This window comes from Oryza sativa, chromosome 9 (genome assembly GCF_034140825.1).
Source record: "Oryza sativa Japonica Group chromosome 9, ASM3414082v1".
Classification (NCBI taxonomy): Eukaryota; Viridiplantae; Streptophyta; class Magnoliopsida; order Poales; family Poaceae; genus Oryza; species Oryza sativa.
This window is the reverse complement of record NC_089043.1, coordinates 10991236-11063324: the sequence shown is the minus strand read 5'-3', so window position 1 is coordinate 11063324 and position 72089 is coordinate 10991236. Positions and strand designations below refer to the sequence as shown.

The 72089-nt window shown below is 40.7% G+C and overlaps 2 protein-coding genes and 2 pseudogenes across 7 annotated transcripts; 2 read left to right on the top strand and 2 right to left on the bottom strand.

Annotated features, from left to right (window-relative positions):
• Positions 1–27564: 27564 nt before the first annotated feature.
• LOC136351679 (protein FAR1-RELATED SEQUENCE 5-like) lies at positions 27565–29542 on the bottom strand (annotated as a pseudogene).
• A 4310-nt stretch (positions 29543–33852) lies between these two features.
• On the top strand, positions 33853–37493 carry LOC136351678 (uncharacterized; annotated as a pseudogene).
• A 2598-nt stretch (positions 37494–40091) lies between these two features.
• On the top strand, positions 40092–44762 carry LOC4346636 (uncharacterized). The gene is given in 8 exon segments (XM_015755809.3): positions 40092–40528; positions 41665–41839; positions 41842–41994; positions 42074–42327; positions 42412–42624; positions 42698–42790; positions 42893–42994; positions 44130–44762. Coding segments are annotated over 7 exon segments (1311 nt in total). The 5' UTR covers positions 40092–40528; positions 41665–41721; the 3' UTR covers positions 44508–44762.
• Positions 44763–51545: 6783 nt separating this feature from the next.
• On the bottom strand, positions 51546–59635 carry LOC4346635 (uncharacterized). Of its 6 annotated transcripts, none has more exons than XR_010735149.1 (5): positions 59265–59635; positions 58660–59149; positions 56180–57399; positions 55988–56090; positions 53641–54079 (listed from the first exon to the last, which is right to left on the bottom strand). XR_010735149.1 is itself a non-coding variant. In XM_066304338.1 (3 exons), exons 1-3 carry the CDS (start codon positions 59568–59570, stop codon positions 57724–57726), a joined length of 855 nt encoding a protein of 284 aa, XP_066160435.1. In that variant the 5' UTR covers positions 59571–59635; the 3' UTR covers positions 57382–57723. The 6 variants fall into 6 exon arrangements, 2 of the variants coding, with proteins under 2 accessions (XP_066160435.1, XP_066160434.1); XR_010735148.1 differs by having other exon boundaries at positions 53641–54367; positions 56180–57010; XR_010735147.1 differs by having other exon boundaries at positions 56180–57010.
• Between the last annotated feature and the right edge of the window lie 12454 nt (positions 59636–72089).

Below are 72089 nucleotides of genomic sequence, written 5' to 3'. Positions count from 1 at the left end.
TCTTCACCTACAACGACCGAAGATAATTGCTAAAGAGTAATAGCTTTGCTCTTCCAACGCTATCAAGCCAACATATAGTGACAAAACACACATCTTTCCCCTTACATGTTCTTGCAAATTTGAGACTACGAATTTGTCCTAGCTGGTTCCCAGTTATACATATTGGATACAAACCCTCGCTGCAGGACCACAACTATCGATTGGTATATGGGAATGAGAGGACAAAGGAAGAACACTATAAATAGAGGCGTCAAGCGTCCAACATTCTGTCATACTCCTGCAGCGAAACATCTCTGTCTGACCTGCACCTGTCCACAAGCTTGTCTAGGTAGATCGATGGCTGTGCATGTAGAGAGCGTGTGTGTGAGATGCAGCCACTGTTGCCTCCCTCTACCATCTGCTGGGTTCAATGTGTCGGATGAATCCTTCAAGGGGAAGTCGTTGCCATCTCTCTGCATATCTTGCATTAATTAGTGGCATCTTCTTTTTCATAAAGTATTTGTTACATACAGAGGTGAAAATTAATGCAGCAAAATAGGGACACCATAATTAACGCCCATATGATATAATTATATTGTGGCACTTTTTAGTGTCCAATATGAAAATAAACATGAATAACTACATATGAAAACATTATTTGTGTCTGTCGAAACAAGATTTCGGCAATACTAAAAGGGGGTGGCTATTAAGCTAAAAAAGTGGATGTGTTTGAAGACAAGAAATTTTATATAGGTTCAGGCCTTCTTAGTTAAGAAGTAATACCCTACTCCTGTCCGGGGATGATTCCGCCGAGTGTATTATTGATCGTATGATCTAGGAGAAAGTCGTGTCCATAGAGGGACCCGGACCCCTCCTTATATAGGGGAAGGAGTCCGTATTACAAAATACTGTTTATATCCCTAACGGAATATGTGATTATAGATAAATTACAATCGTAACCGACTAGAATCTCGGGTATCTCCTTGACATACAAGTTTAGAAACTAACCCGAGTCCTCATAAAGATATTCTATCTATATCTAGTACCCCGTACCTAACCAGACTATACATGCCGTGTAGATATGGGGGTATCCATAATCTCCACAGTAGCCCCCGAGACCTTTACAGTCGACGAAATGGCCTTCTCTCAGAACATAAAGCAATGATCCGAGTGCTTCAATTCCTTCTGCTCTGGTATGCCGAGTACTAAAATCAAAAACTGTGAAGGGCGAAAAAAGAAATAAAACTGGGTGCATCGAGTAGATGCACCTAATTAGGTGTAGCCCCCGACTATGTGGTTAGTTAAAAAACTAAACATGTAGTCAAGAACCGAGTGGTTTTACAACCAAACATCATATAACAAAGCATACGTGGTATTCAAAAAAACACCTAGTCGACTGCTTTTTAGCTTTAATGTATCGAGAATGAAAATATGAAAGGCTGAGTGATAAACACTCAAAAAAGTCCACAAATAGGCATATTTGACAAGAATTCGAGTAAGAAACTCTTAAGATGATCCGCCAAATATGATAAAAATCATGGTAATTAACGAGTCTAATAGTCTAGGCTATGACCCTCACCACAACCAAAATAAGCATATAACATGCCAAGAGAATGACTCTTAATAAACTAGTCATCTCGAATCAACCCAAACAGATTTTGCAGCTTAATAAAGCTTATAAAAATAGTATAACACCTTTCTGTCGGGCACCTTTTTATTTGCATCGTAGTAATTCCAAAGAATTATCTAACCGCGTTAAAAAAGGATTTTAACAGCATCGGGTCACATCATTGTGAGCACAATTTGCCAAAGAAAAAAAGCACCTAAGTCCCTAGGGATCACAACGGGCCATGCTGGTAATAATATTGGGCTGAAGTACTGTATAGGTCCAGGCTCATTAGCACTCCCGATACCCTAACAAAACACCGTAGTCCAAGCGACGCTTCGACTTCCCCGCTGAGACTCTCGCCATTTCCCCATTCCTCGCTAGAGTACAAAACCGCGCCGACGAAGCTAGGGTTCATCAATCCGCTCCAATCCATCCTCAAAAAACTCCACGAAATTTCTCCGCGCGTCCACCGCACCAATTCCCCATCCCTCTCCAGCCACATCTCGGACCAAATTAGACCATTTAGCTCACATTCATGGCGGAAGAGAGAGAAAGCTTCGAGAGTCAGTGGGCGCCCTCCAATGTGACGGAGGAGAATCTGAAAGAAATGGTGGCGCACGGCGTTCTTCTGGCGAAGGAAATCATTGGGTGGCGACCAGCGTTCGGCGAAGCTTTCCCGACCCCTGATACACACGAGGTCGTGGTATTTTCTCACTTCTTCTATGGCGGATTTTCTCTTCCAACCTCAAGATTCTTCCGGGGAATTCTGAATTTCTATGGGATTAGCCTGCATCATTTGAATCCAAACTCCATAGTTCACATCGCCAATTTTATTCATGCCTGCGAAGCTTTTCTGGCATTAGGCCTCATTTTGCTTTGTTCCGCCGCATCTTCTTCCTCAAGCCCCAACCGAACAAGAGCAAGCCATGCGTTGTTGGGGGCGCTGGTTTCCAACTCAGAGGAACATTGAGCCAAAAGTATTTCTCCATGCCCTTCAAGACCTCAAACAAAGGCTGGCATGCAAACTGGTTTTATGTTCAAAACCCTGAACCCGCAGTCCCTGAGTACTCTTGTCTCCCTCTAGTCTATCAGGACACTTGGAACTCGCTGCCTATGGGAAATGAAGCCGCTCAGGCAGTAGAACTGATGGACCGCATGATAAAGCTGAAAGAACAAGGTCTTCAAGGAGAACAGATCACCCGGCATTTCATTAAGAGCCGGTTAGCTCCAATTAAGGAGAGATCTCGCACAGCTTTTGAATTTGACGGCAAGCATGATCCAAATTGTGAAGATCCAGATTCCCTTGATTTTAAGGTTATGAAAGAAAGAATGTACAAGATTTTCTCCAACGCTATCGTAGTCAGCTATTCACACTTGCTGCCAGTGGTGCCATACAACGCATTCAATCCTCCTCCACCGGTACGTATCCAAACACTTCAACCTTCCTCAAAATATGGTCTTGTCTCTTGTTAAATCAGTTGACAATGGAAGATACTATGCTCAGGAGTTTGCTTTGATGAAGTCGGATCCCCCAATCGCTCAGCGTCGATCACCTCGCCGTCAAACTGGTCAGGGGAGCGGTGAACCAAAGATCCGGTCTGAAGCCCAGCCGAACACCTCTAATCCAGCCGGCCAGTCGGATTCCCGCAAGAGGAAGTTAGTTCTGAGTGACGACGAAGGCGATGATGCTGGAAAGCTTGGAGATAAAGAAACAATCGGAAAATTGCCGAAGCATGCCAATCCAAAGAAGAAAACATCCAGTCGTCCTATGCCGAAGATCAGGAAGTTTTCCAGGTACGAATCATATAACGATCTTCCTTGTATTGACGCTCACTTATCATGAAAACAATGCTGATAATATAACTCAAACTTGTAGGAAACCATCTGATATAGACCCTTTTGGGAAAGACTCTGATCCGACTAACATGGAGACGAGTTCCTCCAAAGAAACTGGGCCGACTGCAAAGGATCATCCGAGTGACAATCAGCCGGCAACCGACAATGTAGAATCTAGCTATCAACCTCCGACTGGAAACCAGTCGGCCGAAGCTGAAGTCAGAGTTAACCAGGAGCCCCCGACTGGAAACCAGTCGGACATAGGGCCAAGCCAAGAGATTCCTGAAGTTGAAACTCAAGCAAACAGCCCTCGCGGACAGGATGCCAGCAATGACCCAAGATCTGGATCTCCTGCAAAGGCACAAGAATCCACTCGTCCTCGTCCGGAAATCATCACGGGTAAATACTTTGTCTGAAATCATGTTGATCCAACTGACTTCATTTGATTGTTCAACCTTTATCCATGGACACATTAGGACCAATGATTGGTGATGAAGAAGAAATTCTCCGAATACGAGTGGCTGAAGATTCGCACCCTCCCATTCTGGTCAAGTGGTGGGATGACGACATACAACCTTAAGGAATCGTAATAAATAGGCAAAAAGAGGATGAAGAGGTATGCCTATTGAAAAAGGCACTCGGCCAGGCAACTCGCATTGTAAACGTAAGTTCCTTGACGCCTGACGTCAACCATCTTGTTTGCCATTTAGCTCGAGCGCTAATAAAACTATTTTGCAGAGGATTCACCTTAGGAATGAAGCAAAAACAGCAACCTTAGAGAAATTAGTTCCTCATCTCGGAACCCTTGAAGCTACCAGAGACCAACTGCACGAGGCAAAAGAACTTGCCAAGAAAACTGAGCATGATCTAAGGGATCGGATCACTGAGCTCCAGGAGTCTAATTTTGAATTGAGTGGCTCATCAAAAGGTACACACAAACTCTGTCCAACTAACTTGTGCTGTCATCTTTGTAATTTCGGTTAACCAGAGTCAATGTAGTGCAAGCCGCCAAGATATCTCAACTGGAGAGAAGCAGATTCAGACTCTGGAAAATGACAAGGCAGAACTGGCAAGACAGAGGGACTCGGCTTTGAAGGATGTTGAAGGTACCATCAATCGATACCCCAAAAGCCATTATCTTCTATATGCTAACTCATTAATGTGAATTTGTTGATGTAGACCGTAAGATCAAGTCGCAGGCTCAATTCGACGTCCTAGTCGGCAAAATCAAGAGGCTCGAAGGGGCCAGGGATGAAGTTGCTAACGATGCTACCCCACTGGTCCAAGCAATGTTCTTCAATAACAACGGTCCGAGTACATTCGATGCTTCCGAAATCTTCGACAAGCTGAGAGTTGCTCCGGATACATATTTCAAGAACATCAAAGAGGCCGGGAGTATGGGAGCGAGTCTGGCGTTGGCAATGACCAAGTTCCTTTACCCAAAAATCGACATTGATGCCATTGATGGATTTGCAGACGGGACGAGCGAAGAAGCTGCTCTTGACCTTATCAATGATGCGTAGAAAGCCATCGACAAGATAGCAGTTTATGTAGTCGAGAGATTCCAAGACACCGAGCTTCGACCGACTGGTCCTGATAACTCCGATGATGAAAAAACTGATACTGATTGATGTAATGTGATAACAATGATTCTGATGATGATGATGGAGGCACAATTTGTACAATACTGATGAATATATGTTGTGCTTAGTGTTTCAAACTTAGCTTCTGATTTCTTAAAAGCTTTTGTCAAGCCTTATTGAGCCTAAAACCCGCAAAAGCTATTAAAAAGCTTTCAGTCCTCATGGACTAAGTCGAAAAATCAGGCAAGGCAATGATAAATCAAGTAAGCAAATTGAATTGATAAAGATCACACTCCATTATTATTATAATAGCCCCTGACTAATAACTTCAAGGAGAAGCTTGATGTTGTCAGTCAAAATAGGGGAATACAGAAGCAAAACTTAAGCATAAAAACGACGTAGATGTTCGATATTCCAAGAGTTGTTGATAGGTGTACCGTCTTCATGTTTGAGTCAGATATGAACCTGGCCGAGTGACTTCTGAGATTACAAATGGCCCTTCCCATAAAGGGGATAACTTGTGCCGATCCCGTGTAGTTTGAATTTTTCTTAGAACCAGGTCGCCGACTAAGAAGGCTCGTGATCGGATGTTACGATTATGATAACGACGCAACCCTTGCAAGTATCGGGCCGACTGAATTAAGGCTGCTTCGCGGGCCTCTTCCAGTCGGTGTAGATCATCCACTCGGTCTTCTCCGTAGCGCTCCTCGCGAAAATTGCGAAAACGCAAAGATTCAAATTCTACTTCACTAGGCAACATTGCTTCTGCTCCATAAACTAGGAAGAATGGCGACTGGCCCGTAGAACGACTAGGGGTGGTGCGAAAGGACCAAAGTACGGATGGCAACTGTTCCACCCATTTGCCGGCATAAGGATTCAGTCGGTCAAAAACTCGTGCCTTTATTCCTTGGAGTACCATGCCGTTGGCTCGTTCGACTTGCCCATTGCTCATAGGATGCGCTACGGAGGCATAACAAATTTTAATGCCGAAGTTTTCAGAAAAATCTTTAAATACTCCGCCTGTGAATTGATCCGATTGGGTACCCCAAACCGATGCACAATGTTGATGAAAAAATCTCTAGCTTTATCTGCCGTGATTGTGATGACCAGTTTAGCTTCAATCCACTTGGAGAATTTGTCGATAGCCACAAAGAGATGTGTGTAACCGCCAACTGCCTTTATAAACGGGCCGACCATGTCAAGCCCCCAAACCGCAAACGGCCAAGACAGCGGGATGGTTTGCAACTCTTGGGCTAGCAGATGAGTTTGTTGGGCGAAAAATTGACAACCTTCACATATCCGCACAATCTTGTCAGCATCGGACACAACAGTAGGCCAGAAAAAACCTTGCCAGTAAGCCTTGCCGACAATGGTGCGTGCAGCAGCGTAATTGCCACAGATACCAGAATGTATATCCTTCAGCAAATTGTCTCCTTTCCTCCAAAGACACACAGCGTTGCACGATTCCTGATGGACTTTTCTTGTACAGCTCAGTCTCATGAATAATATAAAGCCTGCTGCGCCTGGAAATCCGCTCGGCTTCATCTTTATCTTGGGGGAGTTCTTGGTTGGTCAGAAATTGTATGAGGGGCTCTCTCCAGTCGGCTTCAACCATGGCTATGTCTTGAGTGTCCGTGGCCTCAGCTGTTTCTCTCCTTGGTACGGTTGGTTCGTAAAGATGTTCGACGAACACGTCAGAAGGAGCCGCTTCGCGTTTGGATCCAAAATTTGCTAGTCTGTCGGCTGCTTCATTATTGTGCCGAAGAACGTGGGTGAGTTTGAGTCCATCGAACTTATCCTCCAACTTGCGTACCTCTTGTCGATAAGCGATCATATTGTCGTCAAGGCAGGACCACTCTTTCATAACTTGATTAACAACTAACTGTGAATCTCCGCGAACTATCAAACGCCTGATTCCCAAAGAGATTGCGATCCATAGTCCGTGAAGGAGCGCCTCGTATTCTGCCACGTTGTGAGATGTAGAGAAATGTATCCATAGCACGTAGCTCAGTCTTTCTCCAGTCGGGGAAATTAAAACAACCCCGGCCCCAGTGCCCGAAAGTCTCTTTGACCCGTCAAAGTGCATAGTCCAATACTCCATCTTCTCCTCGAGCGTGTCCTCTTGGCACTCGGTCCACTCGGCGACGAAGTCAGCTAAAGCTTGGGACTTGATCGAAGTTCACGGCTTGAACGATATATCCAAGGACATCAGTTCTAAGGCCTATTTTGTGATCCGCCCGTTTGCTTCACGATTATGAAGTATATCGCTGAGTGGAAACGATGTGACCACCATGACCGAGTGACCTTGGAAGTAGTGAGATAATTTCCTGACGGTAATTAGAACACCATATAACAGCTTCTGAACTTGAGGATATCTCGTCTTGGAGTCGGCCAAAACCTCGCTGACAAAGTAGATTGGTCGCTGGACTTTCTGAACATGGCCTTCTTCTTCACGCTCGATAACCAGAACTGTGCTCACGACTTGAGAAGTTGCCGATACGTACAGTAATAGCGGCTCTTGTGGGTGTGGTGAGGCCAGAACTGGTGGAGTAGTGAGAAGTTTCTTGAAGTCTTCAAAGGCTTTCTGTGCTTCGGGTCCCCACTGGAAATTGTCTGTTTTCTTTAACAGCTTGAAGAAGGGCATCCCCCGCTCGCCGAGTCGTGAAACAAACCGGCTGAGCGCCGCCATGCATCCAGTCAGCTTTTGAACATCTTTCTGGGAACTCGGCGGTTTCATGTTGAGGATGGCGTTGACTTTCTCCAGGTTGGCCTGTATGCCTCTATGAGACACCATAAATCCAAGCAGCTTCCCTGACGGTACTCTGAAGGTGCATTTTTTAGGGTTTAGTTTCATCCTGAAAGCGCGGATGCTCGCAAAGGTTTCTTCCAGGTCCGTGATCAAATCATCCTTCTGCTTAGTCTTGACGACTACATCATCCACATAGGCTTCAACATTGCGACCGATTTGAGTTGAGAAACGTCTCTGGATCATGCGTTGATAAGTTGCTCCTGCGTTCTTTAATCCGAAAGGCATGGTGATGTAGCAGTAGGCCCCAAAGGGCGTGATGAACGAAGTCTTCAAGCAGTCGGATTCCTTCAATCGGATCTGATGATATCCCGAGTAGCAATCCAAAAAACTGAGCAGCTCGCAGCCGGCGGTCGAGTCGACTACCTGGTCCATGCGAGGCAACCCGAAAGGATATTTGGGGCAAGACTTGTTGAGGTCGGTGTAATCGACACACATGCGCCATTGCCCAGTCTTCTTCCGAACTAGGACTGGGTTAGCCAGCCAATCGGGATGAAGGACATCTTTGATGAAGCCCGCTGCTAATAGCTTGGTCAATTCCTCCTTGATCGTGTCCTTCCTGTCTTGTGCAAAGCGGCGAAGTCGTTGTTTGATGGGTTTAGCGTCTTCCTTAACATGCAAAGAGTGCTCAATCACCTCTCTAGGATTACCAGGCATATCGGATGGTTTCCACGCAAAGATATCTTTATTATTTTGAAGAAAGGTGATGAGCGCGCTTTCCTATTTACAATCTAACTCGGCGCCTATTACAGCAGTTTTAGTAGGATCAGAAGGATCTAGGGGAATTTTCTTGGTCTTGGCTTCGCTTTCTCCAGTCTTGGAGATCTTGGTCGTAGCCACTTCTCCTTCGCTTGCCGTGGTTGCGGCCAGTCGGATGTCTTCTCGGGCGACCGCGATCTCGCGGGTTTGGGCCATCTCGCCGCTTTCCTTATCGCATGTGACGGCTTGTTTGATGTCGCTCCGCAGGGATATGACTCCTCGAGGACCAGGCATCTGCATCATCATGTAGGTGTAGTGCGGGACAGCCATAAATTTAGCTAACGCCGGGCGTCCGAGTATGGCGTGATACGCTGTCTCGAAATCAGCAACTTCGAAGCAGACGTTCTCTGTGCGGAAGTTCTCCCGAGTACCAAAGGTAACCGGAAGAGTAATCCGGCCGAGTGGTGTGGCAGATAACCCTAGGATGACTCCGTGGAAGGGCGCATTACTCGGCTTCAACTCGGTGCGAGGGATCTGCATGTCGTCCAAGGTCTTGGCGAAGAGGATATTGAGTGCGCTGCCGCCATCGATGAGGGATCTGCGAAGCTTGATGTTGCGAACCACTGGGTCTAGTACCAGGGTGTACCGTCCCGGGTGGACCACTCAGTCTGGATGATCCGAGCGGTCAAACTTGATTGTTGTCTCCGACCATCGAAGATATTGGGGCGTATCGGGCTGAACAGCGTTGATCTCCCGTTCAGTCAGCTTTTGCTTTCTTTTAGACTCGTAAGCCAGAGGGCCGCCAAAGATGTGGTTGAGTTCCTTGCGATGATCTTGAAAACCTGTCGGGGCATCATCATCATCATCCTTCTTTTTCGATGTGCTTTGTTCTCCATCAGAGGTCTTTCGTGCATTCTTGGCATATTGCTCTGCAAACTGCTTGTAGACGAAGCAATCTTTGGCTGCATGATTGGAGTTGGGATGATGCGGACATTGGGAGTTCATGATCTTGTCAAAAGTGTTGACGCGCGAACGTTGTCGGGAGGAGTGTGTGGTAGTCGCAACAAGTTCCTCAGGCTTACGCTTGCGGTCCTTGTGATTGTTACTTCCAACCCCTCCCGTAGTCGGCACATCTTTCTTTGGCTTCCAAGTAGGACCCGACTGCTTGGATGCGATAATGGAGTCTTCGGCTTTGGCATACTCGTTGGCTTTTTCAAACATCTGTTTGACCGTCTTGGGAGGCTTGCGTCCGAACTTGCCGACTAGATCTTCGTGACGAATCCCCTTGGTGAAAGCGGCGATGATGACGTCGTCGGTAATGTCAGAGATCTTGTTACGTTGTTCAGAGAAGTGTCGGATGTAATCTCGAAGGGATTCTCCAGACTTCTGAATGACGTTGTAGAGATCAAACTGTGTGCCGGGGCGAAGGTGCCCTGGAAGTTGGCGATGAAGTGGTCGCGAAGTTCCGCCCATGATCCGATCGTGCCACGTGGTAACCCATGAAGCCAGGACCGGGCAGAATCCGCTAGGGCCACAGGTAAGTAGGTTGCCACGGCCTTGCTGTCTCCTCCTGCTGCGCGGATTGCAAGACCGTAGATGATAAGCCAAGACTCCGGATTAGTGGTGCCGTCATACTTCTCGATTCCAGTCGGCTTGAAGTTGGCTGGCCAATCCACTCGACGCATGTCGTTAGTAAAGGCAGCTACTCCATCCACGTCGTCGTCGTAGCGTTCTGGTGAATGGCGGTGGGCATGGCCTCGTGCTGCACGGCGCTGGTTGATCGTATCACGAAGATCGACGGGGCACCGACGAGGTGGGGAGAAAAGCCATTCAACTCGGCGCTACTTGTGTCGCTCAGGAGGCGAGTGAACAGATCGCTCGTCGTGGCCCCTGCTCCTGCGATTGGATCCTGCGCCGGCGATGCTGAGGCTTGGCTGGTGATAATCATGAGATCGGAGATGGGGAACCCGGCTGCCAGTCGACATGCGGACGCTTCCGGAGTTAACCGGGACCGAAGTGGCAATCATGGTCTTGGTCTGGTTCAAGATGTTGACGACTTGATCAGCTTGATTGAGTGCGTCTTCCTTGAGGAGGGTGTCGAGGAGGGTGATTTTCTGCGACAACGTTCTGTTGAGGGGTACGGAAGACCGCTGTCCCCTCAACGTCTTGCTGCCCGATGAGATCTCGCGCTCATCGCCCTGCGTCCAAGGCTCGTTGTCGTCGGTCCTCGGCCTCCTTTGCAGCCCATTCGCGTTCTTGTTGCTCACGCTGCAGCCGTTCTTGCTCTTGTGCTTGGCGCTCCTCTTCCAGTCGGCGTCGCTCAGCCTCCTGTTGTACGCGTCGTGCTTCCGTTTCTCGGGCTTGGCGTTGTTCTTCCGTCTCGTTGTCGGCCATGAAAACGCTGAAATAGAGAGGGGTGTAATTATCTTCAAAGCTTTCGTCAAAGTCGTCGAGGTCGCGGTTGTCGTATCGATAGCTGAATTCGTCGTACTCCACGATCTCTGTTGGTCGTGAGTCGACGCAAGGGGAACTGAAGTAGCCTTCCAATTGATCCGTCGAAACCGTGCCGAGTGGCTGGAGTATGACGCCGACTTCCCTGGAGCTAGGCAGGATCGGTGTTGAAGCTGAGTTCCGCCTAGGCCTACGGGGAGGAGACGCCCTTGTAGTGAAGACGGCAGCCAAATCGTCGGGGAGTTTCATCAGGATTGGCGGGTAGGCCCCATCATCTCGATCTGGTGTTGTTGGAGTAGATGGGATCTCGTCCGAGTGGTTTGAAGCCGACTCGATCAAGATAAGCTTGGGGTAGATCTTGGCCGAGTTCGGAATACCGAACGGGGCTGAGACCTGGTCTCTCCCTGACTGGTTCGAATCTGAGTCAAGGAGAGAGATCTTGCCGAAGACGTTGGTGATGAAGTCGAGGTTGCCGAACCGAAACGCCTGCCCGGGAGGGAAGACGAAGTCGTCGATGCCGGAGACGGAACCCATTGCACTGATCGGCGAAAAACTTGACGCAACCCCTACCTGGCGCGCCAACTGTCGAAACAAGATTTCGGCAATACTAAAAGGGTGTGGCTATCAAGCTAAAAAAGTGGATGGGTTTGAAGACAAGGAATTTTATACAGGTTCAAGCCTTCTTAGTTAAGAAGTAATACTCTACTCCTGTCTGGGGATGATTCCGCCGAGTGTATTATTGATCGTATGATCTGGGAGAAAGTCGTGTCCCTAGAGGGACCCGGACCCCTCCTTATATAGGGGAAGGAGTCCGTATTATAAAATACTGTTCATATCCCTAACGGAATATGTGATTATAGATAAATTACAATCGTAACCGACTAGAATCTCAGGTATCTCCTTGACATACAAGTTTAGAAACTAACCCGAGTCCTCATAAAGATATTCTATCTATATCTGGTACCCCGTACCCAACCAGACTATACATGCCGTGTAGATATGGGGTATCCATAATCTCCACAGTGTCAATTCTGTCATCTTGGTAGGAATCATATATATAATGGGTGTAACATGAACATCACCGGCTGCAACAATATACGCTCTCCATATTTATAATGGGACTTTCGGAAGAATGGGAGTGGTCGATCTGGACAAATTTGCGAGAGCACTGAGAGTGTGATGGCTATGGTTCAGTTGGGTGTGCCCAAACAAGCCTTGGGCAGTGACACACCCCCACCTTGTGATGAGCTCAATAGAAAACTATTTGGATCAGCAACTAAGGTGGAGACTGATGCAAAGCAATTATTTGGGAATCGAACTGGATTGGGGAACAACCACTCAAGGAATCTGCTCCGACTTTATACAAGCATGCCAAAATCAAAGTAAGGTCAGTCCAGGAAAGATAAGCTAATGACCAATGGGTAGACGATATCTGGCGCAACCTCACAAATCAGCTAGTCAAGGCGTACTTTGAGGTATTCAACCAAGTATGGAGCAACGGCATCACCCTCACGGAAGGTGTCGACGATACCATAACTCGGAGATGGACGAGCAATGGAAAATACAGTGCGAGGTCCGCCTATATAGCGCAGTTCAATGGAAGGATAATACCGGCTGCAGCAAAACTAATCTGGAAACAATGGGAACCCTCCAAATGCAAACACTTCCTGGCTCTTGCTACAAAATAGGATTTGGACAGAGGATCGGCTACAGATCAGACAATGGCCAAATAATTGTTTTTATCAACTATGTTATAGGAACCTAGAAACAACTCAACATCTCTTTAAAGATTGCCCTTTTGTGCGACAGATTTGGGAGAGGGTTCTAAGTAGGCTGAACTGTAGTGAAATTGACCTGACAGATGATGAAAATGAACTATTGCTAGACTGGTGGATCAGGAAAACATCTCAAGGTGGGAAAGACAAAGCCAAAGCAATAAAATCAGTCCACATGCTAGTAGCATTGGAAATATGATGTGAGCAGAACAGACGAGTGTTTTGGAATCAAGAAAAAACCATGCCGCAACTGCGGGCCAAGATACAGGATGAAATCAAGCTATGGAGCATATGTGGAGCAAAACACATCGCGAGATTATCAACCTAATACTCATTGATTGATTAGTGGTATTTTCTACTTGTCTTTTCATCCCTCTTCCCTTTTTCCCTTTTCTTCTTTCATCGCTGGTGATCATGTAAATAATTTTTTCCCTGCTTAATATAACACCAGGTTAGCCTGGAGTGTTGGGTGGCTGCTGCATTACTAGGTGTGTGAATAGGGTGGTGGTTTAGGATTAGGAGTACATTGACAATTCTTCTATCAATCTATATTATATACTAATATCCCACTGCACATCCTACAAATACACTTAAGTCATCACGTGCCACTTCTATAAATGCTAGAAAATCTGAGGAATAAGAAAAATAATATAGCTATTGAACGTTTTTAAATTGGGGCATTTGCAAATTTGCCACCGGTTTTTTCAATTTTGCAAGGATGCCACTCGAGTGACAGTTCTAGTGGCATTTTTGCAATTTTCTAGTGGCAGTCTTGCAATAACGATTCAAAGTAGTGGTAAATTTGCAATTGTCCCTTTTAAATTAGTGGACCCATTATTTTAAACCATTTTGATTTATCTGAATGCAGGCACACCTCCTAGCCCTTTTTAATCTTATGGTTGTTCAGTTTTAATCCATACTTTGTTATAGATTAAGATATCGACTGGTCAAATTAATTCCTTGACTTCTCTCACGGGAGGTGAAATCGGCTGTAGAGATTCTCCTCGATGGCAAGAGCTTCGGTTGGGGTATGGAATAGATGAGAGATGATAAAGATAGATGTGCTAGTAGTAAACTCACAAATACATTGGAGGAAGCTGGGAAAGGATCATAGTAAGCATGATTTTGCATGCTTACCATCGACGTTATGTTCTTCTGCGTACCAACGAACTAAGTTAGTTTGGTTGGAATTGGCAAACATTATCTTGATGTGTTCGGTGATCGGGAGGTTCACCACAACCTCTACGGGCCACTCCTTTTGACTTCTTACTTTCATCAGCACTAGCATCTATTGTATCTAGAACTCGTGCATACAGGACAAGCATCTAAGTCGACGTACTCTTATTAAGACAAGAGCTATGCTGCACCGATATATAGCACAACACAGTTCTCATACTCTGCTTATGAGCTCAACATGTCTAGGTACGTATTAGCAATAAATCGAGGATCAAAATTATATCGATTTATCTGCGAATGGAATGCATCAAGAAAGAAGTGCTCCGTAGACCTGCATGTACATTCTAGGATTGCAATGCTGCTATGACATGTCACCCTAGATCAACCGCGTGGTTGGGGTTAGTATCGGTCTCCTTAGATCATGTCCTCTACTATTTGTCACCAATTCTAAAGCGCTGATTGGGGTTAGCATCGGCCTCCTAAGATCATGTCCTCTACTATTTGTCACCAATTCTATGTCCTAATATCATCTACTCGAGTTTTGTTGTGCTTTACTGTTCAAGACCGGGAAGGTTTACAAGTGAGCGCATACAAGTTTGAGATCTCTACAAACTAAACAGGGCACACAACATAGCAGAATAGAGGAAACACGTAGAAAACGAGAGCGTGAACTGCTCATGTTTCCTGAGTTTTCTCTTTTCTATTTTTGTAGAAATCAACTAGTATACTCGAAAACGTACATGGGCAGTGCAACATGGGCACGAACTGAGAAAATTCTGGACAGGCACAGCCAATCAACGGAGTCATGCACCGCCACAAAGGAGACGACTGATTTTGGAGAACAAATCAGAATTCTAAGTCGAGAATTCCAACTGTTTTAATCAACACCTTAATTACTCTATACATTATCATGAAAAAACCAACTTGCTGCATGCAAACGAAGATAAATGATTCTCCCTCCGTTTCACATTATAAGTCATTTGACATTCTTCCTAGTCAAATGTCTTTAAGGTTGAATAAGTTCATAGAAAAATATAGTAGTATTTTCAACACAAAACAAACATATTATTAGAATATATTCAATGATAAATTTAATAATACTAGTTTGGTATTTTAGATGTTGCTAAATTTTTCTATAAACTTGATCAAACTTAATAGAGTTTGACTAGAAAAAAAATCCAAATAACTTAAAATATGAAACGGAGGAAGTAGATATCTCAGAGCCATTGCAACATCCAAACCACCTATGCAGGGGTGGCAATATCATTCCAAAGCAGATGTTTTGTGTGGCAATATCCAGGCAGTAGAGGAAGGCACTGGGCAAGGCTGGGGTGGAGGTTGAGTTCCCAACAGGGGAAACCACCGGCTACAACTATAATCTCCACTTGCCCGAGCTCATCGCCATCGTTCAGCCATCACTAGGGTGGAGCTCACACCGGTGTCCCTGCCTATTTTGCCTTCTCCGCGTCCATCTCCGGCCGGTGAGCAGGAGTGAGAGGAGATGCCCTCGGCGAGGCTGGCCTTGAGAGGCTCATTGCTCTCCTGCCTCGCTGACCCAGCCTTAAGTGCCGGCCTTCCATTTCACCCCACTGTGGAGTCGCTAAAGCCATGACCATCAACGAAGAGGCATTTCTGGAGGCCACGATCCTCGTGCTAGGGCATATGGGCTCTCACTCATCTTACATCACATGTATGACCGCAGGCAACGATGTCTTTTCGCCAATGGTTCACAGTAGATCCAGGGGTTATTTTTTTTTAAAAAAGTCACATGTAGGAGAAAAAGTGGGGAAAATGGCACACGAAAGAGAATTAGTGAGGACCTGATGACAAACATGAACGAAATAGTAAAACCCGGAGCTAATTCTTATTATTTCTTCCTACCACACCACACAGTACACTCTTTTTATATACTTATCAGAACAACAATAAGATTCTGAGCATTATATAGTCTGATTTCTTGATTACACCGCATATCTTTAATCCCGAAATCAGGGCCAGAGATCTGGCTTTTCATTGGGCCATGTGGCTCCCTACAAATTTGGTTACACCCTTCAAAGATTTGCCACGTGTCAAAGTGATGGTATTCACGGGTGTGGATCCCCTGGAGTTGTCTCCAAATCCACACGGTGGATTTACTTAATCCAAGCCGTCCCTTTAATTTGATGGATTAGATTAAATCCAATCCCTTTTCCCCTGGTTACAACTAGCCCGTTTTATTTAAAAGAAATACTACAATGTAGAGTCTATAAAAAAATATTATCTAGTATAGTAGAGAACATGTTACCTTCAAACTTTCTGGCAACAATTAGATAAGAACAAACAAAACAAAAATATTGCACCGATAGAAGTTTCTTGTTCTGTCGATTATTAGGATGAATGAGTTCGATACAGGTCTCAATACCGTTAATTTCATAACAACTCAGTTAAAAAAGTTTAAAGATAATTATTTTTTACTCCATGATCTATAATGCTCTTCCGAGAGTATTGATCTGAATGGACGGACAACACAAAAAAATAAAAGTAAATAGGATTATATCTGTTGTAAATGTGTAATTAGAAAGAGGTGACATGGCTACATCTAGCCCATAGAAACAAAGTAAGGGGTCAGATTGGTCCAAATTCACCGGTTGGAGTTGGAAGCCAACTCCAGGGGATCTGCACCCTGGTATTCACTTCGCGAGATAGCCGAAAAACATTCGCCTGGATGCACTTGCTGGGTGGGCCTGGCCCTGGCATCTTGCAAGGCCATGCAAGCTTGGGCCTGGAGCCAAAAGGATTGCGTTAGGACAAGTAAAAATCTTCAGATAAGGTTTACTTCAAATGAGGAAAATACCTGAATTTCTATAGAATGGAAAGAATAGATGTGAAATTACACTGTGAACCGACAAGTTTATAACTACTTTCCTATTAATTCAGAGCATTTTCTTTTTTTTTTCTCCTCACATTATACATTTTTATGCTACATATTCATTTATTTTGGAACATTGGTAAGTAACAACAATCATTTTGCTACATAGTATAGACATTGATGTTCATATACAAATGTGTATATTCATACTTGCAATCGCACACATACAAACCCAATCACTACGAGCACCTCCGAAGACTGAGCCGTTACTCTTGGGATTGATGAAGAGTAATGGGTTTCCTACTATTGAAAAAACAAATAGCCGTAAATACGAGCATCTATGCTAAGTTTAGAACTTGAACTCGTATAGATAGAGAGCCTAACCAACTGAGCTATGCATTGTAGTATATCTAGATATAAGAAAACAACATAATTGTCTTTGCCATGTCGTCGTCTTTATTTCTAAATGAAACTAGTAAAAAGAAATAGGCAATCAAAGACAAATTTATTTTAGATATGTATTTCCTACTAATCCAAACTCAATGACTTACATGAATATGAGAATTGTATTGAATATTAATAAAACATGTTTGTGTTACTAATATATATCATCATTAATCATTTCTTGATGTCATATAGTCTGTTCAGCATGATAATACCACTAATCAGGATGATTTTACTATTTTCCTTTAATTTGTTTACAAACATAAAAATAAAAAAAAGACTTTCAATAATCCTTTTGAATATATGATTTCTGAAGGGAAATACACGCAGGTTATAAACTATAGCTAGCGTCCCAACTGGCACGCTCATTTTCTAGTGGTACTTATATGATCACTCCAAACTTGCCTAATTTTAAGGGATAAGTTATAGTTGATTTCTGTAAGCAAAAGAGTAATAAACTCCGAAATTTAAATTAGTCGTGGAAGGCATAGTATCAGCTGGGGACGTTGTTACACACTTTTGCCTGCCTCCTGTTGTTGTCAGTTCCGAAATTCCTAATGAGCGATTAATCGCTGAGTTATAAGCGTAGCGATCGGTTTTCCTTTTCCTTTTCTAGTCCAAACGTGCGGTGTGCCTCATGCCTTTTCTGGCTTTCTCGGCCTAGTCTTTTTCTTGCTTATTGTGCTTGGCCCATCCGCAGCACGCCTGGTTTCTTTTTTTTTTGTCACCACATTATTTCTCTCTTTTAGTAAGTTTATCCATTTGTAGACCGAATGTTTATAAGTCAAAAGTTTATATACCCAATTCAAATTTAAATTCAGATTCAAATATTTTATATATAGAATATTATTTTCTTCTTTTATTAAGTTTATTCACCTAAAGTTTGTAGAGGGAAAGTTTATAAGTCAAAAGTTTATATACCCGATTCAAATTTAAATTCGGATTCAAATATTTTGTAGATAGAATATTTCTATATATAAAGTTTATGCGTGTAAAGTTTATGGTATAAAATCTATGCACATGAATGAGAGAATGAGAGTATTAGATTTTTTTTTCTAATTTCTTTTACTAACATTGTTTTTGTTTTAATTTATGATGAAAAGTGAGAAGGGATAGAAGTATAGGGGGAGGGGCGGGTTGATCGCTGGGTGCGATCACCCGCCCTTTAGGGGCACCCCCTATCAGTTCTGCCTACATTGATATGTAGAGCTAGCAGAAAAAAGCGCCCATAAATCCGCCCTGCCCGATTTTTTTTCTTTTGTTTTTTATTCGCATTTCTTCCTTTCCCATTTTAAGCTTTTTCTGATTATTTTTTAATCTACAATACACGTGTTTTCAAATCTCGAGTTGAAAATTTTCAAATTTGATTTGAACGTTTTCAAATTCGAGTTGAAAGTTTTTGAATCTGAGTTGAAAGTTTTCAAATCTCGAGTTGAAAGTTTTCAAATCTAACTTGAAGATTTTCGAATCTGAGTTGGAAGTTTTCAAGTTAGAGTTGAAAGTTTTCAAGTCGGAGTTGAAAGTTTTCAAGTAGAAATTGAAAAGTTTTTAAGTCGGAGTTAAAAGTTTTAAAAAATTTTCTTGCAAATTGAAATTTTCAAAGTTTGAGTTGAAAGTTTTCAAAATTTGACTTTAAAAATTAAATCGTAAGTCAAAACTTTTCAAATGTAACTTAAAACTTTACAATCTATTAGTAAAAAAAATCTCCCAAAAAAACAATATTTCCTTAATTATTGTCATTATCCTTAATTAACTAGTTACGTTAACACTTAAGAGTACTAGTAGACGAGAGACGGGCCGTGTGGGCCAGCGCGTGCGCGCCGGGGGGGGTCGTACGCGCCAATTAGGATTCCTGAAGTGAACAAGTCTTTTGAGTGAAACTTGATGTTATTAATGATATATATTCTAAATTTATGATTATTCTGTGATTGTTAATTTGCTATCCAGATACTAATCCTTTACCTGCCTGCTATTCGCTACTCCCTCCGGTTCCATAATACTTGCCATTTTAGATTAGGCTGAAGTTAAACTTTTAGACTGTAACTACATTTTGATTTTAAAATATTTATTTTGAAAGCAAGGAACCTCTATATATATTTAGTTTTAGAACTGGAATATTTATTAGCTTGACCCGATCGGCAGTCCTATATGGTGATGCAAATGTCCTACGCGAAGAGGAGATAAGCAGCCTAACATCAAGGGGTAAATGCCTACAATTGATAGCTTCGGGAAGCTGTTGTGTGCAAGTACAACAATTCGAAATTTATATACGCTGCCAAGGCACTTCTTCAGGACGGAGAATCTCAGCACCTCAAATTCCCAACTCATTCTCGATCATCGACATAACCGTGATGAATTTCCACTCATATATAGTAATGGTTGTGATAAGAATGGGAGGCTTAGAGGAAAGAAAACCAACATTGTCATGATCTTGGTCTAATTCATCAGAAATCGACTCGAATTGCGCTGCTTGCAAGTGGAGGACGATTGGTTCTACTGCACACTGTAGCTTCAATGTGCCAACTGCTTTTGTTCATGCCATCCTGGCCATCCGAAAGAAGAGTAGCCTGTGCATGTAGAGAACGCTGATGATAACTATAGAGGTAGAGCATGCTGTCCTAGTCTGAGCTTTTTTCTAGAGATGTAGACCTTGCTTAAGCCTGGGTGCATTCAAATTGTTTAGTCATATAAAAGTTTTTGGGTTCAAACTGCCCACAACAGGGGCGCTGGTAACGTCTGCCAGAAATCAAATAATTTTGACTTCTAGTTGAAGAAATCCATCACTATCCATCTTAACTATTTACTTCATCATTCTGAGTTTGGCATCATCCTCCTGTCTCAGTCAATGCTTTTCGATAGTATAGTAAAATTTGTTGTACTGTAAAGTTTTCATAATCCTCTTAGCACATTTGAGCTGCAGATAGTGAATAATTTTTCCACGTCAATTGTACCTCTCGCTTTCTAGAAGAGGGCATGCATATTAGAATTTTGATGCCACGTTCTACTTCTCTTGTAGTACCCAAACCCATGTGTCTCTAATGTGTACATCAACTCAGGGATTGAAATTTCGTTTCGAAATTTCTGTAATTTCAGACCCCCCCACCCGCGCAACAAGCCAATATCTTGGCCAAAATTTTCGGTTTTTCTCAATTTTTTGTGAATTTAGCCAAATTCAGTTAAATTGTGTTAAGATTTCAGAAAATTTTAGCCCACAAAATACCGAAATTTAACTAACATTTTAGCCAAAATCGAAATTGAAAACCCAGTATCAACTAAGACAGTCTATTTCACCTAAACCCATGTGAGGGGTGGGATCAACTTCAACAGCCTACAAGATGATAAAAGCTTGATGAGATTAGCTGGAAAATTTTGCAAGTTAAAGAAATGAGATTTCCTCTAATCCAACAAAATCGTTTCCGATTGTTGGATCTAACAATACCCATCCTGTCTAGCTAGGTCCAACGATCGGAAATGATTTAGTACCATGAGGTACCGATACCTCGAGGTATTTTTTGTTGGACCGGAGCAAATCTCTTCCAAAAAGAGGAGTTCCTTCAATCAGCATCATGCGATCGAATTCGAGGGCATTGGGTACTGGGCCCCTGGCTTGAAGTTTATCGATGAGTAGACGCCGACTGGAAGCTGACCGAAGCCAAGTTGACAGGCAAAAACTGATGGATGGTAAAACTCGTATGATACACGAGAGTTACGGCCCGTAGAAACCACGGTATAAAGACAGCAAGGAGTTTTCTCGGTGCCCATTGACGAGGGTAAATGCAGGCACTACGCTTCTCCTTCTCTAGTTCTCTGTGTGCACATGGCCATGTGATATATAGCATGCGGAGAATATTGAGCAATATTCTACGCAAGCTATGACGTGTAAATCAGAAGTAATGCCATGCTTACGTGTTTAATACTACACCCTGGCAGTTAGTTGAGGATCCGCTGGATATTTTGTTTAATTTAAGCCCTATTTATTTATTGTGTGGTAATGCCAGCCATTATAATCAGTAATTTTTTTAAAGGAGCACAACAGGGGGCCTCCCCTGTTAAAGTTATTATTTAAAAAAAAAGGGTTACAAAACAACAAATTACAACAAGAGGATCTAATCTCTAAGTACACCTTGATCACTCACTTTCAACCTAAAACAGCAAAAGAAGGAGGTCCCCTTTAAGAAGTTGCCTCCAAAAGGAAAACAAAGGTAATCTATTCTCAAAAATGAAACCACTCCTTTGTTTCTAAATATTCCATGCCCTTAAAAGGAACTTTTCCATGAAGCATTGCTCACTGTTACCATGTTTAGCCTTCATGATCATATTGGTCAGCCTGAGAGAACTATCCCACAAGATACCTAAATGATTCCAGCATGACACCGAGAAAGGGCACTGAAAGAAAACATGCATCAAAGTTTCAGTACATCTCTGCCGACAAAGAATACAAAACGTATCACAATCTATGAACAGTTTTTGTGATCCAGTATAAATTTAGTGTTCAATCTGTCCATGAAAATAAGCCAACCAAATACTTTAACTTTGGAGAAAACCTTACTCTTCCAAAGCCAAAAAAATGCAGAGCATAAAACTTTTGGGAAGTATACTTCAAACTACCCCAAATATAGGACCATATATCATTTTGCTCTGAAAGGTCAATAGTGCTAATAATATCTGAAAGAGCCTGAAACTCAGTTTAAACTTGGTGAGACAAAGGCGGCTGAAAATTGTCTGAAATTGGAGCTGTCATATAGCTATGCACAGAGGAATTTTTGTAAGCAGCAAATGAGTAAAGTGTAGGCATTGAGAAACTGAGAGGCGAATTATCAGACCAAACATCATCCAAAAAGAACAAGTTAAACCACTTCCCACATTGCATCTAGCAATCCCAAATGAGTAAAGTCTAGGCATTGAGAAACTGAGATGGGGATTATCAGACCAAACATCATCCCAAAAAGAACAAGTTAAACCACTCCCACATTGCATCTAGCAATCCCTCTAAAGAAGTCCATCAACTTACAAATATCTCTCCAACAAAAAGACCCTTTTAGAGATGACAAAGGAGGGACTACTTGATCATAATAAGAGGACCAGATAAGTTCATCCTGTGAAATCATTGTCATGATTAATATTTGTGATGAACAATTGGCTGTGCAAATGATTTTATCAATGAATTAGTTTGAAAAGATGTGTAGATGTTGGTGTGAGTGCGTGTGACTAATGTGGGTCAGGTTGTGATATCTGTGCCCAGAAACGGTTGTTTTGTCTGATTGTGTGCAGGTGATTTGAGGTCAGCCTTGGTCAATGGTGAGGACCGGGACTATGCTCAGGGAGGAGCAGAGGTCTAGTGCGGTCGGGATACCATGTGAGAAGGTGACTAGAGTCTGGATTCTTGAAGGTCAACTTCGGTCAACGGTGGGAATCGGGACTAAACTCAGGGAGGAGTTGAGGTCCAGACGGTCAAGGATACTGGGTGAGGAAGTTGGATACGAGATGGCACACGGTGGATGGACACCGTGTGGGAGAGATCTTCGCAACAGGCTTCACGTGTACGTGCAAGTGTCGGTGTTCGTGAAGGAAATACGAAGAAAAGATGTGCTAAAGTACACGAGGTACTGTAGCAGGGATGCATGTATGAGTGGTGTGACTTGTACATGTTTGATGGCTTACTGGTTGAAGGCAAGCATCAGTGCCTCGGCTGGGATGTGCACGTGGGCTTGCTTGTGTTGTAGACCGGCCGGCCCAGGTGGTGAGTTGGCGGCCTGCTTGGTGATTTGCTGGCTCATTGGAGGAAGGGTCAGCGCGTGGAGGAATAGGAGACCGAGACCGAGCCGACACAGGAGATGCGTCCGGCTGTAGTTTCGTTTTAGTAATTGTAAATTGGTTTGTTAATTGAGGTATTGAGTCCAATTGTGAATAGGATTTCTACACCTATTTTTAGTAGGGGTTTTTTTGGGTATAAATAGAGAGGGAGCGTGAGGCTTCTTGTATCGCTTTTCAGAGCGTGGAGTTGATAGTTTAGTTAGGGTTTCGAGTTTAGTCGAGATTTTTGTAAGGAGTGCTGTTGTTGTTGTCATCTACTTTGAGCGTTCTTCGATTTGTGTTTCTTCGGGTTCAGGCGGCAGCAAGGTGGTTCAACCGGCGGTGTGTGAGCGGTCTGACCGGCGGCGACAGGACTACGTCGAGATTTCCATCAATTTGAGGGTAACTTTTATTTGCGCTAAAAGTTTTTGGGTTTTTGGTTTTCCCTACCATTTACCCCCCTCTGGTAGGCTTGGTAGCTTGTGTTCGATCCTACACAACCCATGGCACATTCCTTCTATTATAGAACTTATCCAAAAATTTCAACAAAAGAGCCTGATTCTATATAGAAATGTTGATTACTCCAAGCCCCCCTTTTACTTTAGGTTTACAAACTTTATCCTGAGCTGCTAAAGGTTTTCTATTTGAATTCACATATGAACCTCTCCAAAGAAAATGTTTCCTTGCCCTATCAATATTATCAATCATTGTCTTAGGCAACATTAAACTGCACATGCAAGTTGGCAAGGAGGACAAACTGAATTAAGTAGAGTATGCCTTGTTGGGATACGCGCAGGCTACAATAGTATAAATCAAAATTTTCTAGTGCATAAACCAGGAATCATGTAAGTATTAGATCATAGATTGTACCACTCGACGCGCTGCACAGTGGAATAAAGCGCTAAGAAGGCGAAGGAATCCTCACGAAGTAGGGCGCGTCGATGTAGAGGAAGTAGTCGATCGCACCGGCTCGACCTTCTCCTCCTCGTGCGTTCTCCTCGCCGTACTCCCATGCCTATTAGCACCGCAAAGCAGCGGCGCCTCTACCGGTATCCACACGTACAGGGGCGGAACGCCACGCGCAGATGTGCTAGCACCTGTGCACGGCTAGGGTTTTGCTCGGGGAGGAGAGTGACGGCTAGGGTTTCTCATGTGATGCAGTACCTCCACCAGTCACGCCCCTCACGAATATATCGGATCCATGACTTGGGCCTCGAAGGCCCGTAGGACTCCTATTCGGATCCTTATCTGAATTAAGATTATATTGGATCTCCATCCAATCCCCTTATTCCGGCCCATTAAGCGTGCGACCCTATAGGTTCATATACACTTGGCTGTAACCTAATAACTCCTCTTCGGTCCACGTGTCAACAGCGGTCCCTAGCAGAACGTAATGACCCACGGACGTACATAAAGATCGTATCGACTAAACCTCTAGTGTATACTTATATGAACCCCTTTGCCTCACGATATCGATTAAGCTTAAGGCTATATATGTGCCATCCTCTAATAGCTCAATCATTCACTCGAACTTGTGATAGATTACATAACTTGTGATTGACTCCTCAATCACCTTTGGCATGGCCATGCACTTCCATAATCTATAACATCAAGGGGCCCGGAGATATCTCTCCATAGGAGGGGCAAATCCCATCTTGATTATTCATATCCCACTACATGTTTCATAGCATACCCGAAAACTACTTTTATAACTACCCAATTACGGAGTAGCGTTTAGCAGTCCCTAAGTAAGCTACTACATATGTTGGGAACCATGATAATCTCAGGTCTAAGGATTCAACACCAACACTAAATGAGATCACTGACGACACAACACATATGGCTCTTGCAGTATCTCATGTTGGGTCTATCCAACAACATGTTCACCAACACGTGTCCACATTATTAATTTGGTATCTCTATACCATGATCCATAAGACATGATCGTCAATTAATACATGTGCTGATCATTTAAACATATTTGTTCTACATATGATATTTGATCAGGGATCCTTTAGAAATAGTAACAAACAACATAAATAGTCCCATGAAAGAATCATATATTCATTAACTAATAATAGTGAGTTATCTATTTCAAGGAACAATGTCGAATAAATATATAAACATAGTATGTGATACAATCATCTTTATAATTGGCTATAGGGCATATCACCAACAACCCGATCACCATAAGACAAGAAAGCTGAGTTTGCAGACAATCTCCTTTCAATTCTATTAACAAGAGGATAATTGTCATTGGTACCTCCTTTTACACTCTCCCTCCGTTCTGATATGTTGTAACCAACGTCATAAAAATGAAACATAAGGAGTATATATTGTATATACAACAACCAGCTCCCAATACACAGGTTTTTTGATTATTGCACTATGCATGATAATTTTTGCCTCGGAGGGTGAATAATGACACTGGAAGCCAGAACATCTCTGAACTTCAGAGTTCCTTCTTGTAAGCATATATAATGTGATCCTGAAGGCTTCTTATTAATTGATGAACCCACGAATCGATGTGAGAAATAAGCAGAAAATTTCACAATGGAAAAAAAAAGGTTGTTCTCCGTGCCCGATCATCCCCACAATGTTGCCAAGAAAGAACAGTGAGAAATCTCAAGGAATTAAAAATGCTAGGCGCAACAAGTTTGTTACACAACTTCCATGAGCATATGAACAGTGTACATCTAGCTTAGTCATAAATCACGTCACAATGTAATGCTCTGGTTCAATTAGTCCATGGCTCACGTCATATCTGCTTGCTTAATTGTGGAGATGAGCAGCACTCCTCACATCACATTGTTGTGCTCTGGTTCAGTTAGCTAGTCTGCTAGTGCCATCAATAATACTGCTAAACTGCAAGTCTTCTTATGATTAAATAAACAACATTTAATTTTTGGACTAAGATATGAGAGTGATTCTCAAGAGGTACCAAATTTTTTTACTGTAAAATTAAGTATCTCTCAGCTTCTCCAGTGCTAGATGTTATCAAATTTGCATTGATATTGTCGACGTTTGATGTCGCGATTCCGGTATTTGCATAGTATGGGGAATGTTGGTACTAGGATATATGCGAGATTGTAGTAAAAAAGATGGAGACGAGGATTTTTATACAGGTTCGGGCCCCTGAATTGTCAGGTAACAACCCTACTCCTGTTGGCCGAAGCCGGTCTTTGCTCTTATTTACCATAATCACACCAGTAGAATATTTGGGGTAGCCTTTCTATCTGTTGTCGATATGGCGGTCTGAAGTGCTGACACGTAGTCGACAATAAAGTAGTCTTCCTCCTCGAATCCGTGTCCAGCGAGATCAGAGACAGCGTTAGATCCCTCTTGACGGTAGTCGTAGCTACCGTATGGGGACTACTAGGCTTATCTCCGATGTTGATATCCGGCGGCTTGTCTTGGCGTATGTTGGCTTGTATATTGATCTATTGTTTCGTGTCCCCTCTCCTCCTAGGGGGCCTTGTATTTATACCCATAGGTATCCCTTGTCCAAATAGAACTAGGGAAACCAATATGGATACAATCCGAGTAGTCCTTGTCATTTTCAAGTAGAACTCTAGTTGTCTTTCCTTATCCGGAACTCCTCCTATATCCGAAGGTTGTTTCCGTATAAGACATGGTATATAGTGGGTCTTGCCGTGATTTAGTCAACTACTATCTGCTATGTGGGAACCGGCTCATCGGACGTTGTGGAGGAACGTCACAGCGTAACATAGCCGGGGCAATCCACCATCCAATCTAATCCAACGCCTCTCTGCCCACTGCTCTATTTGTTAAGTGCAAGTTGGTAGTTGTCAGAGACACTCAGTTATAATTAACTGCTGATGATCACGCTAATTAACTGATTAACAGCAAAGCTAGTGGCTTCATTCATCTACTAGGCATCTAGGACACTGAAACTTCTCCTCAAACAATTTAGCTCAAAAAATTTAGATTGATGGTATCCATTTTATAACACAACTGAGTCTGCAAATATGTGGCAGAACTGAATAAAAATATTGTAATAAATGAAATTCTAATAATAGCTTGGATCTTTAAGCAACAAGTCTTACAAAGTCGTGTAATGATCAAAAATCTCTACACTGGAACCCTGCATTGTTAAGAGAATAAGTTAGCATAGGACAACAAATCGTTTCTAAAATTTCTTAAAATACAAGATAATTGGAATTGTACAAAGAAGTCTACCATCAGTAGTTCAGTGTAGCTACTGATGAACTCATATCCCTAAAAATCGTTCTCATTTCTTCTACAACAATTCTCTGCAGCTAATTGAGTTTGTGCTAATATGTTCCCATCTTCTTGTCTACAAGAATTCTCTGCTGGTAATTGAGTTTGTGCCGATATGTTCCCATCTTCTTGTTCCTGGGCAACATAATAGTGTGAAGGTCTACAAGAAATATGATATATTTTCACAATAAGAAAAAAATAAGGCAAGAAAATCAATCTATATGATAAAGAAACATACAGTAGGAGATTGATGTGCAGCAGTAACTTTAGAGGTGCTTTTTTGTTTTTCTTGTGCTGTTTTTTAGTCCAATTTCGTTATCTCTTTAAGCTTTTATTCTGAACTGGTTCTTCTTCAGCCGTGCAGCTCTTAGATGTACTTTTGGTGCTTCTAGGATCATTTGCTCATCACATTCAGCATCATGATTACTTTGGCATGCATTCATTCGGCCTTTAACTTGCTTGCTAAGGCTATCGAGTGTATTCTCAATAAGAATACAACATTCTTCAGAGTTGGCTGCTTCAGTAGCCAAATTGACAAATTTATGAGAAAGAACTTTGTAACGAAGTATTGCAGCCAAATTTGGATTTTCAATAATATTCTTTCCTCTACAATCCTGAATAGTTCCAGACCGTGCTTCTCGAGTCCATCGCTTCAAAATGTAATGAGGTGGTAGTAACTTAATATTCATCAAATCAAGGACCTTCAAATACATGGGCACATAATATCCCTATTCTCTCAAACTGACCACAGCTGCATGAAGCTGTCTCTGTAGAAATATTGCCAATAACATTGTATTCCTCTTCAAATATTGGATCATCAGAAAGAATACCAATTGCTACTGTGAACTGGTAGTTCCCATCTAATACATTAGTGCATGCCACAGTAGATCTCTCATATCCTGTTTGGAAACATTCAAATATCACAGGAGTGTAAATCTTACTTGCTTGGAGCAACATGGGTGACCTCATCTTGATTCTAGGTAGTTTTTCCCTGGATTCATATTCTGATTTCAGTTCATTGTCCCTCTTGCCTTTCACAACCCTTTCAAAATGATTGAAAAATCGAATAATATCAAGATTCGATTTCAAGTGAATTTTCAGGTCATTGTTCAGGCTCTCACTTAATTGTGTGCTTCGCATGCCCAATGTAAAAACATCTCTCATGTAGCATTCTGCCCACTTCTCCCTTACTTTATATATACTATCAAGCCATGTTTGTTTTTGTACTTTCTTTCTCATAGCATCAAAAGCTTCTTCAAACTTCACTTTATCATCATGGTCATACATGCAAGAACTGAATTCTGTAAGCATATTTGTTTCACTGTTCCTATTACTAGGTAAATGCTTGGTGGCATTTTGCATTATATGAAAAGTGCATAATCCATGCCATGCTTCTGTAAATACATGCTCAATTGCCTTTCCCATTGCAATATCTTGGTCTGTGTATATAGTTCTATGTTGCTTTTGATTATGTGTTGCCAGAAAAGTATCAAAAAGCCATTTGAATGACTCAAATGTCTCATCATATAAGAGGGCAGCACCAAAAATAGCAGTTTCTCTAAAATTATTGAATCCAGTGAATACACCAAATGGCCTATACTCCCTGTTTGTTTCAAAAGTAGTGTCAAAAGTTATAACATCACCAAAATGAGCATAGTCAACAATCATTTTAGCATCAGCCCAAAATATATTTGTGATTTGGTCTTCACAATCCAGTTGTACAGCATAATGGAAAGATGGATTTTCAGTGACTTTGTCCTGAAAGTATTTTAACATACTACTTGCTTCACCGTACATTAGCTCCTTTTGGTGCTTAGTATGCAAATAATTTTTGTGATCCTAACGAGTATAACTGAGATTGCAAGATCCACCAACATGTCTACTAGCTAATTCATGAGCAGCTTTGGGTCCAATACCTGAATCATTGGCCATTTCAATTTCGAAAGCCTGGACTTCAGAAATCTTTCGTTGTGATGGCATAAGGTGGCATGTTTCCTTCAAGTGGAGCATGTGATTGTGCTCAAGAACAAGATCAAATATATCATAGTTTGCTGTTTCTTGATCTATTGTAAGGCCTATTCAGACTTGGCAATCAGTCCTAGTTTCAGCTCGCGATTGCTTAGTACTGTGATCTCTTTTATTAGCTACCCGGTGACCCTCCTTGCTACAAACATATCTGCAGGAAGTAATTTTCCCATCAAATTTACTTGGGTTTGAGTACCTCTTTCTGACACTAAACCCAATCTGACCTTCATAGTACTCCCAGAATTTACAAGCCTCATCTAAGGTGCTGAACTTCATGCCTATTTGAGGTATCCAACTAGGTATGGGATTTGCTCTGCGAAAACACACAGAAAAAAAAACTATTGATGCATAATAATTTTCAAAGATATGTTTATTGTATGACTACGGACTAGTATATATGTTGCACTTCACTGCCGGTTCATGCTCTCTGAACCCATGCTCCAAATAATATGTTGTTCAGAGTATATACCATTATGATTTTATCTACCGGATCATTTTGATCTTTATTATACGAGTAAACAGGTGATGAAATCAACATTATTGTGAAGCATAATCGAACTAGTCACCATTATGATTTCCCTCCTGGTTTTAATCAGCATTGATCTGGTTTTCCATCGGAATTTGCAGCTTGTCTCCACCAATCAGGATTTCAGGATATGAATGAGGCGAGATGTTATGGGCTTGTGGCAGAGATGCAGAGTAATGATTAGAACCAAACCTTGTCAATTCAAGGTTCTGTTAGGAGGAGCACATAAGAGAAGGGGAAGCGATCTGTGATTTTGGCGGCAAACATAGTTACCATGTTTATTTTCCCTCCAAAACACTAATTAAGTTAACAAACAGAGCAATGAGCAGAGAGGCGTTGGATTAGATTGGACGGTGGATTGCCTCGGCTACGTTACGCTGTGACGTTCCTCCACAACGTCAGATGAGCCGGTTCCCAGCTATGTGGTATCCATAACCCTGACAGTAGCCCACGACTTCAATGCAAATTAACAAGTTCATATTCTCAATCCAAAGACCTTGGAATAACTGTTGTCGAGCTCACGTGACCGTTCTCGGTGAGTTCGGAGATAACGTTAGACTTCCCTTATCTGCCTCGTGCGGGCATCGTATAGGGTTTGTCTGAGTCAATCTCTGATGTCAACCAAGAAGGTACAGAGCATACGACTAAGTCTTCCGTCTTGCTGTAATCGAGAATTTGGATTGAAGTCAAGAAATTTTATCTCGGCGGGTACACCATCTCTTCATTCCGTATTCCTTGTCGAGATCCACCAACCGTTCTCGAGCGATCGAGAAGGCGTAGAATCTATGACGAAGCCTTGTCAACATTTGTCGTACTCGCCTTAGTCGATCTTGGTGTAGAACCATAGAGACATGGAGTCTTCAAGAATGTCGAATAGAATTTTCCTGAAATCAATACTTAGAAAAGAATATTAGATAGAAATAGCCCCTAAGCGAACGCTCAAAGGGTGACATGTTATAATATGTATGGAAAACTAAAATAAATAAAAATTTACAGACCAATGTTTTGTGTACGAGCATCTTCTCTTTTATGGACTTCGATCAGTCAATTTGTTGAGTCATACACTCTCCCTAGCCCCCAGCCTTGTCATCGGAGAATCGTTCTCGAAGGATAAGGCTCTTGGACCCTTGACCTGCCTTGGTTGAAAAAGCGCTTACAGTAGCCCCCAACAGTGAATTTGGAAAACCCAATTTCCGATTACACAGCTTGGTTAATATGCTCGGTGAGAACTCTTACATAACCAGATCTTACATGGTCGTTCGTCTCTGTATTACCTGACAAGGCCTTATCTGCTCTAGGCGTCCCCAGCCAAAGTTCCCATAGGTTCCTCGGAGGCCTTGCCAGGGCGGCGTAAAGGGACAGTAGGATTGGTTTCAACTCTAAGTGTCGTCGTGGTAAGGGATCTCTGGGTAAAACACTTGGCGATATTGTGTACCTGATATCAACTTTGTTGGAGTAGAGGTAATGGGAGGATCGCTACACCGCTGGTCGAAAACTAGTTGTAGCCCCAACTCGACCACTTGAAGTAAAGGTAGTGGGAGAATCGCTACAACACTGGTCGAGGACCGGGTAGTAGTCGTAACTCGACCACTTGAAGAGGAAATAGTGGGAGAATCGCTACACCGCTGGTTAAGAATCAAGTGTAGCCTTAACTCGACCACCTAAAGTGGAAGTAGTGGGAGAATCGCTACACCGCTGGTCGAGAATCAGGTGTAGTCTTCACTCGACCACTTGAAGTGGAAATAGTGGGAGAATCGCTACACCGCTGGTCGAGGACTAGGTAGTAGTCGTAACTCGACCACTTAAAGTAGAAATAGTGGCAGAATCGCTATGCCTCTGGTCGAGAAACAGGTGTAGTCTTAACTCAACCACTTTAAGTAAGGGTAGTGGGAGTATCGCTACACCTCTGGTCAAGAACCAGGTGTAGCCTTAACTCGACCAATAGAAGTGGATGTAGTGGGTGTTGGTGTTTATTAACGACATTACTAGAAATATAATTCCCAGCAACGGTGCCGAAATACTTCTGGTATATTATGGTTATAGAGTTCATCCGCAAGCGCACGCATATACCATTGTAGCATTTCACTCGAGAGTATTCCAATGGTATCGTATTTATTTTATCCGGTGGGAAGATCATGTAGAGAGAACTCAACTAATAATTTATATATTACTTGTGATAATCATATTCTAAGCAGGGGTTAAGATAATCTAAGGGTAGAGTGACACACAAGCATTTAACTACTCATCCTCATAATAAATAATCTAAGCTAGGTGGAAAGAAAAAAGAAAAAGAATCCATTCCTATACTTCTAATATACATATTATACATACATTCTAGTTAACTGATATACTAGCTAATACCCTCTATCCGATGCCCTCCTGGTACTTCGAGAAGCCACCCCTGACTGCCGAGTTCCTTACGACAGCCTGTCAAGACCATCCAACCGAGGCTAAATACGGAGGATTACCCTCCCCAGGAAATTAGCTTAGGATTATATATAGGCGCGGAGGAATACCCGTACTGAGCTGTCACCATCAGCGGCCCACATCTCATCCGCAATATATAACCCCAAATAATGATATCCCGTAATCTAGACACCACGCCTAAACTACCAGATACTACTCTAATATCATCGTCATGACATAGAGTAATTGCATAAGCAAACACTATACCGGCACCAAAGCATCTCCCAGATAAGCTAGTCACACTAGTAGGAAATCGTCCATCTATGACGTTTTGCTCATGACGTTGTATAAATTCGTCATTGAATACAGCATATCTATGACGAAATTTCATGTTTCGTCATGGATCACTCATGGCGGAGGGTAGACATCGAAACTCCATGACGAAATTTAAAATGGTGTCATAAAACAATAGATAATTTCGTCACAAAATGGTGCGCACCATTCATGTAACACACTTATGACGCTCCTTTATTAATACAATATGCTGAAATATATTTCGTCAGTTGTAAGTAAATCTCTATTCTGCTGTTGGTCCCACCTTGCATATGTGGCTATCTAGGTTGTCACTAGACCCCACATTGTATACGTGGCTATCCAGATTGTTATTGGACCCCACATTGTATATGCAGCATAGGTGCGTTTTCGGGCCAGCAGATGCTTTGTGCAGTCCACGTGAATTTGTGCAGCCCATGTGTCAATCTGTGCAGCCCATGTGAACTTTTTTTTCGCAGCCCAAATTTGTGCAGTCCGTGAATTTGTGCAGCCCATGTGTGAATCTGTGCAGCCCATGTGAACTCTTTTTTCTAAAAAAAATGCTGCAGCACTTGGGGGTCGAACCCACGACTTGTGACTAACCATAATTCTAGCTTAACCACTACGCTGCAAGGAGCTTTCATGCTGATGATGTTTTACTTTTAGTTTTCCTTTCAATTCTCGAACACAAGAATGATTGAATGCTTTATGCGGGCGACCTAGTGGTTTGGTCAGGGAGGGAGGGGGGCGGTGGCACAGGGTTTGGTCACAGCCAGGGAGGGAGGGTGGCGGCGGCGCAGGCGGAGCTCAGTGGGGGCGGATCCTAGCCACCGGGACGGCGCAGAGGAGGAGGTTTCTTATCCCACCGGTGCAGGGAAGGGCGGCTCCACAGGCTGGCCGGCATCGTGATGTGGAGCATCGTGGTGGGTGGCGGCGCGGTGAAGTGATCTTGGTCGGTGGGGCTGCGGAGGGATCCCGGTCGGCGCGGGGGATCCTCGACGACTGAGACGGATCGGCTGCTCCTCGCCCACCGTCTTATCCTAGCACCTCCTCTCTCAATCCTATCGTCAGCGCGCACAGCCCATCACCAACGCCGTTCAGTAGATATAAGGTATGATTTTCCATAAGTACATTACTCTGAGTATGAAATGCAAGTTCAGCTATGAAAGATTATGCTTTGTGTTGTATGAACAGATAAACAAGTCAGAGTATTATGAACAAATCAACATGGTTTAAGTCATGTAGCAACCAGCTGTTCCATCTAATGTTTTAGAAAATATTCTGTCCTAAAAAATGGATTAGCTTTGTTTGCCTAATTGCTTTTTTTAACATGCCAAAGCAGATGGACAGAACTTGGATACATGGGAGACAATTCACACCTGCATACATGGAGGGAGTGAAACAGTTCATGGAATTTGTTGGACAAAGATTTGATGAACACGTTGACATACCATGCCCATGCTGTAGGTGTCTTAACCACACTTCACTGCCTCAGCAAGAAATGCATGATCATATACATATTTTTGGGATGTCATCAACATACACCCAGTGGATTTATCATGGAGAATTAGTTGATACAGAAGATGTCGAATATTTGGAACAGGTACATGAAACTAACCATAATGAAGGGACAGATGTGGGCGGGTATGAATCCGAGGATGACAATGGAGTTCCAGAGTTAATAGGTGAACTATACACTGCGGCAGAGGAAGATGGACAGCCACCAAGGTTTGCTAGAATTCTTGAAGATGCGAAGCAGGCACTTTGCCCAGGATCTAACCATTCAAGATTTTCCTTTCTTGTGAGGCTGCTCCATATCAAGTCATATTATCGAATCAGCAATACAGCTTTCACTGAATTATTGAAGTTGTTGTCCTCGGCATTCCCTCAATGTCAATTACCAAAATCTTATGATGAGGCAAAGAAATATCTTCGTGAATTGGGCCTTGGATATGTGTCGATCCATGTGTGCAAGAATAATTGTGTGCTATTTCGGAAGGAATATGCCAATATGGATCTATGCCCAATATGTGGTGAATCCAGATGGGAAGATGGGGTTGGCGACAGGAAGGTTCCTCGCAAAGTTTTGAGGCAGTTTCCACTTATCCCAAGGTTAAAGAGGATATTTGCATCAAAACGAACAGCTGAAGACACACAGTGGCACAAAATCAAGCGGAAGCCAGTGGATAATGAAATGAGCCATGCAGCAGATGGGGAGGCTTGGAAGGACTTCGACAGAAAGTATCGAACTTTCGCAGAAGATGCAAGGAATATGAGGCTTGCCATAGCTACAGATGGATTCAATCCATTTGGCAAGGTGAGCAATTCGTATAGCATGTGGCCTGTCCTTGTTATGCCTTTGAATCTACCACCATGGGAATCTGTCGATCCATCGAACTGCATTATGTCATTACTGATCCCAGGTCCAACATCTCCAGGAAAGGATTTTGATTTATTCTTGGAGCCTCTGATAGAAGAATTGCTTGAATTATGGATAGGTGTTAGTACTTATGATGCATTCAGTGCTAGAAAGTTCAATCTTCGTGCCGCCGTGCTATGGTGCATACATGATTATCCAGCTCTAAGCACCTTGTCAGGGCGAACTACAAAAGGTTATTATGCATGCATTCATTGTGACAAAAATCCGTTGTCACGAGCACTAAGAAATAAGATAGGCTACTTTGGCCACCGTCGTTTCCTTCCAAGGACACACGCTTGGCGAAGAAGCCATGCTTTTGATGGACACCATGAAAACCAGGTTGAGCCAGGAAAATTCAGCACAGATGAGGTCCTCGAGCAGTTAGAGAAGGTGAAAGATGTTAGACCGGGTAAGCATGATACAAGTAAGAAAAGAAAACGTGGAGAGGATGAAGGGCCACTAATTTATAGCCGCAAAGTAAGTCTGTGGAAGCTCCCATATTGGAAAGATTTGTTGCTGCCACATAATCTTGATGTGATGCACGTTGAGAAAAACATATGTGACAACATTTTGGGCACATTGCTCAAAATCGAGGGCAAGACAAAGGACACAGTCAATTCGAGGATAGATTTGCATGATATGAACATAAGACATAACTTGCACTTACAGCAGGATGGCAACTCAGTTCGCATCCCACAAGCTCGCTATGTCTTGAAGAAGGAACAAAGAATTGAGTTTTGTAACTTCCTCAAAGGTGTCAAGTATCCACATGGATATGCAGCCAACCTAGCAAGATGCATAAGTTCAGATGGTTCCAAGGTGCAGGGGCTCAAAACTCATGACTGCCATGTCCTTCTCCTAAGAATTATACCTGCCGGCATAAGAGGATTTGTGGACAAGGATATATACGAAGCAATTGCAGAGCTTGGTAACTTCTTCAGGGAATTGTGTAGTAGAAATCTAAGGATAGATGTCCTCAAACGACTGAAAAAAGACATCCCGCTGATCCTATGCAAACTTGAGAAAATTTTTCCTCCAGCCTTCTTTGACGTGATGGTGCACTTGGCCGTACATCTACCTGATGAGGCACTACTTAGAGGTCCTGTACAATTTGGATGGATGTACCCAATAGAAAGACGACTTGGCACCTTTAAGAATTCCATGCGGAACAGGGCTAGGCCTGAAGGATCAATTACTGAGGCCTATGTAGCAAGTGACACCTTGACATTTTGTTCAAGGTACATGGAGGATGTTGACACTAGATTTAATCGGGACGCCCGTCATGGGGATGGGCCATTGGATGGTAACAGCTCTGTTTTTATGCATGGTGTTAAACTCATAGGATCCACTAGGATACAGTACATGGAGGATGAAATCATGGATAAGCTAGTTTGGTATGTGCTAAATAACTGTGAGGAGGTTCAACCATATTTGGAGTAAGCACCATTTATGTAGGTTTATTTCACATGTATTGTATTAAATATAATATTTTCCTAATTGTTGAGTCATAATTTGCTACAGCATGCATAGAGAAGAGTTGGAGAAAGAAGATGCACATGATGTTGACAGAAGACTTGAAAAAGGATTTGCTAGGTGGTTTAAGACTCATGTAAGTGACACACACTTACAAAAATATCATTTTTTGGTGATGAAATTTCAAATTGGGAATAACATGTGTATTTTTCTTGTATATATATATATATATATATCAGATCTGGAAGCTGAGGAAAGAAAATCCAGGGGTGGTCAGTGAAGCACTATTTGCATTGTCATGTGGTCCTGATCTCCGAGTAAAGAGTTGGATTGTCAACGGAGTCCGGTATAGTACTGTTGACCGTGAGAAATACCTCCAAACGCAGAATAGTGGTGTAATGGTTGATGGTACACATGAAGGGGATAACATTGAATTTTATGGTGTCCTTAGGGAGATTCTTGATTTGCAGTATAACTCTGATCTAGATATCTATCGATCGGTGGTTCTTTTCCGTTGTGATTGGTTCAATCAAGTTGGCAAGACAAGAGGAGTTAGGGATGACGGGCATTTCAAATCCATCAACATCCAATCATTTTGGTACAAGGATGACCCTTTCATTTTAGCAACTCAATCGAAGAAGATATTTTACTTGCAGGACACCTCTTTGGGCAACGAATGGCGAATTGTGCAGAAATTCGAACATAGGAACATGTATAATGTGTCTGAAAAAGATGACCACATTTTTGATGTACACCAAGATGATAATTGTTCTGATACAGAACATGAAGTGCATGAAGGTAATGCTGATGAGGATCTAGACCATTTGTAGGAAGATGGAGAAGTTACTATTATTGAAGCTAATTTAGAAGACCTTAACAACCAAGTAACTTGACTGAAGACAGTAGGGATGATGCAGATAAAGATGACACAATATTGCAGTACTGTAGTGACAGTGGCAATGGGAACGCTGAAGATGACATGCCGGAAGACACCGATGATGATTAAATTATATCTTGAGTTGTGTCATCTATCTGATATGTCATATGTAATTGGGATGAGCTATAAACTCATTTATTTTGTGTTATGTAACTGAGATGTCACAACTGATTTATTCTGTGAACTCATTTGCCATTGCATATCTGAAACACATCGAGATTCTGAGCTAGCAATTTTAAGAACAGAGTTGTTACCAGCAATGATTTGCATTTATTTGATTTCTTTCCCAGGTTCATGGTGCTAACTCATATTCCTAACAATATGTGAAGCAGTTGGGTCAAAAATTTCAGGAGAAGAGAAAATATTTTACTTCTGTTTTTTGGGCAATCCAGTAAGTTTCCTGGTGAAACAGTATGCAAAGTGATGTACATATATATTTGTTCCAAGTGACATACTGCATATCAGTCTAAAACTGTACAGACCATGACATTTCAAGCAGCAAAAACCAATTTCAATCTGTACAAACACAACTTACACTTCAAGCATCTGTTCAAAGCATTACACTTTTTTCTTAATTGTCATATTCAATTGACATAAAAAAATGACACAAATATGGTCTTCACATTTTCAAAATAACACAATAATCAGCCATAAGTTTATTCACATTCACGATCTCAATCTGAATTCACCAAGCTGTACAAAGAAGTATCATTTCTTCTCAAGCTACTGTTGTCGCCCACATCCAGGAAGCAAGCAGCATAAGCACCAGAAGCTTGCTACTCGATCATGGCCAGCACCAGGTCCTCTTCACCAGCAGCGCTGGGAGCATCAGCCTTGGAGATGCGGCACCTGGACCAGCTGCTACTGCGGCGATGCAGTCGGAGTCGGAGACGGGATGCGGCCGCAGGTGTGGTGACGCGGCGGCCGCGCTCCATCGGCAGCAGATGGCGTGGAGGCGGAAGAATGTGTCCGGCGGGAGGCGTGCCAGGACGCGCTCCAGCACGCCGTCGTGGAGGTCCCCAGCCCACGCGTCGGCGGGCTCCTGCGCTTCCTGCTAATTCTCACCGCCATGGAGGAGGAAGCTCTTTTTTTTTGTTACGATTTGGTTTGGTTTGGATCTGAATCCGTTGTTATATGTGTGTTGATTTACGATTGTACCCTCGTTATATGTGAGTTCTACCGATAAGAATGAGGGGTAAGTCGGTCCAAACCACCCGGTCCGTTCTATTAAAACCGGCCGGTCCAACATTTTTCCTACAAACACCGACCGGTTCACCCAGATTAAAGTGAACATAAAATTTTTAAAATTCAATTTTCAATTGGACCTATATACTCCCTCCGTCCCATAAAAAACCAACTTCTGACTATAAATCTGGACGCAACATGTGTCCAGGTTCATAGCCAGAAGTTGATTTTTTTATGGGACGGAGGGAGTATCCATGAATGGTAAACTGAGACGATTTTATCACCTGCCTGGCTCAAATCCTCCGTCGCCGATCATCCTCCAGCTTGGCTTTAGATCCACCGGCGACGCCACCGAGGCTGGAACCAGGTTCTTGCATTCCACGGTGACGATGGTGAATGGCGAGGTGAGCAACCACGAGGATGACATGGAGGTCTCGATGACATGGGAGACGATGACCGCGCCCCTGTGGTAGACGTCCACAGCAGAGACGAGTCCCGGTTAGTAGCACCCTTCCCTATCACTGATCATATCCATCGAGTGCAGTGGCGGCGGCTCCCACACACGGGAAAGGGAAAGCGTCGGCAAATTTCGCGACGTGGATAGGGAGTAGATGGAAAACGCGACATAGAAGAGCCGACACCAATACTATAGGTGTTGGTTTTCTTTTTTTTAAAAAAAAAACCAACACCTTTAATTTGTCATAGGTGCCAATTAATTAAAAAAAGACACCTATAATATATTATAGGTGCTAGTTTCTAAAAATAAATTCAGTCATGCTTAAAGCAGTGTTGTGGAAAACCGTATTCCGTCTGACAACCGTATTCCGATTAATCGGTGAATGCTTCTTAAACTGCTAAATTGTCTGTGTTTTCCAAAAAGTTTTTATAGGAAAGTTGCTTTAAAAAAATAATATTAGGGGGTGTTTAGTTCCCACATTTTTTTTCCAAAAATGTCACATCGAATGTTTAGATACATGCATTGAGTGCTAAATGTAGACAAAATAACCAATTACACAGTTTGCGTGTAAATTGTGAGACCAATATTTTGAGCCTAATTGCGCCATGATTTGACTATGTGGTGCTGCAGTAAACAGTTGCTAATGACGGATGGATTAGGCTTAATAAATTTGTGTCGTAGTTTACGGGCATAATCTATAATTAGTTTTGTTATTAGTTTACGTTTAATACTTTAAATGTGTGTCCGTATACTTTAAAAACTTTACACCCTGGAACTAAACACCCCCTTAATCCAAATTTTCAAGTTATATAATATTGAACGGAGGGAGTATATTTTTAAAGTCAAATTGTTAATCCAGATAGATTAGTATAATTTGAATGTTTTCGATTTATGGATAATGTTAATTACTCATGGATGGAGGATTTTTCGTTCGGCGCCTAAACCTACCGCCAATGACAGCCCCAAAACATTCCATTGCCGCCCATTTGCCCAAATCAGAATGGGAAATGTCACTTTTATCCTCCATCTAACGAAGAGCAAAACAACACCCAGGGGCATTTGTGCAACCACTATATATTTACAAAGCCTCTCACCCACCAAACCCTAATCCCCAAATCCAGCCGCCACACCATCGGGGCGCCACTCTACCAGAGCCGCCGCCGACTACCGCCGCACCGGAGCCTTCCCCCGCAACCCCGTCGACGACGACCGCTGCGCCGGAGCCTTCCCGTGCAAACCGATCGACGACGACCGCTGCACCAGATCCGTCCCCTACTTCCTCGTCGTCGACAGCCGCCGCAACGACGCCTTCCGCTGCAACCCCGTCGACGACGACCGCTGCACTAGATCCTTCCCCCACTACGCCGTCGATGACTTCCGCTGCATCGGAGCCGGTACCCCGTCGACGACTACTGCCGCACCGAAGCCATCTCCCACAACACCGTCGACGCCTACCGCCGCACCGGAGCCGGGTACCCCATCGACAAGGTCCCTGCACCGTCGCCGTACCTAGCCGATGGGAAGACGTCGACGTCCAGTAGCACGAGGTACGCAAAATTATCTTGTTGTCTCAAGCTCAGATGTTTATGTGTACTGTCTCAAGCTATTAGATGTTATACATCATGTGGATTGATTTGCCGTCCAACTTCTATTAAGAATTTTCTGTGTGCAATCCGATTGAGGTCACTATCTACAATAACAGTTGATGCTATTGCTAGTTTGCTACTGCATATGGCATTGTTTCTGTGTTATTCAGGCGCACCTTTAAATTAATCATGCTATGTTGATTCTCAAATAAATTTGTGCCTCAAGTTGCCATAAGCATCTTCCAGAGTGTGGATTTCAGATCAACAATGGAAATTTTATTTAGATTCTGCTTTGTTTGTGTTTATGAATGTACCAATAATTTGAGTTAGTCGTATATATAGATACAGTTTATTAGGTGAAAGAGAATGATATAATGGCTATATCATTTATATGACCAATGTTGTTCACTGTAAAAGTGTTTCCAGAGTTCTCATCAAAATTGTCTTTTAAAATGGAAAAGTGAATCACCCTGTTGTTTTTACTAGATATTGAAGTAAAGTTGTTTTTCACCATTGATCATTAAATCCCCAATGTTGATGAGCATGGTCTCTTTTTTTTTCATCCCAAATGCCTAGATACTTTATTGTTTCTATTTCTGAAAATGCTTATATGCTTAGGAAATGCCATCAAAATGCCATCTAGTATTCTGACCATTAAAATATGTGTATTCATGTAAGAACCTACACAAAACGAATATGAAAGAACGCGGCAAGAGAAAATCTTGCAGAATATAAGAAGGATGGATGAACTTGGCATCAAAGACATAGCTGCCACTATTAAACATATCGAAACACAACATGCATCTTCAAAGACAAAAAACTCAGGCACCAAGAAAAGTCATGGAGAAGGTTCTGATACATCAGAGTTTCTCCCTGAAGATGATGAACAAGGGGTTCAGTGTGATGATGATTTATATTTAGAACCGGAGCAGCCCGTCCCCATAATGATTGAGGTGCTTCTTCTATCTTGGCTGTGGGGGGGGCTAGGATATCTGCAATAATTTTTCCGCATTTAATTTGTGCAGCATTTGATTATTTTTTTAATGATTGTTGCTAATTTATTCACATGCTTACAACTTTTGTGTTTATTATTGTAGTACCCTCGACAAACTAGACGAAAGAAGTGTGCGACGAAGAAGAAACCTACCTTCAAGATGCCACCAGGAGTAAGGATATCAAAGAGAGTGAGGGCGGGTGCTCCAACCGAAATGCCTCCTGGAGTCTCAACAAGGTCAGCGAAAAGGCAACTCATAGCAGCACAAGGTAAAGGTAATGCCATGAAGAACTGCCTCCAGAAACAGAAAACAATGGTGATGAAGATGTGGGCAGTGGACATTTGCTTCAAGATAATGATGTGAACAGGCCCCCGAGCCATGATGCCAACCATGAAGAGCAACCTGCACAGCAAACCAATTCTGATGTTGAAGGCAAGTTAGTTCAACGAAGAGAAATTTATTATTTTTAACTATTTGATGAATGCTAACATTGTAATTGAATACTCTGTAGTACCTATACGAAGAGGCACAAGAAAATCAAGGCCACCAACTGCAGGAATAATGCTTGACAAGATGACCAAAGCTATGGGAAGAATGCCCATTGCTGTTGCCGAAGGGAAGAAAAGGCCAGATGAACCGGTGCAAGCTGCCAAGTTTGCATCAGAGGCTGGTGTTATCATTAGGACTAAAGTTCATGTCTTCCCTCATTGGAAGCAGTACAAGGATGATGAAGGCTATATTAACAACTTCATGGGCAAGTTATCTGTAAGAGCCTATCTATATTCTTTTATATTTCATCTATTATATGACCTAGTGTTACTCCTTAATGATTGCAATTCAAACCATCAGGTCAGGTTGGCCATTAACCAAAAACACCAGCCAACAAGGGATGCTTGTGCTGATGTATTGCAGAAAGGGATACGACAAACACGGTATAATTTGAAGAAGGCCTACTTCAATGGAGTACCTGCTAACGAGATTAGAACTACCTCTCCCATAAGTAGCATGACTGATGAACAGTGGCTGGAACTTGTTGCAAAGTGGTCAAATCCAAAGAATATGGTATGTCATCTCTAATGACATATTTGTTTCATTTTATACTTGCGACTATGTCTAACACATACATCTTTTGTAGCAAATCTCTGAACAGAACAAGCAAAACCGGCTTAATGTTAGGTTCCATCAGGCTACGGGATCTCGCAGCTATGCTGCACACTTGCACGCTTACGTAAGTTCCCATTATCTTTTAGCATTAATTGTAGTTAAGAACCACTTATCTAATGTAATAGATATATAAAATAATTGATCTGCATTTTCTGTACTGAAATAGAAGGAGAAGAACAAGGTTGTAGAGCTTGATGCTGTGGATGCCTTTGAGGACTGCCATACCAGTAGGGAAAAAGGTCTAAGTGATGCTGCCAAAGATGCAATTGTAAGTCACTCTGTATATTCTTACAACATTGAACTCAATTCCTTGTTACCTATGCCAACATATTATTAATTCAGCTCATTTTATATTTACATCCATAGGATAATTTCTGTCCTTAGTGTGCAGAGATATTTGCAGCTAAGATCATTACAGACTTAATGGAATTTATAGACTCTAACAATGTTAGAATACATACCAAACTAAATTTGTAGCTGCTGGAAAAGACAACTTACCATATACAACATAAGTTGAGATTGGGTTAAAATGCCAAATAAGCTACATAAACATTTTTTCATCAATTGATCCTGGTTGCAGTTTGTATTTTTATCAATATCCCGGGTTTGAGGGTGTGATTCATGAAAATTCATTTTTACCTAAGCTGTTGTAGTGGTGTTTGCATGTATTGAGGTTTTGAATCATATGAACATAAGACTGAACATATTTCAGCCTTTACTACTTCAAAACTTATTTCATTGTAACTTGGAAAAGTAAACTTAATTATGAGGGATTATGTACTCCACACTAGTATTTTCTTTCTAAACATTAGTGGTTTCTAGGGAAAATATTTAGGCATCATAGGAGGAATAGAAAATAACCAACGCTAAGTAACATTGCACCCCCTCCAAATTTTATGAAAGTAGTTGAGGGGAAAACCTTGTTCTTTTATAGCTACCAAGGTGTTCCATCAATCAAAAGCTGCCATGAAAGCTAATCAAATATAGTCTAAAGTCAGCCTTCTGATATATGCTAAAACAGTATCCTAGATTCTGTCAAGAAGCATTTGGCCTGCATTGTTGCTAGAGGCTAGATAGAAAATAATTACATTCTACCATAGTTAGAGCTCAAAATGTTTCTGGTCTCTTTCACAGTTAAGAGGGCAATGCAATATTTCTAAATATGGGAATGCTTGGCTTACTCATATAATTTGTTTCTGTTTTGGCTTATGGAAAACAAATTTGGTTAAATTTGCATTCTATACAAGTTTCCTTACCTCTAGTTTGTGCTTCCTGGTAGCTTTCCATCAGTTTTCAGTGACTTTTTGAATGTGTTGTGCAGCTGCCAGTATTTTGAATGTGTTATGCAGCAGCCAGTTTTTCATGTATCTAATTTCATAGCTAATGTTCAATCATTGCTGCAGTCAAGTATGAAAGCTATTATGGAAGAACCTGTACCTGATGGTGAGACACCAAGAACTAGTGCAGAAGTTGTGTCCAAGGTTCTCTCTCGGGACAACTCCAATACCACGTTTCTGAAAAATGCCGGTCTGCAGATGAGCTCCAAGAAATCAGTGACACCGACAGAAGCAGCACTTCAGGAAGAACTTGCAGCTGAAAAGCAAAGTTCAGCCATTCTCCATGCAGAAGTTGTCGAACTAAAAGAACAAGCAAATCTTGCAAATGAAGCACTGGCAAAGACTCAAAAGGAGTTGGCAGAGTTCAAGCAGCAGCAGGAAGAGAACAATTTGCTCCTTCGACGTATCTTGAGCCTTTCCCAGGGTAACTTAAATCTGTCCTAGTCTCCTTTATGATCTTCTGCACTGTGATGAACTCTATCTACTTATATTAGTTGTTTGATGGTTCTGTGAACTTATTGTCATGTGGTGGACTTGATTATGTGAAATGATGTTTGGTGCTATGGTGGACTTAATGTCATCCTATGGCAAACTTTTGTGGACTTAATGTGAACATATGTGTGCTAGGTTCTGTGAACTTTTTTGTAATATGGTGCTATGTGAAGTTGGTATATGTGATATATGTTGATGTTGGGCCTATTTGTAATGTGCTGTGAAGTTCTGATTGTTTGTCCATGTGATGAATCTTGATGTTGGGCCTATTTTCTTATGTGCTGCGAAGTTCTGATTAATTGTTGCTTGAAATGGGTGAATGCTAAAAATTTCCTAGATCTCATAGTGGGATGGGCCACAACAATATGTGAAGTATGTGGCCAAATGGGCTGGGCTAAGAAAAAAAAAATGAGCGGGCCTTCATCCCTACTGTGCTAACGTGTCATCCAAACAAATCAACACGTGGCAACATCAGGTAAAGACGTGTGTCACAAATCAGATATGTACACGTGGCGCTTCAAAATGAGAGCACGTGGTGCCTCCACCTTCGGCAATGTGGCGTTAGCGTACACCACCACGTGGACATATAAAATGTAAACACGTGGCGTTAAATATGACTGCCACGTGGTGTCTCCACCTTTGGCCACGTGGCATCAGCGCGCACCACCACGTGGACATAAGAAATGCCAACACGTGGCGTTAATATGGCTGCCACGTGGCGCCACCACGTTCGACCACGTGGCATCAGCTTGCACCACCACGTGGACATACCAAATGCCAACACGTGGCGTTAAATACGACTACCACTTGGCTCTAGCGTACGGGAGATGATGATCCAGCGTGGCGTACACGTCATCCGCCACATCACAGCCAACATGGACTCCACGTGTGATAGCCACGTGGCATGGACGACGTCTGTCCTAGCCAGCTGGAAAGCAGTTCTATGACGAGCACCTTCGTCATGGATATAAGCATTTCTATGACGAAATCTACTGTTTAGTCATAGAAAAACATATGTGACGCGACTTCTATGACGAATCCCATTTCGTCATAAATTCGTCATAGAAGTTACTTTATGACGATTTGCGCGTCTTCCATGACAAAAGTAGATTGTCATAGATGTGCCTATCTCCACTAGTGTCATATATTCAGTATAACATGAACATAATGTAAAGTAGGTACTCATATACTCGGAAAGTATTTCAATACCAGAAATGTATTTAGAAGAATATTCTAATAAAAGTACAAAGCTTACAAAAGAGGAAAGGAAAGCTACTAGAGCCATACCCGAACTCTTCCGAAGACTTCCGGACTCCTGATTCCTATTCTAATTCTATTCCACTAGCTAGATACTACTAAACTAAATTTGAGAGGAATGAGAGAGCTCTTGCTTGAGGTGTGTGTTGAAGTGAAGAGAGTGAACTCCTTAAATAGGTAGGTAATGACGGTTATGGCGATTGGAAAGGTCAGTAATACCCTCCAACTGCCATTGGGAGTGAATCTCCACCGTTCCCTCAAAACCCTGCATCCATCGGTTTCATGGGAGGTTCGGCTGAACCTGGGGCCGGCCCAACCAGCCCACATTTTGGCTGGTGGCCCCCTCTACTGCTTCACTTCGTAGACTTGTGAATTTTGGCCTGATTCATCGTGTCAAGTCTGCGTTCTTGGCCCATTCATACACAAGTCTGGTTCTCGATATCGTCCGATTGATCTATCGTCTGAGTTGATGTCAATTTTCCTTCACTTTATTGTCATTCTCTGCAAAAGGTTAGTAGACCTAATACTAGTGGAATATTATTATTCTAACATATTTATGCATTGCAAGCATCACTAATTCTCTCCTGTTTTAGTAACATTGATGGTCGAAACTGATCGATAACGACCGTCAACAGTGGGAGAATCGCTACACCGCTAGTCGAGAACCGGGTGTAGCCTTAACTCGACCATTTGAAGTGGAAATAGTGGGAGAATCGCTACACCGCTGGTCGAGAACCAGGTCTAGCCTTAACTCGACCACTTGAAGTAAATGTACGAGAGATTGCTATGATTGACTGGTTGAGAACCAGTGAGTAGGTGTCTCTCGACCATTTGTAGTCGTGGTACGAGGACCGCTACGCTGCCGGTCGAAGACTAGTCATAGCTGTCCCTCAACCATCCGAAGTCATCTGAAGTCATGGTGCGAGGGTCGCTACGCTATTGCCGTAGTCGTACGTCGACCATTTGAGGTCGTGGTGCAAGGACCGCTACGCTATTGCTGTAGTCGTACCTCGACCACTGGAAGTTAAGGCGTGAGAGATCGCTACGTCCTACTGGTTCAAGAACAAGAAGTAGGAGTCTCTCAATCACCTGTAGGGGCGCTAAAGTTGGTTTATTACATGTGCATCTCATGTGGCCAGCATGACTCACATACCTAACTTATAGCGTATCCAGATGTCCGTTCACAATCATATCGGGTGATCAAGCCGATAACGTTCACGAGGAATTATCCGTTAACAACCTTTTCTCGAATAGCGCAGCTATGGCCGGTGCTATGAGATAGGTTGTCGGTCTTCGTTGGTAGGTATGGCACGACGACTCTGCATTTGTCGAGATCGTTCTGGATAATGGGGTGTACTCGACCACAACCTACTCGAGTGCTCAATTGTTCCTGAAAAATATTTTCTAGAAGGCAAGATATATAGCAGAGAATATCGAGTATGTACTCAAAAAACTGCATGGATCTTCTAGTATTATTAGGATATAACGAGCAGATTAAATATCATGGATTATGTAAACCGTAAACAAGCATGATTTATACAGAAGAAAATAGTGCGAGCCCCCAGTGTTAGACTATAGTTGGCCTAACATCGGAAACGCTCACACAATAGATATTGTATAAAAAACATGCTCTAGGTAAACATAATAATTATTGATCTGACAATATTGTATGATCTGAAAAGTAGGTACCATAAATTGCATATATAATAATGCGTACCTTTGTAGATACATGCTGGATGTATCTACGATATTAGTAGATTAATTTAAAAAACCAATCTACCAATTACCTTGTTGCGTACTCGTTTGACATCATACGGTCTGACATCTTTTGGTACGCCGTGTATCTAGAGGCTTGGTCGATCTCGAGAGATCGAACTGTTGATGACGATGGTTCTGACCTTGTCGGGGCACGTACTCTGGCTAGGTTAGACTTCTCAGATCCAAAGTAGTTGAAGTATCCCTCGTCAAAAAATCCACAATGACGATGACTTGGCAAAACTTGACGATGATCCCGATCCGCCGGAGAACGTACTTCGTTCGGGTCATATCACCCAACATACGAAGTCGTTGAGTAGTTTGCTGTTGAAGAATCCATCTCTTGAACCCATCTCGTCAAAATCCTGAAGCACCAAAATCCCCTACCTGGCGTGCCACTGGCGACGTTTGATGTCGCGATTCCGGTATTTGCATAGTATAGGGATCGTTGGTACTAGGATATATGCGAGATTGTAGTAAAAAAGATGGAGACGAGGATTTTTATACAGGTTCGGACCCCTGAATTGTCAGCTAATAACCCTACTCCTGTTGGCCGAAGCCGGTTGTTGCTCTTATTTACCATAATCACACCAGTACAATATTTGGGGTAGCCTATCTATCTGTTGTCGACATGGCAGTCTGAAGTGCTGTTACGTAGTCGACAACAAAGTAGTCTTCCTCCTCGAATCCACGTCCAGCGAGATCAGAGATAGCGTTAGATCCCTCTTGACGGTAGTCGTAGGTACCGTATGGGGACTACTAGGCTTATCTCTGATGTTGATATCCGGCGGCTTGTCTTGGCTTATGTTGGCTTGTATATTGATCTATTGTTTCGTGTCCCCTCTCCTCCTAGGGGGCATTGTATTTATACCCATAGGTGTCTCCTTGTCCAAATAGAACTAGTGAAACCAATATGCATACAATCCGAGTAGTACTTGTCGTTTCCATGTAGAGCTCTAGTTGTCTTTCCTTATCCGGAACTCCTCCTATATTCGAAGGTTGTTTCCGTATAAGACATGGTATGTGGTGGGTCTTGCCGAGATTTAGTCAACTACTATCAGGTATGTGGTATCCATAACCCTAACTGATACCTTTCAGCAACCATAAAATTTATCAAGATATAATATAAAAGGATTAAAAGCATGCATAAAAAAACATTTGCGTCGGTGGAGACAATTATACCAACATAAATATTACTGATGGTAGTTGTTCTAATTGCTACGCCTTCATGATTTTGGGCATGACCTAGAGATATCACACATCGCACATCACCATGTGCCATGAGCCGGCAGTGATGAATGATAATTTATATTACCGCAGGTTCACCGACATTCTTGGACCAATTTTTACTCGAGAAGTTTATTCTTCGTGCACCAATAAAAAGACAGTTGGGTAGCACATCAAGAACTAAGCTAATCAATCAAAGAGGGTGAATGGTTGATCTACCAAAAACCGATAACTGTTAGCAGAACTAAAAGTTACCCTCGTAGCTGATGGAACTCGGTTTGAGCAGAGTTGATGCATCAGTCTGACCGCGTGATCACACCATCATTGTCTCTAGCCGCCACCGGTCCAACCGCAGTTGCTCGGCCGGTCTAACCATCGCAATGTAATCGGTCTGACAGCCGGTAGCCCGCTGGTGTAACCACCCACACCTGATCAAAAACACAAATCGAAGACTCATGAAAGGAGATTAAATTATATTGCCTATGTTCGTGTTTACAAAGTGTAACAACAACACTTCTCTCAGAAATCTTGACTCAACTCGAAACCTAACTTTTCTCTAAACTTAATTTTTACCAAATCGATATCTAGAGGCCTCAACACATCTACTATTTATAACCATAGATAGGTAATCTAAAACCACTAATCCAACTTGTACAAGAGGTCCTAAACACCTAGGAAACGTTCCTGTACAAGACACAAACTTGTCACATGAAATATTCTCCAACCACGTGCATTGTTGTTTAGTGTAAAAATCCCACATGATATCCAGATTGTTCAAACGACATCTTCTCCCAAACTAACTCCCGATCAATTACCGGCAATACTCTCTCGAGACATCAAGATACACCTACATATGAATCAAACAAGAAATCATATCTGAGCACAAGTTATTTTCCCAACTAGACTCAACAATAGCACACAGCGGTACTACATTTGTATAGAAATTAATCATCTAGAAGTTATAAACATGAATTAATTATGAGTATAAAAAAACAATCCAAAACAGAAAATGACATCGAGCCGACTGGTCAGACCGTCGGGCTGACTGCACACACGCCGGTCTGACCTACCAAACATGCCCGGTCTGACCGGGTCCACACAAGGAGCACCACTACACAAAGTATCAAAACCAATAATCTATCAAACCAATTGTTCATCACAAAATAATAATCAAACACACATTAATCTATCTATCTATTATATACCAAAAGTCCATTAAACTTCCTACAAACACTCCTAAGCCGCCACATGGCAATTTACAAATGCTCCTAGGTCACCACATGGCACAAGAAAATCTGAGAAATTATGAGAAAAAAGCTAAATATCTGACCTTTGATTTTTATTAAAATTAGTGGACCCAACATTCCAAAACGTTAGATTAGATTTATTTTCTCTTATTTTTTTAAAAAAAAATTGTTCGGATATGTATGGGCCACCATCTAATCCACCTGTACGTTTCTCTCCGAATTAGTTGTGCACGTTAAGTTGTACAAAAGTAGTTTAATGTGTCAATCTGAAAAAAACGTAGAAGGGCAACTCTCCATACTTGACGATTTATAGCAATACAAGGATTATGGGAGTCTTCCTCCAACCTCTCCAACTATGATAAATGGTATTTTCTCCTCTCAAAGTTCGCAACGACTCTACTTTAAAAGGGCCAACTTTAAACCAAATACAACTCAATAATTCTAAATTTCGAAATCATTTAATCATGAAAATTCTATAATTAAGAAACCAAACAGAGGACAATTATATATTCATTAATCATGAAATTTAGAACAATTAAACCATGATAAACTATAATTGAGGTTTTCAACCGAGTACAACCCATGCAAACGCTCCTAAGCTACCACGTGACGCTTCTATAAACGCTTCTAAGCTGCCACATGACCCTCTAATAAATGAGAGAAATTCATACAAAATTATGATTGAAAAAGAAAAATATCTAACCTTTTAATTTCATTTAAAAAGGACCAGATAATATTAACCATCTATATATTATATACTAAAAGTCCATTAAACTTTCTATAAACGCTCTAAAGCCAACACGTGGCACTGAGTAAATCTTAAAAATTCTGAGAAAAAAGCAAAACATCCAATCATCGGTTTCCACTCAAATTGGTAGTTCCATTATTTTTAAACATTAGATTAGATTTAGCTTTTAAAAAAACCCCCTCCCATGCGCATGTGCCCGCTCTGCTCCCCACCTGTTTCAACGTTTCAACTTCTCGAGCTCTCTCCCATCTTTCCTCTTCCTAATTAGTCAGTCTAAAAAAACCTCTCTTACTCAGCGATGAAGTTTCAAAAAAAAAAATCTGCAGGTGGTGGAAAAATGTGGTCATCAAGCGGTAGATGATAAGACGATTAACAATTTGTTATATGTCTTATCTCCATGATACTATCATCAAACTTCGTTTCATTTTCTACAATCAAATCAATCGAAACTAATTGAAATCTATCTTCTGGTCAACACTACTAGAAAAAGCATTTTCACAGCCGGGGGAAATGAGTCTTCCCGGACGCTCCACTTGCACCCAAACGACTGCGAAGATCGGCGGCGGGACGCCTGCCTGGGAAGATTTTTTTCCCAGGCGAAGTGGAGCTAAACGGGCTGCCTAGGAAAATATGCAACGTCCGCCTGCAAAAATTAGAATTCGCTGCCTGCGAAAAGAGGTACAAAAATTTAAAAATTGTTACAATAATTATTTGTGATAAATTATTTTCTAATTAATTAATTAATTGATGCATAAATAATATTATTAACTAAAAAACATTTTGATACTGACAAATCTACATAAGTTGCATAAGTGAAAAGCGTTGTCGAAATGTTACAATATTTTTTACATTGTCACTTCAAATACGGTATCTAATTACATTATGGCATCGCGTTATTACATTCCGAAGATTCTTGTATTTTTTGCTTGTAGCCAGGACGCCCTCCGGGTCGAAGAACCGTCTTTTGATATGAGAGTACTCATGATGGATGAAATGGCACAGATGTGCTTTGGTAATTAGCGCAACCTGGTAAAGGATTCCAGTAGAAAACTTTTGCCGTGTTGCTCCAGTGACGAGGAAAGAAGGTTTTGCTCTCCAGCTGCACATTAAAATCATAAATTTCTAAGAATAAACAAATCATCTAGCAGTCGATTTTCATGTGATCCATTGTTTTCTATCATTAAATTTAGTTATTCAAATAGAAAAGAATACGTGTGATAAATTTTCATGTGACCCATTGCATATCCCACCCCTCCCGTACATACGTGTGATGTACATCCCCACATATTTCCTTTCTCTCATATATTTCTCTTTTAGTTAGATGGAAAAAGAACTAAATGATTTATCCAAATACAAAAGGATAAAAAAAAGGGCCACCATATTCTACCCCCTCACTTACCTTCCCACATATTTCCTTTCTCTCCTATTTTCCTCTTTTAGTTAGATGGAAAAAATATTTTATGATAACAAATTTTAAACAACTATATTATCTAAATCATATAGCTATTTTTTTTTCACACCATTAGATTATTTATTATAAAATTTAAAATTGAAGATCCAAATTAACTATATTATTAAAAAATTCATTACTTTGGGTCATATATATATTTTACGGACTAACAATTGTTCACTGATCCATATATGTTTATGAAAAAATCAAATAGATTTTTAAACCTTCTGATTAATAATACACACAAAAATTAGAACAAATTAAGTAGTTTAATTATAAAATACAAAACCCAAAGTATTTTATATTAGATCTACAATTAGATGTATTTATATAAATAGATAACTCAAAACTATAGGACCCATTCTATATATCTTAAAAACAATAATCTCTTCCCATCATCCTGCCTTACTTATACCACTGATCCTCCCCCTCTGGCTCTTACACCCTCTCCTCTCCAATTCAATTATCTTCTCTTCTAATTTTCTAACTAACATAATATTAAAACAGTCATAGCTATTGTTTTATTTATAATTAAACAGACATTAGCTATATTTTGCTATATAAAAGTTAAAATACATCATTTGAAGGTAGACCCTATCGTTTGCATGGACACTAAATAAAAAGAAAATTAATTGAAAATATGTATTGTATTATACTAAATCATTGCACATAACAAAAATCAATTAAACGTTCTTCACCAACTACATAGTTAAAACAACCATAAGCTATGGAATACTCCTATGTCTTTTAAACCAGTGAAACCATTATTACTATCCATTTGATCTATCATATATATAAAAAAACAATCGTATATTCATGGTACATCACATTTAAAAAATATTATCGCGCAATTATATTTCGTTGTTATCATATTCATGTTAGACTGCCATCTCACTCTACATGAATTGGTCATAGATGGATCATCTCTCAAACTGCATAAATCATATTAGGCTTTATAAACACATACAATTACTAGAGCTTCATGTCCCACCCAATTCATCCTTTAGTAAACTATGATAATATATATGCAATTAAAAAAAAGAAAAGCAACTTACTTTTACTTTACACTTATTTGTACTTACGCTGACATGTTTTCTAAAGAAAGTAAGTCTACCTTCTTTTCAAATGATAAAGAAGATTATAAGTAACTACTTATAGATATTACTTAAATATGATATAACATAATAAAGCTAATAGATTATAAAATTATAAAGGCAATTAATGCCACGAAAATAGTTTATAGAGAAATTGCGGGAGATGTTCTCCGGTTAATATTTCACTTTTTATAAGTATCTCAAACTTAGCGCACGACACATGCCCACGTGAATGCGCGGGCTACCTTCCTAGTTTTAAAAAAAATCTGGATAAATCAAAATAGATTGCATGTATTTGCATTGCTCGTGCTCAACTACTATAGCAATACCATTATTAATTTCAGTAGAAGCGGTGCGTTCCTACAAAACCAGACGCATATGGCATAACATTGTTCTGCTTGCTCACAACACACGCTAGCTCTCTATACCTCCTCAATGAAAATGTGGGCTTGAGTAATTCAATTTAGTCTGTCGTGGTTGTGCGTTCTCTGGTGCAAGTTAGAGAAAAGCCATAGGAATGGGAAGCTGCAGGATTCCAGTGGATGGGCTACCCATTGTAACTCGTAGGTTGCTTCCGTGATCAATTGCTTGGAGGACATTTGGTTCCTTGGTGATCGCTGGCAGCTGCTTCTTGGAATGTTATGTCCAAACAAGAAAGCCCGCTGATAGAATTAATCAATGGCTGGAAACTGCAAGGTCACACTCCTGTGCTGTAGTGCTTTTCTGTCTTGGAGAAATCTTGGCGTCTTCTCGCGCATAAAAAAAAAAGAAAAAAAAAAGAAAAAGGTCAATCGTGGTGTACGATGAATATGCAACTGTGCAGGCCGGTATGACCAAAAATCAAATAAAAAAATATTGTATTTTGCTTCTTGTTAATTGTTTGAGCTTCCCAGTACACATAGGCATAACTTATAGGGGGGTGCTAATGGGCGATCGATCGCCAGGACCATCGCCCAGCGATCGCATCCCCCGCCTCCCCCCCTATACGCAGTCCTCCCACTTCTTCCCTTCCTCCTCCCCTTCTTCTCTTCCTACTACAGTAAACCACAAAAAAATTTTAAAAAATCAAATAGTTAGAAAACTTTATGTATAGAAATACTATATATAAAAAATTTGAATTCAAATTAAAATTTAAATTCGAATTCAAATTTGAATTCAAATTTAAATTTGAATTCAATTTGAATTTGAATTTTCAAATTCAAATTTGAATTTGAATTCAAATTCAAATTTGAATCGGGTATGTAAACTTTTGACTTATAAACTTTGGATCTATAAACTTTAGATGTATATAGAAAATATTTGAATTCAAATTCAAATTTGAATCGGGTATATAAACTTTAGTTCTATAAACTTTGGATCTATAAACTTTAGATGTATATAGAAAATATTTGAATTCAAATTCAAATTTGAATCGGATATAATTCAAATTTAAATTTGAATCGGGTATATAAACTTTAGTTCTATAAACTTTAGGTCTATATACTTTACTTTAGGTGTATAAACTTTTGATGTATAGAAATACTATATATGAAAAATATTTGAATTCAAATTCAAATTTGAATCGAATATTTGAATTCAAATTCAAATTTGAATCGGATATAATTCAAATTCAAATTTGAATCGGGTATATAAACTTTTGACTTATAAACTTTAGTTCTATAAACTTTAGGTGTATAAACTTTAGATGTATAGAAATATTATATATAAAAAAATATTTGAATTCAAATTTAAATTTGAATCGGATATATAAACTTTTGGTCTCTAAACTTAAAATGTGTAAACTTGAGGTGTATAAACTTTAGGTACATAAATTTACTAAAATAGGAAAGTAATGTGGTGCCAAAAAAGAAAATAGGTGGAGGGAGGGGGGAGGTGGGGAGCGAATCTGATCGCTACCCCCTCCCCAGGGCGAGCAATCGCCAAAAAGCATTTCCGTAACTTATAGCTAGCTATCTCCAAATATGACCCTGTAACACTATTTTCTTGTTCAGCAACTCGACCCCTCCATTATTTTCTACTTTCGTGCTTTTTGACGGTTTAAAAAATCATTAAGAATCCTTAGTACTAAATTACATCACACTAGAAATATGAACTTTCCATTATTTAGATACGTTTTCCTCAGGTTCAGATTATATGCCATTTTCGTCAAGTGCTCATTTTTGGGATTTTTTTTCTTTTTATGCAGCGATTTGACAAATATAAGGAGTTCACCTAGTCCAACGTATTATGTTATTACTATGAGAACATCTGCGTAGCATCTCAGCAAATATTTACATATACTAGTTTGCTGTCCATGCGTCGAAACAGGAGACTTAACTGAAGATTGATCTATTTGATCATATTTTGCGGGTTGATGCGTATGTACATACGCCATCTAGATATGCACTAGCAGATCAATGACATCTTTGTCAGTGGCGGACACAGGATTTCAACGATGGGGGTACGAAGTTATAGTCTACGGACTATGTACATAGTACCAAGAAACTAGTTCAACATTAAAAATAAACTCAAACCACTAATGGTCATTCAATCCAAGCACAAGCATGCATATATTAAGACAAAGTATATTTCAATACCATACATAACTTACAATAAATGTTTTATAGTGAACAATGAATAAAAAAATAGTACAGAAGTCAGAAGACACAACTAACCATTGCGTATGGCTGCACCACCATAAAGATTGGATCCAATACAGAGGAAGAAAATGCCATTGAATGATACCCATCAGCAACATATATTATATAAGATAGTGTGCTACATAAAGAAAATATAAATGTAGTTATTCACAGTTGCAAAAAATAATTCAAGTATAGAGCCAATATTTCCAAGTTCAAGATACTTACATCCTGTCCATGTTCTGAAAAATCAACACAAGTTGTTACAACTTGACTCTACGAGCCTTTATTGACAGGAAATGACGTATTATGTCTTCATCAGGAACTTGTTGAAAACAATCTCATTCAAGAAATGTTACCAATCAATCATTCAAGTATTCATCTCCTATTCTATTTCTTTGCTTGTTCTTGACATAATTCATTGTGGAGAATACATTTTCAACACTTGCAGTTGCTACAGGAAGGACTAGCACCAATTTCAGTAGCTTGTAGACAAGTGTGTAATTGATATGCTTATTTGTATCAACAAGCTTGACCGAAAGTTCAGCAATGGTGTTCACTTCTCTAAACCTTTCATCTCTACGCATATCAATAATAAAACGATCAAGCTGAATAGGTAGGTGCATGATGTCATTGGCTGAGAAGTCATTGGGATAGAATTGTGCAAGTTTAACCAACATTTCCTTGTCAAAAGAACCAAATGAATTAGTGGGATTGAATGAAGCCACGCAAACAAGTAAATCTGTGTTCACCTCATCAAATCTGTCATTTAGTTCTCTAAGTTGTCTATCAATAACACTCAAAAACATTTCAATTTTAAAGCGGTGAAGATTCTGCACTTTACCAAAGAAGCTTGGTGATCTTCCAACCGGCTTGTACCTAGCATCCATCTGAGGAACTTTGACTTCGTTCTTCATAAAAAAGAGGTGACTTTTTTTAAAAAATTCTCCCACCCATCATCTTGCCGCAACATCTCCAATTGCATCTTTGTCAAAACAATGAGCTCAACCGCATTCACAATATCTTGCGCCCTCCTTTGCAAAGCTGTGTTTAAGTCATCTGTGTATCCAAGAATAGTGTTCAACAAGTGTGCCATGAAAACAATCTCAAATGACACAAATGATTGTAATGCAGTTTGAGCTTTTATAGCTTCCGTGCTTTGTGAACGATCTTTTCCAACTTGTAGTAGAACCTTCCGGATTGAGCGATACATAATAAGAATATGTTGCACTGTTTTGTAGTGAGATCCCCAACGTGTATCTCCTGGCCTACCCAAACCCATCTCTTGATTCAGACCCTGCCCACTTTCAATTTCACCCAATTCCAAAGCTTCTACAATCTCTTGAGCTTGAGCAACTCAAAGCATTTGATGTTTCTTACAAGAAATCCCAATAGTATTCAACAAATACCCAAGTTACTCAAAAAACCAAACACAATCACCATTCTCCCTAGCAACGGCCACAAGAGTTAATTGTAGTTGATGTGCAAAACAATGAACATAATAAGCAGAAGGAGATTCATTCATAATCAGCTTCTTTAGACCATTAACCTCACCCTTCATGTTACTAGCCCCATCATATCCTTGACCACGAACTTTAGACAAGCTCAATGATTGTTGCATTAGTAAATTCTTGATAGCATCTCTAAGTATCAAAGCTGTAGTATTCTCAACATGCACAATACCAAGAAAGCGCTCAACCACCCTCCCTTTCTTGTCAACATAACGCAAGCAAAGTGCCAACTGCTCATTTTGATACACATCGCTAGACTCATCAGCAAGAATTGAAAAAAAACTCATCCCCAAGATCTTCCATGAGAAGTTTAGTAGTCTCTGTAGCACAACATCTAATAAGCTGTTTTTGTATCCTAGGGGATGTCATTTTACAATTCTTTGGAGCATTCTTTAGAACAACCTCGTTGACCTCTTTGAAATTTCTAGCCAACCAATTTAGAAGCTCAAGAAAATTTTCTCTATTGAGTGATTCTTTACTTTCATTATGCCCACGACAAGCCAACCATTGCCGTAAAAGAAATCTCAGGCACTTAAGTGAGTAAGTTAAGCGGGCCATATAAACAACCTTATCATGTTTGCTTCTCTTCCTTAAATTCTCACCAATTGCTGTATTAGGTCTAATGAACATATCATATTTCTATTGAGCTAGATTAAGTGCACTACTAACAGCCACGTGGCTCCCTCAAAACGCTCTCATGTTGCCACGTGGCACAACGAGAGAAGTTGAGGACTTCCTATGGCCCGCGCGTGCAATACATGGATTTATCGTGAAACTTGAACCAACGAAGATTATAGTTCCATAATTGACAAAAAAGATTAGTTCCATAAATATATGTATGCAAGGAAAGATTTGAAATCAATCTCAAAGCAAATTTTAGGCATGTGCAGCCCATATATTTTTTGTGAACCAGCAGAAATTAATTCCATAATTGTGTACGTCAGGCAAAAATTCAAATCTATCTCAAAGCAAAATTTAAATAACATATCCAGTAAACAAAAATTAAATTGCATATGGCAAGATTAGTTTCATGATGGTTCCATTGTCTAAAGCCCTCATTCACAAAACTATCCCCACCAACATAATTAGTTCTATCTTTGAACAAGTAGCAAACAAAACAGAATGCAGCATCCTTTTCCTCACTATATTCAAGCCAACTATACTTATCAAACAAGCTATGTATGAAACGACGTTTACCTCCACAATTTCTTTGAGGAAATTGCTCTAGTGGTGGTCGACAAGGCCCAAGTGCAATATACTTCATCCTCACTTCATCTTGCTGATACACACTATAATCTGAGATGGCAATCCTCTTTCCAGGATCATGTGGAAGAAAACCAACATCCTCATCAACATCTTCTAGCCAATCATCTTCCTCTTCAGATTCTGAATTTGCAACATGAGGTTTAGATACTTCTATGCTGCCATCTACATCTTGAGGTCTTGATACTTCTATACTTTCATAGGGCACTTGAGTTTCTGTTTGTGCAAATCCAACTTCACATGCTCTACTACACCCAATCTCTTTAGTTGCAGGTGCATGTATAGTAGCAGGTTCAGGGTCTTTCCTCCTAGCTGAATGCTCAGAAATATTATTGCTATCAACTATAGACTTCAGTTTCTTTTCAGCTCTACCCCACATTGATTTCAAATCCACAAATTTCTTCTTCTTTGAAGGCTCTACAACCTAAATCACAAAATTATGTGTGTAACAAATCAATCAATCGCTCAATTCTTAATTTTTCCCAATCAATTGGAGGACAAGATTAAAATACAAACTACAAAGACACTAATTTACTGACCTTCTTTTCCATGGTTGTCGGCGTCGGCCTCGGCCTCTGTTCTTCTCCTTCCTCAGCATTCTCCTGCTGCTCTTGCTCCCTCGGATGTGGCACCAGCGGCAGCAAGAGAGGCGCCGGCAACAAGGGCGCCATAGCCGGGTTAGGGTTGGGCGTGAGAGAAGGGGCGAGAGGAGGAGCCGGATCAGAGGGGCCGTCCCACCTCGGAGGTGGAGCATCGCAGGAGCTCCGCGGTAGCGCTGGCGCGGCACGCCGGGGCCCTGTTCCCTGCCCGCGGCGAGTTGCTCGGCCACCGCCACCGCTCCTCATGGCCCTCAGCTCGAACTCGCGCTTTCTTTTTCTTTTTTTTAGAAGCGATACGCCGTGTGGGTGGTGCCGAGGCAGAGAGGGAGGGGATACTGGGATAGGGTTTCTTTGTGGGCTATTGGGCCACCAATTAAGATTGCTCCTACTGGTATTTTGGCCCAAGTATTGTATATATATTATATATAATTTTTTTTACCAAAAAATTTGGGGGTACAACTGTACCCCCATGTCGCACCATGTGTCCGCCCCTGATCTTTGTAATAAAAACGTATTTTAAGACTATATGAAAAATTCCGCCTTGTACTTTTTCATGTGGACCAAACAATATTATTGTAGGATGATAACTGGCCAATGAGGCGAGAGGCTCCCCCAATTATATATTAGGTCTCTAGTCCTTCTACAACCAATATGGAACCATTCAACAATCTCCCCTTCACACACATTAGTGTCCCTCAGCCCTTCACCGTTTCCCCACGGTCCCTAAGGTATACGGGGCTTGCAGGCACCCACGGTCCATCAGGCCTTTACACACTATGTCTCTCGGGCCAGAGATGTTGAACTAGTTAGGCTCTAATAACAATTGTAGGATCGTAAAGGGCCTTCCCCACCCTAAAAAGCTAGCTAATGAGGTGAGGGGCTCCCACAATTATTTATTAGGTCGCTTACCCTTACACAACCAATGTGGGACTATTCAACAACTATGTACCATGTACCAGTTCAAACTCGTTGATAAAACCATGAAACAGCAAAAACACAACTTAACATCCAATCAAAACAGAAGAATTCATGAAACAGATTAAATCTCAACACCACGAAGTTAGAATCTTTAGGCATCCCAAGCGCCTTGCTCTAACGCGTCTGCCAACTCCTAATCGTCTGTAAAGCGTCCAAGCATGTGTCTGAAGGAGATGCGCTCAATGTCCACCAACACGAACCATACCAAGGATTAAGCTAATAAGCATTAAATTTGTACCAAGCTAGAAAAAAAATACAAATGTAGTAAATGAGCCATATGAACACCAGGTTGCTATTTCACCATAAAACAAAAGTAATTGCCCCAGGTTTAGCTTATATTTGCATATACAATTGTTAACAACTTGATCATGATTTCAATTATTTACAGATAGCAAAAATCATAAGTACATTCGTCCTATTAGCTAACAATTGAGTTTCTTCTGCAGTCAGTTTCTTACCATTCGTCAATGCGTCCAGTTAACCCATACAGCACTATATGAGATGACATCAACACTCCAGATATCATGTAGTTAATCATCGAAAGTTAATTAGAAGGTTGATGAAAAATAGTATATACCTTATAGATTCATATGTGATTCATATATTATTTGAGATATTGCTCCATTGCTCTTTTATGGTTAACAGTCGGAACCAAACTTGTTGCCCACCTAATTTGAGAACTATTCATCACATGGATGGCTTCTCTACTATACCCTATGTCCTGAAAATACAAAAGAATTAGGCCCAATATGTATTAGATAAATATGAGATAAGCAAATAAACCCTGATTGATTTGTCAACCTGGTAGTAAATTTAGGTAGCATCAATGATCATTTGGGAATAACTAAAAAAATATATCTATACCTCTATACCTATACTAATTGGACACTTTTCGGAGCTCTTACGTTAATCAGATTAATCTAACCATTGATTAACTAGATCATAAAATCATGACCGTAGATTAAATATTATAACCATGGACCTTTAATTAAAGCCCAACACGTGTCCGGGCCACCATTCAATCTATACGGGCTTCCTTCAAGGTCTACAAATTGTGCCCATATCGGTCTCAGCAGTCGGACTCGACTTTGCACACGACGAGATCACAACACGGCAGGCTACGTCGATCTACTTGACCTTGCAGCCGAGGAACTCCATCGACCAGACGCATTGGCGAGGAAGTGTTTTATCGATCACAGATTAATCTGACCATTGATTAACTAGATCATAAAATTATGACCGTAGATTAAATATTATAAGCATGGACCTTTAATTAAAGCCCAAAACGTGTCCGGGCCACCATTCAATCTATACGGGCTTCCTTCAAGGTCTACAAATTGTGCCCATATCGGTCTCAGCAGTCGGACTCGACGCTGCACACGACGAGATCACAACACGGCAGGCTACGTCGATCTACTTGACCCTGCAGCCGAGGAACTCCGTCGACCGGACGCATTGGCGAGGAAATGTTTTATCGATCCAAGATATTGATCTCTGCAGGTACGATGGCTATTTAAAATACTCAAGTGAGCAAGATCTGATTCAATCTTTTTAGGGTTTCATTCAGTTGTTTCTTACATGTTTCTCATCTAAACTAACTATAAATTAATTTAAGATTAGCACTTAATTAGAAACGCAAGCTACCTGGAAATCTGCAGATGATCTCAGCAGTTAATTAGCAGCTCAAGCTACCTGGAAATCTGTAGATGATGCGCGTGATCATGGACTTCTACATATGTGCTATACTTAATTTTCGTTTGTAATTGTGTGTCCATCTGAAACATAAATCTTGACTCGGGTATGCCGCGATTTGAGTATTTGACCCTATAATTAAATTCAGGTGTTTACATATTCATCCATAAATCCAAAGTTCTGTTTGAATCTAGGTTATCCATCGGTGACCATCGCATCTACAATCGACTGATGCATATAAGATGATTCATCATTACATCTACAATGCACAAAGGTATCCCGTTAATTAAACTCCCACATCATGTGATATGATATTCTTGATTTTTTTATTTTAATTGAAATAAAGAATTAATTATGTTGCTGATCTTTTTTATTGCTAATGAGAAAGTTCACTATAAATTAATAACAAGTTTTAAGTGGACATTTCCTTTTTCCAGATAAGTTAAACATACATCGCTAACAAATCTGCTCCATGCTTCATCCAAATACATTTGTTTCAGTGAATCTATGATTTCATCGAAATTTTAATTTAGCATACTAATTTAATGTATGATGTAAAAGTGCTAATTAAAATCAAGTATCTAAAAACAGGAGCATAGTACCAAATTAGGAGACCAACACAAGGACAATACAGGTAGTGATTTATTCCAAAATTCAAAATTATTAAAACATGGAAATGACTTATACTTCAGATGTGTGACGATATATATTACTTTCGAATTTTGTTATTTTCAAATCATGAAAGAACCATTGTTGATTCCAAAATTTGGAACAATCTTTAATCACGATAAAACAATAATTAAGACTTCAAACTGAGTGTAATATTTTTTAATTAGGAATTTTAAAACTAAATTACGAAGATGCTATATATATTTGAGACTACTCCACATGGAATACAACTTGATATTTAATAACTACGAATATAGGAATCATCAAATCGTGAAAAAGGTTAACTCCAAACCAAGTTTGTTTCTGTACATATTAATTCAAAATTGCTAAACTATTATATAGCAGAATGCTCACAAGAGACAGCAAAACGAGTATAAATCTATATTCCTAATACTAAATTTTGAAATTATGTAATTTCAAAAAAAACATAAAGTAATAGAAGAAATATTAGAATGGGTTATATAAGAAATTACTAATTATGTTTTTGGCCACTATAATTTAAATGAAAGTGTTTTGTATCAACTTCTTTTAAACAAAATATACTTATGAGTTTAACAACATAATTTATCATTATCCAGTGAAATTTTAATATTCTGTCATTCACAATAACCCTGCAATGCACGGGTTGACGGCTAGTGATGGTTAATTGAGAATGGATGAACTAGATGTAGCGTATTTAATGTCATGGAAAGTAGCTGAGGTGAAGAGTTATGACTAGATAAGAGCAAGTCACATAAGCCCCTAAGCACCTGCTATGCAAGGTGAGGTAGATGAAAGAAGAGAGGTGAGAGAGTAGGAGCCACCCACTATGTGTAAAGGGCAACCTTGACACAGACTGTGTAACCTAGCTACATGTTCAATACACCCTTGCTACAGCTTTATCTGAATTGTAACATCAAAGTTTAGATAGGGATGGTAAATGGGAATGAGAGGAGTATGGAAGAATACTGGAAAGTAAGGCTTCAAGAGTTGTCTGAAATGTTTTGGAAGAAGGCATTAGCCCAAATCAAAAAAGTTTCACTCTCTATACGATTCAGGCAAACTGAGAGAATGAGTTAATTCGTGTAAAGAGTCCTCCAAATTTGGACCAAAGGTGTTTTGTCTAAATAATTTTGTCATTCATTTGCTTCCAAATATGTGCCAAGCTACCAATAAAACTTTCTCTACAGGAGAAGATTTAGAACAAAACAGGTTAAAAAACAGGTTATAAACTCTCTACCAACAACATAAGGGAATGAAACGTAGAGGGAAAAACAGGTTAAAAATTAATAGTGGAATATAATTTTTCACATATGAAGAAACCCAAAATATTAGTGATGGAAAACAAGAGAAACTTTAAGAGTTTTCATGATAATGCAATCTTCTATGTTAATTTGGAACATAAAACTTCATCAAAAAAATTATTCGAATATACAAATTTTGCATGAATTTTATGTAAATAAAACTAATTATTATAAATTTATGGAAATTTATATATTTATGGAGAAGATTAAACCGGCTACAGGAGAAGATTTAGATAGAACAAGCGATAAACACTCATCTCATAAGCGAACGGAAGGTTTACGGGAAAACCTACAAAGGTATTTTGCACTCTCGCAGTGAAGGTGTATGATTTACTGTGCAAATCGATAAGGATGGACGAACTAGCTAGGTTAGAACTAGGTGCAATATTGATAAAACGATTTAATTGGCTAGATTGGATTGTGAGTAGATTGTTTCTCCTATTGAACCGGTCTTGTCCCTTATATAGAGTTGGTCCTGCCTCCTACAGATCCTACTCTATGTCCAACTTGGCATAGAAACCAACGGGTACCCAAAATATACCCTCCCTTCCGAGACCCGATAAAACAGACTCGGGATCGGAACCATCCAAGATTTAAACTTTGGCACTCTCACTATCTTCGGTGTTTGATCATTGCAAACTAGCCATCCAAGACAACGTCATCATCATTTGCATCGGATCGAGCGACCAACTGAGCACTTGGGTTCATTGATGACTCAACAAGGCTGAGTCATGTATTGGCAATGGGAAATTATATATTTTCTTTGCAAAGGTTGAACTATCTCAAAAGTCAACTTTCCTGTAATTCAATTCAAGTAATTGTGGTTTTGAAGTAGATATCCAATCAAATAATTAAAAATTTCCCAAATTCACATCCAAAAGGTCCCTAAATTCACTTTACCTGTTATAATTCTTCAAATGGGGAATAGGAAATTCACAAATGTTTTCCCAAAATAGATGCCATTGTCACCGGAGTCCCCAAATTCACATTGAAACAATACCTAAATATGGCACTCACCAGCAACCCTAGCTCACGCACCATCATGGATGAGGCGACCTAGGATCTGCTGACGTTGTCGACGTCGTCGCTGATCAACAAGCATCGCCACCAACCTCCTCTGCAACTCGCATCCACTGGAGCCAGCATGCTTGACGCCCCTGAGCTGTTGTTGCCAATGTTGTGCGCGCCGCAGCACTTGCCACTTCTAGTTCCATCCCTCGCTGCGGTGGTCAATGTCACGCGAGCCCTTGGATCGCAGTTGTTGATCTCCTCAGTCGTCTCCACTGCCTAAGTTGTTACTCCCAACGACTGTGCCACAAAATCCACTGTTGACACCACCATGGAGAAACAACACTTTAATCATGATTTTCATTAGGCAGTGCTTCTAGAGGGTCGCTTGTAAAAAAATAGCAATATTTTTGCAAGTGGTTCTATTAAGAAAATCACATGTAAAAATCTATTTTCACATATGGTTGGTGATTGGGAACCATGCATTTTCACAAACAACTTGGCATTTTTACTGGGAGTAAAATTTTTACGCAGGCTGACATGGATAGATCTCATACGTCTATTTTTGATCCTATGGTACTCTTCAAGTTTGTATTACATATATTGTTGTGCTACATATTTTTCCATCTTCTCATGTCTACCTTGCTCGATCTATCTACACTAGATAATGCTACAGTACACTATTTCTTCCGCAGTGACACACCAAACAGACTCTGGGTTATAGAAAGAAAAATTGGCCGAGGTGCACCTTTTGACAATGGAAAAAAATGACTGATGTATGTAATGTTTTTATATATAATTCTCAATATTATTACAGAAAACTAACTTCTCAATCAAGAGACATCTCCGTCTTGGTTCATCCCTTGACCACCATGCCCATGGCCAGGTAGAGATCTACGGCCACCTCCACTACTACCCCCAGCACCACCGCTGCCATGGCCGCGTCCAGAGAGGCCTCCACCACGGCCGCCACCACCTCCACGATGGCTGCCTCCTGCTCCACCACCACGACCGCCCCCAGCACTGCCTCCACCATGGCCAGCCCCTCCGCACCCACCACCAGGGGCACCAATACCACCACTTTGACCACCACCAGGGATACCGCCACCACCGTGACCATGGCCAGCGAGTCTGCCACCGCCACCACCATGACCCCCGCGGTCGTGGCCTCCACCTCTACCAATAATGTTAATATCATCTTTATCAGAGCCACTGACTTTAGCACTGGCAAGACCTTGGCTATCTGCAAGTGGGCAGCAGCATTGTGTTTCGTGTGTAAAGGTGCAATAGGAACGTTCCGGAATCTGTGTAAAATCACGGCATTTGTCGCTGCACTTTTGGGTGAAGCAGTTGACTCTTTGAAACAGTGTAGCCTGCTCTCTGTTATACAGTAAAGAGCAATGCAGTTAGTAGTACTCACTGCAACAAGGATGATTCATATGTAGTGGAGGAAATTAGTGCTGCAATATGAAGGATCACCTAGGCATATATATATCACAAGAAAATGACCTTCAAACATATCTGATATTAGGTTGTTTTTTCCTTCTACATTTGCTGAGAATCAGGGGAAATTCTTAACTAATAAGCAAGAACTTCTGAAACTCAAAATATATACTGTTTCATACAGAAATATTTGGTTGTCCGTATATGTGCAATTTTTTGTTTGAAATATGAAACAAAACTATCAAAATTTGTCAGCATTCCCAGAATTCATAGTTCAAACACGTTTTATCAAAATATGTAGTGTTAAAAAATATGCCCACAATTATCGAAAAAGAATGCTGAGATTCAACTCTTCTGTTCCATTTCATGAGTCAAATAAGGATAAATAATTGTGTGCAAATACTAGTGCTTACCTGCATGACAGGTTGAGAAGATGGCAAACATTGCCACAAGCGCCATAATTACGATAGCCATGGGGTATGAACCCCTCATACCAGTATTAACAGGTTGCATCTTAATGAGGACCAATTCTTTCTATCAACTCTTTCGATGTGTTATTTTGGCATCGCAATAGCACCATTTATATAGTAACAGGACCTAATCTTTCAATATGTATTCCTGCATTTATTGTTGTCCTAGAGATATCATATCTCTCAATACATGTTGTAAGCTATCGTCACTAGTACAGATCCTTCTATCTGTGACAGGCTCTAATACACCAAGAAATAGCGGACCGTCACAAGGAAGTCATCTCAATCGGGCCGAAAAGTTCCCGATTGAGATATGGTCGCACAGACATATTAGATGGGCATAAAACCTAAGCCCGTCACGGATGACACCTATAAGTGACGGGCCGTAGTTTAGGCCCGATTGAGATAACATTCCATATCTCAAACGGGCCTAAAGTTGCGGCCCGTCACAGATGACCATCATCTGTGACAGGCACCAACTTTAGGCCCGATTGAGATAACATTCCATATCTCAAACGGGCCTCAAGTTGTGGCCCATCACGGATGACCATCATCCGTGACGTGCATCAACTTGAGGCCCGTTTGAGATAACAACTAGGCCCGTCACAGATGACTCATCAGTGACGGGCTATACACTTAATCTCTATTGGGCATTAACTAATGCCCGTCACCGATGACTATTTTTTCATTTTTCATATGAAATGTTTATATTTGTAAGTTGAACTATAGCAAAATAATTAAGTGCAGTATAATAATTTATTTTATGAGTCAAAATAATTTTACGAGTAATAAATGATTTCAAATGGAAAAAATGTCAACAACAAAGTTGTATAACTTATCAAGATTTACAACTTTTAGTTTGGTCATTTTTCTATATAACATTTTTTTGAACAGTTTTAATTTGAATTTGAAAATATGACAACTTCAAACAATATTTTCAAGTACTAAATGATTTCAATTGAAAAAGTCATCAACAACAAAGTTGAATAACTCATCAAGATCTAAAACTTTTATTTTTGTTATTTCTTCATTTGACAAAATGTTAGTAATAGTATTCACAACTTTTACATATATGTGTTATAATTTATAAACCAGATAAGAGATTTGTCAATTTTGTAAATAATGCTACTATCACTTTCTCGTATAAAGAAATGACCAAAATAAAAGTTTTAGATCATGATGAGTTATTCAACTTTGTTGTTGATGACTTTTTCAGTTGATATTATTTAGTATTTGAAAATGTTGTTTGAAGTTGTCATATTTTCAAATTCAAATTCAAACGGTTCAAAAAATGTTATATAGAAAAATAACCAAAATAAAACTTTATTGTTGATGACTTTTTCAATTGAAGTCGTTCACTGATCTAAAATTCTATTTGAACTTTTCAAACACTGAATTTCAAATTTCAAATTGTTTAAATAGTCATATGGAGAAATGACCAAAATAAAAATTTTGTACCTCAATGAGTTCTGCAACTTTGATTTTGGTGACTTTTCCATTTGAAATCATTTAATAACCCCATTTTGACATCCTGGCCTAGGGCTTAATAAGATTAATAGAATACTCATATCAACAAGTTACAACTACTTTTCCAGAAGCCAATCTCCAAAGAACTTTGATGTTAAGCGTGTTTGGCATGGAACAATTTCGGGATGGGTGACCGACCGGGAAGTTTGAATTTCCCGGGGGTGGGTGCACACGAGTGAGGACAAAAAAAGACTGGCCTAGTAGGTGACGGAGTAGGTGACGGGCTATAGTTTGATTGGTCGTCTGGGTCAAAGCTATCGGTGACGGGCTTTAATTAGGGCCCGATTGAGATAGATTCAACTGTGACGGGCTATAGTTTGATTGGTCATCTGGGTCAAAGCTATCGGTGACGGGCTTTAATTAGGGCCCGATTGAGATAGATTCATCTGTGATGGGCTATAGTTTGATTGGTCGTCTGGGTCAAAGCTATCGGTGACGGGCTTTAATTAGGGCCCGATTGAGATAGATTCATCTGTGATGGCCGTTTGCCCGATTGAGATAACTCTTCACATCTGTGACTTCTAGCCTGTGACGGACGCCATGCCCGATTGAGATGGGGTTTACCGCCCGATTGAGATGATGGTATCCCTTCTAGTGCGTGTTTGGATTCAAATTAATGACATCATTTTTAAAAACTTCGTGTATTCTTCATTTATTTCTTCGGGTACCTTTTATAGATACATTTGCTCCCATAACTGTTATATGTATTGCCTTTCATTTCTCAGAGACAGGGATATATTGATTTTTGTTTATCTGGACATTCAGATATCAAGAAGATGGGTCATGTTTGGTTGAGGGGTAACTGGTGATGGAACATCCAAAGATGATTGGTTGTTACCACTTACCACCACATCTTGATCTTTGGGATTCTCATCAGGTTACTTATCAACATGTTGACCTATGACAATATTCTTACCCTGTCCTGGCTGGTTTCAATGCCTCCGACCTCATTCTTAGACCTTGTTCCAAAAAGACCTTGAAGGGCAGAGGGCTCATGAGATCTATCCTGATATATGAATCTAGGTGGTCTGACACGGATTGGACATGTATGGATGGAGTCCTTTAATATTATATTGGGACTATGATATCTCCAATTTGGAGGGATACGATCTTTGGTCTGTTTGTTTCTCCTGATTCAATGTTGTCAATAGAAAACCTCATCAGAGAAGTTGCATCTGGATATCATGTCTTTAAGAACCCTTTGAATACTCCGTGAGCCCCTACCTGACACACCAATTGTTGACTACGATAAACATGTATATAGGGTATTGGCCAAGAGTGCTCATGAGAACATAACAGTATTGTAGGAGACTAGGATTTGTTTTCTGGTTTAGGGTCCCTAATGGATATTAACACTACATCTGCTTTATATGTTTAATATGTCAAGAAATACAAGGTATAAAGTATCAAAGGAATACTGATCTAACCTATGTGATATGTTGGCAAGATTCTAAACCGAGGATATTGCCGATGTGGTCAAGGCAGCTGGTCTTCACGATAACCGAAACATTGACTTGTTGGAATTGTGAATTTCTCGAAAAGGTTTACCCCTCCCGTCTTGGGTGGCCCCTTGTCTTTGTAGAACTTGAAGGAAATGTTAGGAGACAATCCGAGAAGTCATGATTGTCCTCAACTCGGAATATGTAGTTGAATCCTTTTTGGTGAGTCATCCGTTACCTGCTCAAGATTCTTCACATATTTGAGAATCTATTTCCGTATATGCATGGTTTGTTGTATTCTTGCTGAGATAGATATACATATCTAGGGCACCTTGTATTTTGTACACCAAGACTATCTGTCTAACTACCTATCTCTTCTTTCCAAAGGTGAGTGCCAGTAACATCTACGTGTCAACTTTCCAATCTTCTAGCACTAAATTTGCAACTACTTTACTCATCAAATACCATAGTACTGTTGTTGTTTCGTCCATGTTGGGTTGTTAGAGTTCTTTCTTCGGTTTACTATTAAATACAACTAAAACCATCAAAGGGAACTAAAAATTCTGTTATCCTTTTCTAAACATTTTATTTGAGCCCAGTAGAGGGTTAGACATGGGCATTAGATTGGCAGATCTTGATGACGGCAGTAGGCTGCTGACAGTATGACTTTTTTTCTCTAACAAATTGAAACTATGTTATTTTTCCGTGCTTCATATGATATTTATAGTCTGTTTATGATATTACTACTTACTCTAGTAAAATATTGTACTGTTTTCAAACTTACTATTAGTACTTCAAAACATGTGTGGACCTCTGATGAGGCCAACATGCTATTTATCTGTTCTACATGGTCAACTCTCTGATACTATTTTAAAGTTCATATGGCCAACTACCACCATTGCACCCATATCCGGAGGTGATCTATATATATACCCCAAGTGCTCACAAGGTTCTTTGTTCCCTTCCTATCAGCCATACAACATAAATCAACATGCGGTTTTCGGTGATCGAAATTGTAATAGGGATGGAGGGCATAAGGAAATAAACTATAGCCGCATTGATTTATTATACTGCAAAAACCTCTGTTGGCCAAAAGGAACTCAGTTTCATTCCTTCCTTATCACAGCTGCCATGCATGGATCGCACAATCCGGCCGATCACATTCTCTAGCTTCCATGTCACCACACCATGTCCTAAATGTAGCGGCAGTCCATCTGTCGTCAAAGGTCCCTACAGCGTCACACCATCAGTGGGTAGAGACCTTTCCCGGCAGATTGTGTTTGTAGCTGAAAACACTCAGCCAGCGAAGGGCTTTCACGACAGACATACCGTTTACCGACATATTGTCTGACTATGATATCTAGAGCTTTACCAATAGATAATCCTTGTCCGACAGGCAGACCTTAACCCACAGATGAATCTTTCATGACAGATGATATGTGGAGAAATAGTACTTCTGCTGACACCCTTCCAAAACAGGATCAATTTCCATTAATAATTTCATCTGTCGGTAGCAATTCACTGCAGATTTCAGCAAGTAGTAAATTACTCCGAATTTCAATACATTCATCAAACACATACAAAGAGAATTCATAAAGGCATATTCCAAAACCTCACATCTAATCTAAACAATATAAATCGACCAAAAGATCACAATGCCACATGATGTGACTTGGTCACAAGGATCAAGAAATTCACTACAAAAGGCACAACCCTATGAAGTGCGTAAAATCTAATTCGAGAGCCCTCTCGTTTTAGCGCTATCGTGCGACGCTGGCAGAGCCATCCGATCGCTCGCGTCATCATGGAGTCCATCTGCGTGGGCATTTCTGAATAAGAATCGAGATGAAACCACTCCAACCACACGCACACGTAATTCCTGTTTGAGAGAGAGAGAGTCACAAAGAGAAAGGCTACAGTTTCTCCCCCATGTTAATTTTCTCTTCAAACAAAGTTTTTCTCTCAAATTACTTATCCTATCTATAATCCGATTACACCATTATATTCGTTACAATTAAATCTTCACAACAAGATCTTACATGATTATGTTACGATGAAAAAATATTTATATTTGTAAATTACTTTTATTATATATTTAAGTTACTTTTATCATATATATAAGTACTTTTAGATTTGACTAAATTATTTCTTAGACATATAAAAGTAAATTCAATAAAGTCTGAAAGTAATTTACATATATTATAAAAATAACTTAAAACAAAACGGAAGTAACTTTGTCACGACATTAGAAGTAAA

Excerpts from the sequence above, each read along its gene's own strand:
- LOC4346635 (XM_066304337.1), bottom strand. The coding sequence starts at position 59,570 with ATGAGGAGCGGTGGCGGTGGCCGAGCAACTCGCCGCGGGCAGGGAACA. Across the intron at positions 59,150-59,264 it reads CGACAACCATGGAAAAGAAG|GTTGTAGAGCCTTCAAAGAA; the intron begins GTCAGTAAATTA and ends TTTGTGATTTAG.